The sequence below is a fragment of the Pelobates fuscus genome, chromosome 6 (genome assembly GCF_036172605.1).
Source record: "Pelobates fuscus isolate aPelFus1 chromosome 6, aPelFus1.pri, whole genome shotgun sequence".
NCBI lineage: Eukaryota > Metazoa > Chordata > Amphibia > Anura > Pelobatidae > Pelobates > Pelobates fuscus.
Window position 1 is genome coordinate 280528262 of NC_086322.1, and position 72089 is coordinate 280600350.

Below are 72089 nucleotides of genomic sequence, written 5' to 3' on the forward strand. Positions count from 1 at the left end.
TAAGTTAACGTGATTGAAAAATAGAATTTTGTTTTCAGTCACAGCCAGGAGAGGTGTGGCAAGAGCTGCATAAACAGAAAACAAAGTGATTTAACTCTTAAATGGCAGAGAATTAAGCAGTGAAACTTCAGAGCCAGGATCTATACACCCAAACTGCATAATCAAGCTAAAGTTGTTTTGGTGACTATAGTGTCCCTTTAAATCATGTATGGAGACACAGTAACTAACTAAAAGGTATTTTAGAATGAAGGAGGTGAAAAGGAGGAGGAAAAAGTGTTAAAATGCTGCAAAACATTTATTTTTTATTTTATTCAAAGTTAATTATTGCCAAACAGCTTCCCTCCTCCCTTTACGTTAAAGGGCAATGCTGTTATCACTGAGATTTTGCCCCCATTGAAAGTATTTTCCTAAATGGTGTATTGTTGGTGATGTTATTTCTCAGAGCCCAGCTTAGTGATTTTTTTATTAGGACATCAGGAGTATCTGAATTTTAGTTTAGTCTGGTAGATAGCTGACAGGTGACCAATATCTCCCAGAATCCATTACTGTCCATCACATACAGCTGTATTATTGATGCAAAAAATAGGCGTACTAGAACTTGGGATGTAGAGGCACAAAAGGATGGGTTAATGGAACAAAACCATTATTAGAAAATAAAGATTAATTTAAAAAAAATAAAACACACAGCATAACTAGCTATAACCTTATATTACAGGGTGCATGGAGTGCCCCCCCTCTTTTCCATTAATGAAGGCCTTCCATATGGCACGAGGTTCATTTAAGACAACTGATCTGCAGAGGAATACAAAAATTATTGAATACCCAATTAGGTGCTGTTTAGTAAATAGTTTCCTTAAATAGGGTAATCCCACATATGGGTACCCAATTAGGAAGCTATCTGCTAAACACAGCTGAAAGATCGAACAGGCTTTTTCTTAAATCTGATCATTCAGCTGTTTTGCAGCTAACTCCCTTTGTATTTCCATATTTAAGTATACCAAATAAGGGAGCTATCTGTTAAACCAAACCCTAATTTGATATCCTTATATATGGCAGTCCCACTTAAGGGTATCTATTTAGGGAGTTATCTGCTAAACCGCCAAAAGAGCACAAAAAAGGAAAAAAGCTCTTATTCTTAAATTTGCCCTTTCTGTTGGTTAGTAAATAAGCCTCTAATTTGGTACCCCCCACTTCCCTCCAAAAATGGCAACCGTTCTTAAGGGTACCAAATTTGGGAGCTATCTACTAAGCAGCTGAAAGAGTAAAAATAAGAAAAACTTTTGTTTAGTAGACACATTTCTAATTTGGTACCCTTAAAGGGACACTATAGTCACCTGAACAACTTAAGCTTAATGAAGCAGTTTTGGTGTATAGAACATGCCCCTGCAGCCTCACTGCTCAATCCTGTGCCATTTAGGAGTTAAATCCTTTTGTTTATGAACCCTAGTCACACCTCCCTGCATGTGACTTGCACAACCTTCCATAAACACTTCCTGTAAAGAGAGCCCTATTTAGGCTTTCTTTATCGCAAGTTCTGTTTAATTAAGATTTTCTTATCCCCTGCTCTGTTAATAGCTTGCTAGACCCTGTAAGAGCCTCCTGTATGTGATTAAAGTTCCATTTAGAGATTGAGATACACGTATTTAAGGTAAATTACATCTGTTTGAAAGTGAAACCATTTTTTTTCGTGCAGGCTCTGTCAATCATAGCCAGGGGAGGTGTGGCTAGGGCTGCATAAACAGAAACAAAGTGATTTAACTCCTAAATGACAGTGAATTGAGCAGTGAAATTGCAGGGATATGATCTATACACTAAAACTGCTTTATTTAGCTAAAGTAATTTAGGTGACTATAGTGTTCCTTTAATTATGGCAATCCCACGTAAGGATACCAAATTATGGAACTAACTACTAACTAGCTGAAAGATTAAAATTAAGAAGAAAAAAAAAAAAACTTTTTTGTAATTTTGCCGTTTTAGTTCCATATTAGATAAGTCCCTAAATTACTATCTTTATAAAAAAACATACGGAACCCAAAAAATTGCACACGTCTTGTGTCTGCCCGATCTTAATTGGGACTTCCTTCTGCAACGTGTATGAAGTATGAACTACTATGTGCAGATAGAATTTTGTTTATAGTTTATTTATATGATTTAACAAGACAACATAGGATTTTCACATTTGCATATAAGTACTCGTTCCTGTTCCTGTTCCGGTGGAATTTACCATGCTGAAGAGAAACACCTATAACGTGTTAGCCTTATTTTACACAGATGCTCAATTTTCTTCTCAATTTATTCTGAAGATTTAGGAAATGACATTGTAATCCAGGTCAGATGAGGCAAAGCCAGGGCAGACGTTGTAAATGAGGAAGATAATAAATATTGTTTAATTTCTCCTCTCCTTTAGATATTTTTTCTAAGCTGACTAGTTAGAACGTGATTGACAGGGAGCTAAGGTGGAGGCGCCCATTTGTGGGAATAGAGGTGTGAATTTCTACATTTAATTTAATTTTTCACACCTCATAAATACATATTTGCTAAATATCAGGATCAGTAAATAACATATTTAAAATCCTGCAAAGTGACAGTACCGATTTAAAGTACATTCCTTGCTTGAGAAATCTAGGAATTGCTGAGCCCCAGGGGGAAGAATCAAATTGTCTCTTCTTAGTCTGGCTGATTGTGATATGTATGTGCAGAGTTGGCTAAGTGTGATAATTGGATGAGTGGGATATGTGTGAGGGCTGTCTGAGTGTGATTAGGTGTGGACATGCCTGAGTGTGTGTGAGGGTGCAGTTTGCTGAGTGTGGCTGAGTGTGATAATTGGCTGAGTTCGATTTTGTGTTGGGCTGGCTGAATGTGATTGTGTATGGTGGGTGCCTGGGTGTGATTGTGTCTGGGGTTGGCTGAGTGTGATTGTGTGTGTTGAATGTTCTGAGTGTGCTTTTGTGTGGGGTTGGCTGAGTGTGATTATGTTTCTAAAGTTAGCTGAGTGTGATTGTGTGTGTGGAGCTAGCTGAGTGTGAGATTGTGTGGGAAGTTGGAAAAGTGCGATTGTGTGTGGGGTTTAACTGACTTAACTGTGATTATATGTGGAGTTGTGTTATTGGGTGTGGGGTTGGCTGAGTGTGATTGTGTATGGAGCTGGCTGAGTGTGTTTGAGGGTGTGTTTGTGTGTGGATCTGGCTGTGTATGCAGAGTATGGTTGAGGGTTGCATTGGTTGAGTGTGATTTTGTGTAGGGCTGGTTGAGTGTAATTGTGTGTGTAAAGTTGGTTAGTGTCATTGTGTGGGGTTTGGCTGACTGTGATTATATGTGGAGTTTGTGCGTGTGATTGTGTGAGTGTGTGGGGTTGGCTGGGTGTGATTGTGTGTGGGGTTGGCTGAGTGTGATTGTGTGTGGGGTTGGCTGAGTGTGATTGTGTGTGGGGTTGTGTAAGGGTGATTGTGTGTGGGGTTGGCTGAGTGTGATTGTGTGTGGGGTTGTGTGAGTGTGATTGTGTGAGGGCTTGTCTAAGGGTGATTGTGTGTGGGGTTGGCTGAGTGTGATTGTGTGTGGGGTTGTGTAAGGGTGATTGTGTGTGGGGTTGGCTGAGTGTGATTGTGTGTGGGGTTGTGTAAGGGTGATTGTGTGTGGGGTTGGCTGAGTGTGATTGTGTGTGGGGTTGTGTAAGGGTGATTGTGTGTGGGGTTGGCTGAGTGTGATTTTGTGTGGGGTTGGCTGAGGGTGATTGTATGTGGGGTTGTGTGAGTGTGATTGTGTGTTGGGTCGGCTGAGTAGGGTTGTGTGTCTGTAATATTGTCAGCACTGTAGGTATTATAAGATTTCACATATAATATTTCACACATGGCATTTTAACTCTTATTGAAGTGGTTATAATGCCTGAAGTCCACTGGCGCTGTCCTTCCATTCTGCATTAAACCATTTCAGAAAGCATTTAATAAACACTCCACTGCCCAAATGGACAGAAAAAAAATATCACTGTTTAGTAGACATACCCCCATTTTTCATGCATGTATTCATTTGGGGTATATCTTAAAATAACTTGCAGAGGCTGCAGATCTTATGAACGGCAGCTATAGCAAGCCCCTCCCCTTTTTTCCTAGAAGAGACCTGCCGCTTAATTGGTGCCCACATGCACACGCTCGCCGGATCGTGCATGTATGCATGTCTGGTCTGAGGTCTGTGTGGAGGGAGGCAAGAACGGTCAAGTAGAGTTTGATTGATTTCATTGTTTGATTGACAGCCAGGGGGGTGTTTCCGAGTTCATTTATAAAAGTGGAAAGCCAGGGACCATCATTCAATGTTAAACTGTTCGACTCCTGGCACTATAACTAATTCAAATAGATGAAATGGTTATAGTGCCTACAGTGTCCAATTAATACCATCAAACATGTTTTTTATCCCTATCCTGCTTACCTTTCTGTGGTGTGTTACTGCATCCTGACTCATTTTTGGTGCGCCAGGACTGCAAGGGAGAATTTACCAAGTGCTCCCTTGTGAACTTTAACAGATATTTGAAATATATTGCCATACTGGCAAGTGTGCATTTTCTTAAAGTGAAAGTATGCAGTGTTTTTCAAGAGAGCCTCAAGCTGTTCCCTTTGTGGCTGCCAGTGGTCCGGAATTCTGAACAGGTTTGGACCTTCTAGGTACACCATCTTTGTTTCCCCTTCATTAGAGCCTGAAGATCACTAGACTCTAAAGCAGGGGTTCCCGACCTTGTCCTCAAGGACCCCCTACCAGTCCAGGATTTGGGAATTACCTGGGTGTGTCCAAGGTGTTTCGTTTTCCCTTTTTCTAAACACCTTAGACACACCCAGGTAATCCCCAAATCCTGGACTGGTAGGGGGTCCTTGAGGACTGGGTTGAGAACCCCTGCTCTAAAGAGTGCAATTTTGTTTGTTTTCCCCAATGTATAACGAAGAAGACAACTCAAAGGGAATAATACAGCTCATAAATGCCCACATGGTCGATCACCAGAAGTTGTAGAACTACATATTCCATCATGCTTTGTAAGTCTTTAGAATGTCAAAGCAACAAGAATGTTGTAGTTTCAAAACACATAGAGATCTACCTGGGGAATGGGATAGAAGCCCCTGTTACTGGGGCTTGTGCAGCCTACAGACTATGGACCCGGTAACAAAACGCCCTGAAAAGATTCCAAAATAATTATTGTCACAATCCCTGAGTTCATCCCCCCCAACCCAGCAGATGCAGCCTACCCGAGCGCCCAGGAGGCCAGCTACCTGGTTGTGGTAGCACTCTGGTAGAGACAAATTTGAGGTTTGGAAGGTAAAAACTATCACGAGTGGTGATTGGACACTGTATAAGGAATCAGGTTGCTCTTTAGACTGAAGGGGCGAGCTGTTCTGGGATGCAATGGTTGTAGGGGTTCTGAGTTGGGAAAATTGGAGTTTGGAGTTCCATTCTACTGGTGCCCTTGATGTCTAAGGCTCAGTGAGAGAAGAACTATTGCTTTGCTGAAGCTGCGGTAACTGATTGAAGGAGGGGATCAAACTGACGGCGGGACCCTATTCTGGTACAGAGCTCCATAACATACTTTTTGTTCACAACTGAATGGACACGATTACATTACCTATCTTGGGGAGCTTTGTCTGTATGTACACATATCAGAGCCACGAAAAACGTTGCAATGTTTTATTACTTTTGCATATATACCTGCAACTTTAGAAATATGAAGCAGGCACAGGAAGAGATGTGGCCAACATTTGTGTAAATGGCGAGCCCACATGGCTTACGCGCAATCTATCCTGGCTGCGGTATGTGAAATAGTGGGCCATGGCATGGGTTTTAAAGAGGGTTCGACAAAAAAGGAGATACAGAAGAGTATAAAAAAAACACTTCTAAGCATGTTGGAGTCAGTAGGAGTGTAAAAAAACAAGTCCTTTTAACCCCTTAAGGACCAAACTTCTGGAATAAAAGGGAATCATGACGTGTCACACACGTCATGTGTCCTTAAGGGGTTAAAGCAAGGAAAATAGAGGTGCACTTTTCAAAATTTTTGCAACTCACCAGAGTTAATTTTGTCGACTAAGAATTTTAGTCAAATTTTAGACTAAAATACGACTAAAACTAAAATTGCTTTTTAGTCGAAAGACTAAATAACTAAAACCAAATAAAAAATTCCTGCCAATATTAACTCTGCAGCTCACAATGGATTTTGGGGATAGATTATGCTCTCGTCTGCCTCTTTTTGAAAATTGTGTACGAAAATGTGAACATATATTTCTGCAATCTGTTTGCAGTTCCATTTGCGATCAATATTATTTAGTAATACCAATCACAAATAGAAGTGCCGTCCAGTTTCAGGGACAAGACCTAGAAATATTTTTTTTTGCTATGGGCAAGACCCCACAAATATAAAAAAAAATGGATAAAGGATAAAGTTTCAATTATTATTTTATATACATATAGTACAATTCTTTATAGTATTGCTCACAAAAAAATAAAAAAACATTTAATGCTTGATATACATTTAAAAATAACTGCATAATAATACAAAAAAAAATAAAAAGATCTCTCGTACAATGTAGGCCACAGGAAAATTGCTGAGCAAACCTCATTAGCTGCGCTCAGTCTCAATCTTCGTCCATGCAGCCCGATGAGATAACTTCTACTTCGAAGTTTTCTGTTTCCATAACATCCAGCTCCAGGCAATGAGGAGCACGTAGACACATTGCTTCTCCGACACTGCATACAACATGTGTTCTCCTGATCTGTCTAAAAAGCATATCCTTTACTTGCGTCAAAAGCTTTATTATTATTGTCTAGTATTTATATGCAGCCAACATATGCCACAGCGCTTTACAACTGTGGAATATAGACAAACAATATTCACGTCGTCACTACAAAAAGAACAGAGGAACCTGACCGTGAACTTACAATCTAGCAAATTTTTTTTATGCTAAATGCTTAGCAAGATGACTCGTGAGCTTACAATCTAAATCTAATAAAGTGAATTTAAAGTGTATTTCAGATTTAAGGCCAAAGCAACTTAACTATAAGCACAGCTGACTTGGAGAATTTTTTCCAATTTGGCTGTTTTGGCCTTTAAATTTTAAATTCACTTTGAATTCTGGACAATTCTCATTTTAGTAATTAACCGTAAAATTGAAATTAAAAATGTAGGCCAAACTGGTCAAGTTGAAAAAATTCTGATTCAGTTCTGATTTCAGTTTGGCTATTTGAACCTTAAATTTGAAATTCATTTTTAATTCCTGGCTTTTCTCACTTTAGCAAATAATTCTGTAAGTATCCGGTTAGGTAGCTAAAGGGACATGCGTCACTTTGAAACATCTGTCTCTTTCAAAGACTTTAGCTTTGAATGCCATAGTTGTCTCACTCTGTAGGCTTAAAAAAGCAGGTAAATATTTCATATTCACTTGTTTCATCTTCCTTAAGCTTTCCACACCCACCCCAGGGGAGACACCGATCTAACCAATCAGTGTCCTATCCTGAGGAATGCTCTAAAAATGCATTGGGCATGATTGACAGATTTATACATGCTCAAATGAAAGATCTCTTCACCTTGAAACATCCTAACAGAGACAGAAGAGAGGAAGTCTGATCAGTGTGATTCATGCAGAGCAGGCACTGGTATATCGGGTTTATCTCTCCTGTTGTCCTGTACACTGATGCCTTGTTTCTTTCATTAGTGGACTGGTCTAATACTGATATGAGTAGGATACAAGTAGCTGAGAGGCGTGCCCAAAATTGCAATTTGACCAGGTTTATAGTAAATTTATAAACATTGATTGCACCTTTGCAAAAAAAAATCTTGCTTTATTTTGGTTTGTATATTTGTTTACTTGCTTTTTTAACTGTTTGCTTGCTGGTTTAAAAAGTGATGCATGGGGGGGCGGAGCCTAGCACTCAAACGGAATGGCCGCAACAGACTAAAGCTCCTGCTAAGGAGAGCAAACGACGACCACAAACAGCCCTCTAACTTCCCCACTGAAGGCGCAAACCACCCACCTCGATACACCCGGAGGACGGCTACAACTAGATGCCTTTTTTATTCCCGCAATCCGGTAGGAAAGCCCGACGGAGGCCTGAGGCCTACCCCGAGCATCGCAGCACGCGGACACCGAGGGAAACACCAGAGTAGCCAGAGGCATACCTATACTCCCCTCCTCACCAAACCCCGCTCCTACCACAGGCCACTTGTTGCGGTCACCGGCCCGCCGAGTCTCACGGCCGTGCCCGACCGGCACGACCGCGCCGACAACATGAGCTTACCTGCTCGTCGGCGAGCCAGGAACCGCTCCCCCAGGTTTTCCGGGCATCACGCCCAAATCCAACATGGCGCCGACCGCGTCTATGGCTAGCACCGCCCCCGAGAGTTATACCAACATGTGCGTGACGTCACGACGTCAACGCACACGCACGTTTTGGGGTCAGAGGTCGCCCTCTGACCAATCACAGCATAGAGAGGGATATTTAAACCCCTAACTCACCCCAGTACTCCGTTTCCTGGTTTCCTGAGAGTGCTATTTTCGTGTTTCTGATTTCCTGGTATCCTGATCTTGGCTTTTCCCTGGTTATTCTGATTTCTGGTTTCCCTGACTTGGCTTGTTTAAACGGTATTGAGTATTTTCTGGCTTCCTTGACCTCGGCTTTCCCTTTGACCATTCTCTGTCTCTAGCGTATTAGTCCGGCCATTCTAAGGTCCGGTTTACGCTCTGTCCTTTCATTTCCCTTTCCTTATATATGTATATGGTTACATAGTTTCTGCGTGCTGGACCACACTAGTAGTCGTGACACCACCGAAGACATGGGCAAAAAATCACAAAAGATCTCACTGAGCACAAGTAAGGACACTCAGGACATAGGTGCAATGCTACAGCGCCCAACTGCCACAAAGATGGCGCCGGAGCGACCCGAGGGCCCGAGTGACCATGAGGGACCTGAAGAGAGGCCCCCAGACATCACACATACTAAACCGCACACAGCGGAATGGGCAACAAGACCCAACCTAACCCCGGCCACAAGACAGGACATAGTAGACCTGCTACATGAAATGCGGCAGCTACACGCCGCAGACCTAGATCTCCTTAAGACCGAAATCTCAGCGATCACGGCATGCACACAGGCCTCCGAAGAAAACATCCTGGACCTGAGACAGGAGGTACAAGGGCTGAAAGAAGCACTACACCAAATACAAGCCTCCCAGACCACGCTTCTAACTAGAGCGGACCAGGCGGAAGACCGCCATAGACGGGTGAATATTAAAATAAGGGGCATTCCTGACTCAGTAGGCCCAACGGAACTACCAGACTACATCAGGCGGCTCACTACTTCTATCATGCCGCACTCTCAAGCGAAGAAGCTCACATTTGCAAGTGTCTTCCGTATCCCGATGCCGCGGCGAGCACCATCAGGAGCCCAGCAGGATGTTATAATCCGTTGCCGACTCGGATCGACTGCCGACAAGATCCAAATGATGGCAGCGGTCCGAGACAAAACCTGCTCAACTTTGAGGCAGCACAACTCACATTCTATCAGGACGTCACCCGCACCACCATGCTCTGGCGCCGATCGATGGGACCTGTGACTACCCAACTACGCAACGCGGGTATTGAATACCGATGGGCTCTGCCGCACACCATACTAATTATCAAAGACGGGTGCACAAAGAGACTTTCCACACTGAAAGACGCAACCGACTACTTACAGACCATAGGACTCCCCGCAACAGACACGGAAACAGCGACCACTTCCAGCTCACACGCCTGGGACCCTACGAGAACGGTGCCTTTTACACCGAGAAGCAACGAACACCCAACGTCTCCAACCTGAACGAACTATGTCCGCCAATTAGATGTTCTACCACCTTAAGTTCTAAGCACACAGCTTACTAGTTATAGATTTATTGATTTTGTTCTGTTTTGATATGCCTTGTTATGTGTTAGCTGAACTCATGTTTTGACCCACAATGTTAATTGTGACCTACTCCATGACACATATGCATCAATCGCATGTCGGCACACTCCTAGGCTCCACACACGAGAGCACTGGAGCAACTCTAGGGACACACTCCATACACTGACAGGGAGGGAGACACCCGAGTTGACGCCCCCCCCCCCACACACACACACACACTAGACGCTCCCAACCGAGTACAACCTCAAACTAATGACATAGACGCAGACACTCGACTTCTACCCAATCGACGACCACATAAATTCTTCACTATGCTAGATAGCAGAGGACAAACAGCCCGGCTGGGCACACGACAAATAGATAGTACACACTCATCACCACCTAGCATCTGAACAAACGACTGCTGACAATAGACTTGTTACTTATAAAAAGAGGCCGACAAATTACGGAGATAATTGGAAAATGTAATGTGATATCCTTACCCAGTATGATTTTTATGGTCTCCCCCTCTTTATTCTGTACCTGATTACTTTCATGCCTCAATAAAAGAAAGATTGACAAGAAAAAGTGATGCATGTCCCTTTAAACATATTTCATTCCAAGCAACTTAAGGAATAGGCTAAAAAGGATGGTGGAACAAGGGTTGAGACCAGTCATGAACTCGAAATGGTGTATTTTATTTGTAATTTTTAAAAAATCTTAATTATCTGCAAACCTACACATTTGCTAACCGTTTGCACAGTGTATAAATTATTTGCAGATTAACACAATTCCGTCAGGCCTCTCGTGTGCTTGATACAAGGAGGGATGAAAACTGTTTGTTCCAAACTGCTGTTACGCAGAGCAGATGGCGAGAGCACGCGTACACCGGCATTAAGTAAAGTGTGGGGGCACTGTTATGACAGACTGCAGTAGATCTGGCCTTTGTTTATTGACCACTTCCTGCGCAATACATCGTACTTCCAGGAAACTAGCCAATGACAGAGATCCTATTTTTGGAGCGAGATACGTGGTTCCCAGAATTCCCTGCGCCGTATAAACAACGCAGACAATCAGAGATGTATGTAAGGGGAAAATGTTATGGGATATTTTTGGAAAAATTAAAGACTATGTTTTTGTTTTCTAGTAAGAGCAATGGGACACAGTTATAGTAATACATTTTGAGATGTGTTTGTTTTTTTTTTCTCCATTTCATTTGCTTCTAGCATAGATGGAAAATATGGCCAAACAGTGATACAAGCAAGTATATTTCAAGATACATTATTTCCCTTACTCCAGAACTTGTAAGCGTTAATCTAAAGATTGGCAGGACACGCGGTTGCTACACAGGCAGGTTTATTTACCAAAGCAAGAATTCAACGTGAATTTCAAAATTAAGGTAAAAAAAAGTCAAACTGGGAAAATTCTGTAAATCAGTTATGCTTCAGTCTGACTGCTCTGGCCTTAAATGATAAATTCCCTGGCAATTCTCTCTTTAGTAAATAACTCTGAGAGTGTTGTGTGTACAGGTGATCTTTACAAAACAAGTTCAAGGGAGACTATAGGCACCAGAACCACTAGGATTTAATGGACTACTCCACTCTAAAATTAAATCACTATTTAGTAGATATGTCCCCAATAAATTCAGACATGCATTTATTTATTTATGTAATTATTGTTACATATCTATAAAGAGCTTGCCAAAACTGAAGTTTTTATGACTGCAACCTTTGCAAGTCTTTCTCATTTCCCCTGCAACAGACGAACAGTCTTTTTCTGAGGCAATAACCAATCGAAGGTTCCACCTTGAGAAGCCTTCGAATCTTTGCCATCTAAGCGCATGCACCTTCACAATTCATAGAACTCTTATTGAGCTGTAATAAAGATCTACAGGAATTTAAATATAAAAACACACATAAACTGGCTTAAAACATGAGGAATGTTTTTTGATCTAGAAGTATTTTTTTGATGGGGTACTATATAGGCACTCAGACATTGTGCAAGGTGTTGGTTAGGTTACAGTTGTGGGTATAGCGCAATAGACAATGTCAGACATCTCAGGATTTATTGCAAGTGGTACCCATTAATATCTACAGATATCCATGTTATTGCAGTTACAATAAGATCTCAAGAAGTTAAAGGGCCACTATAGGGACCCAGACCACTTCAACTCACCAAAGTGGTTTGGGTACAGTGCCCCTGTCAGTTTAACCCAGGCCCGGACTGGCCATCGGGCATACTGGGCAAATGCCCGGTGGGCCGCGATGGCCGTGGGGCCGAGTCCGGCAGGGGAGATCACGCTATCCGAGCGCCGGCCCCGCTGTGTGCCTCCATGGGCCGGTGGGGAGATCAAAGATCTCCCTCACCGGGCCACAGGAAGTTACAGGCGGCCGCCGGCTGGGGAGTGTGGGAGGGAGGAAAGGACCGGCGGAGCTCTAGCCAGCAGCAACACCCCTTGACTGATGTCATATTCCAGCTCCCAGAATCACTGCGGGTTGCGCAAGGGATCTGAGCAGGGAGAGCAAAGGGGAAAGTGCTCCCTTGCTGCCTGCCCCTAACACGAATTGCTGCCTGCCCTAGGCAGGCCCAAAGGCGGCCAGCCGGCCAGCTCTTGCACCCCCATAGAACAAGGCTAACAAGGCATTAGCTTGGGTATTTGGGGGAGGCGTATTTTGGAAAGTGCCGCCCAAGGCAAATGCCTTGTTAGCCTCGCGGTACATACAGGCGTGAATTCAACCCTGCAGTTATTGATAAGCTGCAATAATTACCTTGCAGAGTTAACTCCACCTATAGTGGTTGGCCAGACAGCCACTAGAGGCACTTCAGGGTAGTTAGGTGACTTTTGTTCATCTGACGCTGGACGTCCTCACACTATGCATGAGGACATTCAGCGTCAACTAAAACTTCATAGCAGTGTCAATGCTTTCCAATGGGGTTGTTCTAAGAAGATTAAGGTGATCGCCGTGCATGCGCATTAGGTCCCCCACGTCAGCTGACATCAGAGAGGAGTCCATTTTGTACTCCTAGCGCTATATTATTTTCCATTTAAAATAATGCTGTCGATCCAGTTCAGGGGAGCTTTGATATTATTTAAGGATAGAACTGGTTCTATTTACAATACAATTAGACTATCCTAGTCAATACAGGGCGTTATAATACTCTTGATTTCCAGTAACGGTTGCCTATCAAGTCTCCAAGAGGTGAGACTTTGGGAATTTACAATCCTATTGAATTTATGTAAAGTGTATTCCATTTGTGTATCTGTAGTAAATGTAGTCTTTTGTTCCTTATCAGTATCCGGTTTCCCCCCATCCCCTTGTTACATTTGGTTACATTTAGTTACATGTTGAAGCCTCCATCTTGCTACTGAATGCTGTGTCTGTATTTTAGCCCTCCATACACTTACATACAGAAATAAATACTTCAAATATATTAAGCATTTTATCCTTATTCGATGACTTGGAAAGTACAAATCAACCCCTACCTAGACAGCGAGTCTGTGGTCAGTCGGCACCTGGAAAACCTTTATTTTACTGTCCAAAACTGCCCAACTCCAACAAACAGTTATTTATAGTTTCCATTAATTTAAATAAATAAAAAGGCAAATAATGCCTTTTTTTGCTCTATCAGTCAATTTGCTCAAACAGCAGTTTTCTTTGTTCTGACTGTGTCAGAGCATCTCTAGAACTGCAAGTCTTGCAGGGTGTTCCTGGTATGCAGTGGTATGCCTGCCTCCCTCTCTCCCCTCCCGCAAAAAAGATACAGGTGAATATCCTGCATTTGCTACTTTCGCTGAGAATTTGGTTTGGAGGAGGGCACAACCCTAATAGGGTAGTTACTTAATGGAACACTACAGGTCAGGAATACAAATGTGTATTCCTGACCCATTAATGTTAAAACTATCATTTAGGTAGCTTGTCCCCACCCTAAAGGTAAGAAAACTTACCTTATTTCCAGCACTTCACAAGGCTGGCGATGGTCATTACTTCAGCCAAACCAATGCTTTCCCATAGAAAAACGTAGAGGGGACAGGGCTAAACATCAGTCTGGCCAATCAGCATCTCCTCATATAGATGGATGTAATTATTGCATCTCTATGGAGGAAGTTCAACGTCTCCATGCAGAGCATAGAGATGCTGGTAAGCACTGACCCAGGAAGCACCTCTGGTGGGCATCAGAGGAGCAGCCACTACAGGTGTCTCTAGGGAGCAACGTAAACACTGCCTTTTCTCTGAAAAGGCAGTGTTTACATTAAAAAGGCTGCAGGGACTGACTATACTCACCAGAACTACATTAAGCTGTGGTTGTTCTGGTAACTATAGTGTCTCTTTAACGTTCCATAGCACTATTTATCTCATTAGACAGTAGCACTGTATGGGCACAGAAGTTTCTAAGAGTTGCAGTACAACTGGTAGCTGTATTGTAGAAACAGATGCGGTACAATTCTCAGAAAGTAAATTAATTACGTTTATTCCTGCCCCCCCAAAAAAGAGAAGCACTGCAGGTTGGGAGAGGTGGCCTTATGGAGCAAAACAATTATTTAATATGAAAAAGTTTTTTACAAAATCACCCAACTGTAATGTACATATTGTGCTAAAAAAAAAAAAAAAAAGTTATTTTCAAAATTGAATACGCATTTTAATGTGCATTTATAAGAATTGTCAGCTGTGATTGTGATGAACTTTTTGTAGTTATACACTGAAAATGCAAAGAATGTGACAATTTATCAACTAAAACATTTTTTTTTATTCACTAAACTCCATATAGTGAATTTAATTTTAAAATTCAGACTAAAAAGTAACTAAATAAATTGTGACTATTGAGTTGGGCAAAATTTTTCAAACCAGGTATTTGTGTCTAAATTTTGCAATTACGCTTTCAATTCACAAGAATTTGGTGATTTGTAACTAAACCCATATTGGATGATAATCCTCGGCCTGTTGTTTCTACAAGTAAAAGTGAATGTTTTGGAATTTACATGTAGGTCTTGTGAATCCACTGGGAAGTACTACCGAAAAAAAACTACTACCTTAGAGTGAAAAATGTATCCAGAAAAGTATACGTATCCATTTAACAAGATAAGTGAAAACTGTTCTTTTTTTTGCATGGGCAGTAACAAGCAATGGGTGTATGGACCCCACTTTTCCTCTGTAACAGGCTGATTTTCTTGTGACATGGATTCCACATGGACCATAAAATTCCATAGGACAGGGGGGTGGTCAAAAAATAGGCCAGACAACCGACAATTCCCATAAGAATTGGGAATAAGAGTGAAGCGCTAAACTTTCAGGCTGCCACATCCTTAGGGATTCCAATATGACTTGATACAATCATAACTTGTAACTAATCCTGTAGACACAATACTTAAGGGCCTAAAGAAAACATATTGTGCACCCGTAAGTGCCACACACAAATGGCAGAAGGAATCCACAGATTCATGTGGTTTACATCAAACTTTGATCTCCAAGTCACAGCAGAAATCAATATTTGTTAGACCAGGACCTTTTATTTCTGTCTGCAGTTGTACATCACTCCAGTGTTTGTGATCTTAAAGGGACACTGTAGGCATACATCTGTTTCATCTCACTGAAATGGTTATAGGGTCTGGAGGCCCCTTGTCCCATCCTTTCATTCAGCATTAAAAAAATATATATATTTTGATGCTATACGAGAGTCCCCAGCAGCCAACTGTGTTTAACCTACCAGAGCACTAATTGCTGGTATAAACGATGTCAACAGTCATAATGGGTATATTTAGGGTATTTGTGCCCATTCTCTTGTTACTCTTAATAGTGCAGCTCTCTCCAGGTACCTATGGATGTTTCCGGTTTACTCCCTCTTTAGCTTGAATCTAAAGAGTGAAAATAGTAGCAGGCCCATTTTCTTTCAGTTTGCAAATAGTGCTTTTGCATGTTTGGTCCGAACCAGTCATAATGGCACAGGTAACCTATCTTTCCAATTCTAATGCATGGACAACAATTCCTAACCTCTTCAATATGCCTCTTGGTTATCTGCATTAATGAGAAAGTTTACACAATTAGCTGGCGAGTAACGGTTGGACACATACATGAGGATTTCTTCGCTGAACTTAGAATCCTAATGGTAACATTTAGGCAAAACTAGCTCCTCTGGAAATATTCTGCAGCTCAGCTATAGGCATTAGCATTTATATTTTAACTTCGATTTTGCCATTCAAAGTTCCATTCATTACATTCCTACAAGTGAATAAAGCCTGTATATATAGACAGGTGAGACGTTTTGCTCACATTAGTTTTTTTAACTTACTCACCCTTTCATATAAGGGAAATTATCTACAAACCCGTGAGTGCATAGGTTTTGACATTATCGGTCGTCAAAGACTTATTAACGGGATGCAAAGAAACTTCCGATTACAAAATCATTTTAAAATACTGACACAAGATTGGCTGGTGTAATATTCAGAGAGAAACCACTATATCAGGGACTATTATCTGGTTAATCTAACCAATAGGCTGCATTACTAAAAACTCCAGTATTGACACTAGACTTCCAACTACAACAGCTGGGTAATGGGTTAATCACATTTGAATTTACATTCTCAGCGGAGCCTTTTAGAACTGATATTTCCCACCCACAAGTCTAAGGGGCCCGTTTTCTTAGGAGCAAAGTGATAATTAAACATTTAATTCCGTGCCTCTTGTCCAAAGCACTGCATGTGTTAGATATGTAAAATATTAAACCAAACAGTACAAAATAGGAATTGTTTATATTTTCAAAAAAACAGAAAAATGTGTTTGTTTTTTTTAAAAAAGGAGAAACTACTGGCTTTGAATCATTAAAGGCTGCCCCTCAAAAGGAAAGAAATCAGTTATCTTTTATATTGGTGATGGCTAATCTGTAGCGGCAGGCTAAGTATAATGAAACAGAAAGCACGACAGCATAGGACTGGCTATAGTTAGCCAGTACAGTGTTTAAAAAAAAAAAAAAAAAGCCAGAATAAAATGATGGTACTGGAGGAGAACAGTGATGACAGGAATATCAAGGAATTATGGGGAGCAGATGATAACCACAGTAAAGGGCTGACAAAAGCACATGGGAAAGATAAAATGGAAACCAGAAAAATCTCTACCAGGCCAACCCATAATAAATGTCTTTTTTTATATTAATAAAATAAAAAAAATATTATATAATTTCATAAGAATGAGCAGGATGGCACCTGATGAAAACTCATAATAGCCCTTAAAGAGCTAAACTGCATAACGTCTTTTGGGGAGAGAAGGGCCCAGCCACTCGTAAGCTTCTCCCTGCTCTTATAAATAAAAGGAAAAGTCCCAGTCGGTAAACCTACCGACTACCCATAAAATATAAAATTTTATTCTGCAAGGAAAGGATGTCCATTATACCATCTGTTCTTTAGTCAGGATAGGGGGGCAGGAGGCAAAGTCTATCCACGCGGCATGGGAACAAGGTGTCAGCACATACAATGTGAGGGAGGCAAAGCTCAAAACCTCTGCAACCGCTCTCTCAACCAAACATCAGCCAATGTCTCTAATCCAATGAGAAGGCGAGAGAGAGTGGGGCCAGTAGAACAGATGGATTTCCATTAGAATCAGTTTAGGATTGCTTCAGACGTTTGCGTGGGGGTCCCAGGAAAGGGCATTGGGCGGAAGCCAGGGAGCGGTATGCTTCTGCTACAAGATGTGGGTGAGAGACCACCATAGACTTCCACCCAGATGTCTCCATCACATCAGATGCATGACTGAAAGAAAAAAGGAGTGAAAAATAGAAGTTAGAGAAACTCAGAAAACTGGATATCAACCTAACTCAATAGTGAAAAAAATCCAGGGAATACAGAAGCCACAAGAACTCAGATGCAGATATTATTATTATTATTTAATTTTTTTTAAACAATACAAAGAAAATGAAAAACACAAACAAAAAAAACATAAGATACAGAGTTTTAAAAATACCACCATAACTACACTGTATGCCTTTTGTTATATACTTACTAGTTAATAAAGTCTACAGCTTGTGTCTTGAGCTGGTCTGCGCTGTGTAAATCAGCCAGTATCAGAATTTCGGCTGCATTCTCCACAGACAGGTTGCTACACAGTGCTTCCTCGCACATCACTTTAAGGCGTTCTAGAGCGTACTGCAATTAAGCACACAGGCATTTAAAATCACATTCTTGTCAAAATAATTGTGGATAACAAAACTTTTGCTGAACTAATTTAGGTCTCCTACCAATTTAATTTAAATGCATAAAAAACCAACAAAAAAAAAATAACAAAATCGCTAACTGATAATCTCTCTTTAACATACCATATACATTGTGATACCGATTTGACACTTGCATTGAAAAGTGAGGAGTCAATCAAGTCAAAACACCAATTTTGTTATTATTAAATATACCATAATGTCTCTCCTTCCACCACTCCATAATTATAATACTTCTCTTTCCAAAGCAAATATATTACTTAATGGGAATGCATTATACACATCCTATTATAATTACAGCCCTGCTTTTTAAAATACACACACACACACACACACACACACACACACACACACACACAATTAAATTCATCCATGAATCCGATTATTTACAATTATTCCCAACTTTCCTAGTTGACAAGGCATTACATAAAGACTGCACTGGGTGAAAAGGAAAAATATATTATTCCGTTTTACAGTACATATTAATTGTTCCAATGTACAGTATGCAGTCATGACCCTAATCTCCCTGCCAATGCTATTCCTACTGTCTCCATACAAAATGATGCCATGCTGCTAACCAATAGGCTTACTCTTTTCTTTCTGACCATCCTAACACGTGTCCACGTGATCAGCCATAAGTCCCTCTTCCTTATTGGCAAAGCCTTTACATTTGACCCAATCAAGTCATGTGGTTTGTCTAGAACTACACTAAAATCCATCTCATTGTCTTATCTTTCAAATCCTGCCAATTTACCTCCAATGTCGCCTTCCTATTTATGATCACTTCCATTGTGCTTGTATTCCGAACCCCTCCTGCTTTTATCATGTATCAAATACAGTGTGGTCAAAACATTAATAGATCAACCTAACATTGTTAACCCAATGGATGCTTGTTTTATAGAACCCCATATTTCCTATAACCACCATTCATACTGAGACTCACCGTTGCTCTGTGCCCTATTGTGAGACACCCTTACAGAGTACGTTCACATTATCGCAAAGTACAACATTGTATCTCTGCAACTGAAGTCATTGTGACAGGTCTTACACCATCTCCTTACACCATTTCCCTTCTTTCCAAGATTTTCTTGACCGGTATCAGTTTTAGACAGTAGAGCACATTGTATGCTCTAAGCTCCGTGGTTCCTAAACGAGTCGTCATGGCCCACCAACAATCCAGGATTTATGAATTTTCCTTTTTTATTCCACTGGAGAAACGAACAAAATCTGGACTGTTGGGGGGGCCCATGAGGACTAGTTTGGGAAACAATGCTCTAGCTCCAATAATAAGCAAATGCCATAATGACACTCTGCATGAACACGCAGTGTTAGTTGTTAATAGGTCAATTGGTAGGAATACAGAGAGAATTTAGAAATATTGAAACCAAAATAGCAGAATGGAAAACACAGCTAAAAAATTAAATATATTACGGTTTGGTTATCGTGGACTACAATTAGAAATTCCCACTTTAGATTAACTCTGATCGCAAACAATGTCTTGGGTTACTGAGAGAATGTACTGCCACCTTACATCTAGCTCTTTAATTCTGCCAGATCAACTGCCTTCGCTTTCCTCTCCCTGTACAAACACGTACACCTCCCCTCCAAATCTACATTTAACATCTACAGCCAACACATACGCATGTTAAAGTATCCGTTCAAGCTGTATTCACTGCGCACCCGTACCTTGCTACCTTAAAGGAACATTCTAAGCACCAAACCAACGCTGGCATAATTATGCATACCCCTGCAGTCTCACAACTCAATTCTCTGCCATTTAGGGGTTAAATTACTTTTGTTTCAGCCCTAGCCACACTTTCCCTGGCTATGACTCATGCAACCTCCATGAATTTATTTATTTGTATCAATCAGATCTTACAGCACAGTTTGTTTATGTTCGATGTGTTTAGCCCATGTGCTGTTAATTGAACCTTTAACCCCTTAAGGACCAAACTTCTGGAATAAAAGGGAATCATGACGTGTCAGGCACGTCATGTGTCCTTAAGGGGTTAATCAAGAAGCTCCTGCAATTTCGAGCATGATATTAACTAAAGCAGAAGAAAATAAATTCAGAATTAAAACAGATTGTGCAATAAGGGAAGCTAAAACTTTAGACTTTATTAAGGGCATATGAAGAGGGACTAAAGGAGTCTCAGCCAAGAGATGTGTGGTTATGACTGCAGCAAAGTGATTTAACTCCTAATCAGCAGATAATCGAGCAGTCAGACTGCAGGGGCATGATCTATACACCAAGCACACTTCATTACGCTAAAATTTCTTTGGCTTAGATTGTCCCTTTAAATTTAGTTTAAGCAAAGGCAATAAACACATCTATACACAATGCACACTGTACCTAACTACACTATCTCCATTAAATTACACTGACTTTGAGCAGATGGTTAATGTACGTAAAACAAATTGAACAGGTTTTTGTTTGTCTTGCTCATAACGTGTGAGCTACCCAACTTAATTTTTTTCCCCTCCCGTTTTGACTATTTTTCCGTCTCAATTTTACCTTGTCTGCCGCAGCCAGTAGATCATCTGCCATTTTGTCAAGATTAGAAGCTTTCCCGGTGTATATGAAGCACATCATTTCTTTGAAAACATCTGGCTCTACGTCTTTTATTTCGACACGATTCTGAAATAAAAATAACAGTACAAGTTTTGGAACCATATTAAAGAACTGCATTTTACACACCGATTTGTCGGTAAGGCTACAATCATTAAAACATTATGCTAAAAAAGGCGCAATTTACAGTAAGATAGTGTTTGAAATTCCCAGCTCAACCATACCTTACCTAATAACCCCTAAATTCTGGCTCTAAGTAAAATAAAATGAGAACATTCTACTCAACAGTACAAGTGTTTTTATTTATTCAAAACATCTAAATTGAGTCTTAAGCAAGCGATTATATTAATTAATAAACTGCAAATCTCTGACAAATCTCAAATTTTATGTCTACTCCACATGGGAACAACATTCTGGTATAAACCTAACAAACATCTGTTAATGCTCAGTATAAAGGTCTTTTTAATGCTAAACGAATAATCAAAGAGGACTTTGACCGAACGTGTATCAAGAAAATTACAACAGTGAATCCACAAACGTACTTTGTGCAAATAGATCAATTCAACATGACTCTTTTCCATATATCGCCACTTCGCTCCACCTGCAAATAAATTGTAATACCTTTGTATGTCCACACTGTGAGGTCAGGGTGATATAATCAGGTGGTATCAAACTCAAATTCTTTACTTTTCAACTTAAAGAGTTTATTTCCACATGGGCTTTAGCTTGTTACTTGCCAGCATAGAACAGAGCTTAACTTTACTACATTACTATTAGCTGCGCCCTAAGGTTTCTCGCCACTGCAAGCCCGAAGGGTCCATAGTACACTGCCAAGGGGTCAATTTCTACTTTCCAGCGCTGAATTTACTCACCGATGAATAATGAGGAAGGGAAACTTTGATCCCCGACATAAATTATCTTAAAATAGTATTGGAAGGACCACTCCATGCACCAAAACAGCTGTATCAGAATTAATTTGTTATGGTGCGAGTAGATCCCAGTTAAAAAAACAGTTTAACCCCAAAGCTTTCAATCCAGCATCTAATTACGCTGATCCTGAACTTCTGTTCTAGTCTGATGCTTCAATGAGGAAGCCAGGGACCTGGCGATGCTGATGGACCAATAGCGTTAGTAATTCCCCATAATAAAAAAAAAAGGGGAGGAAAAAGCATTTTCTGACTAGAATACATATATATATATATATATATATAACATCTATATTGGTACAAGGCACCATCCATCCATTAAGTGTTCAATCATTTAATTGAGAGTTCCCAGCAGCCCATTCCTTCTATGCGGTGATTGGCTGAGAGAGTGTCAGCTTTGAAAGGGTCCTTATAAAAAAAACCTTCAGGCACCAAAACAACTTAATCGGAATCAAGATGTCATGGTGCCAGGAAGTCTTTATCGCAGGCTAACCTTAAGGGTTTAAACTTAGTTCTGCTTAGTTCTGGCCCTCTCCTTCCGATTTCGCCTTCTGATTCAAGCCTCGGACAGTGGCATCACTGATTGGCTGAGAGCATCAGCTGATGCTTTAAGCCACACGCACATATTTTTCTCAAGTTGTTTTGTGAATGGGGAGCTGATGATTTCTTAATTATTATAGTCTACACCAATACTAGATGTAGGAGAGCATTGTCATCATTTCTTTGTGTAATAGTTTAACAATGGTGGCGAAAATGGCTACCTTGTCGCTATTTGAATCAAAATATATTTCCTACCTTTTTGCTTTCCTCCATTTCATGTTCAAACATTGCACTGAAGACTGGAGATCGTGCTGTATGCAACCAGAAACAAACCCAAAATTATTTAACAAACATACTAGTTATGGCCAACCTTTGCACTCATGAGTGCTGTGAACTACATTACCCTGTCCTCGATGTAACAGACATCTTGTGAAGCAATGGTGGAATACACCAGCACTTTGTGGAAGTGCTAAACCAAATGAAAGCAACAGGCCCTAAGGGTTTGTCTGTACAATCCACTCTCGCAGGACAATTCGTTTAAAAATTTGTTTAAAAAAAAAAAACATACCCCTGCACCATTCATATAGATAAGTAAATCACTATTAAATAATTTTAATCTTCAACTGGTGTACATTTGTTTGACACTGACCTGCCAAAATAGCTTTGTGTGCCTTAAACTCCTGTCCCGCTACACACAAGCAGCAGTCGGTAAAACGTGAGTTTTCCCATAATCCTCCAAGTTCATCGGCCAGTCGACATTCTGGAACTTTCACCATATTCATGGTGTTCTGTCCAGATATGTTAACAGAGTCCTGAACTACGCTGACCTGTGTTAAAAAAGGAGAATGTAATCTTGTGTTATCGTGACTTTGACCATGTTAGACCCCAATTAGGAAATGCTTTACAGAAAAATATAAAAAGCAAACACACTAGCTGCCTCTGCCATTTTAAACAAAAGTAATGAAATCCAACATCCAAAACTAATGTTCTAAAGAGACTTTTTCATATTTTCTGGAATGGACGTCTGTTTTTAATAATAATAATAATATTATATGTCTGGACTTCAAAGCATTGATCTCCTAAATCATCCCAAAAGGTGGCAAACCAAAGGCCCAGCATACTGGTCCACATTCGAAAAGAAAAGTATATAGAATATGCATAGACGTTATACAAACCTCACAAAAGAGTGTCAGCTTGTCATCAGGTAGTAATCCATTAGCTTCATCGAGCAAGAAATCTCTACGAATAAACTTTTTGAAACCCCAGTCCTTTCCCTGAACAAAACGATAGGCACGTTGACTCTCTGCAACACAAATCAGAGACAAAGAAATTTGTATTCATTTAAAAAAAGCAGGGTTTAATCAAATAAACAGAGGTGAGTGGTACTAAAGAATGAGATACAAACCCATGGCCTTTGTTTCTTCTCCTTTAGCATTCAGAATAGAAAATTTAAATTTGGCTCGTACTTCACTCTTCGGACAGCTGACCAGCAACAGGTAGAGAGACAGGTAATCTTTACTTTCTTCATCTAATCCTTTAGGGTTTACACGTAAACACCTGTGGGTTATAGCAACAGGAGCAAAACTGGTCACCACCTTATGCAAATTATTACAACTATTAACAAATAAAGCTTCCATTTAAACTGCTTAGAGCCACATAGAACTGTAACTCCAATTACTCACCATTTTAGTTTGTCGTTCGCTCCTGATGAAAAAGTGGAGCTTTTAATAACCTCACCCATTTCCTCTCGACAAAAGCTGAAGTTGTTGATGGTCCACATGTATGAAAATTTTACGACTTTTATCTGAGGAACAAAGCAGACATATTTTTGTGTAAAATCCTCAATCTACATTTTGTGATTTTTAACACAGTGCTGTGCATAAACATCTCACCTGTGTATAGCACCAGCTCTCTGCCACAGGACCACTGGACATCTCAGCCGGGGGAGGGGGACTTGGTACTCGCGACATCGCCAGCTTGATGGTTCTTAAAGAGTGGAGAAAGGAACCCGAAGGACCTTCTCCTGAGAAGAGAAACCAACATGAACACAGCTATTTAGACTAACCATACACCAGTTAATTCACCAATAACTAGCAGAAAGTCATAAAAAAAAACACACACACACTCTATTTATGCTTATACAAAACTATCTTTGGATAGATCTTACCTGACACTGAAGTAATTCAATTGAAAGAATTATGTGGTTAGCACATAGAAAGCAATGAATAGTCCCACTTTGAACTTCTTACACTGCGTCCAACTTCTCAGGAACAAATTTGATCAATCAATACATAATGATATATGGATACCTAAGCAAATACAATAAGAAAAAGCTTGTTAACCACTCAAATATATTTGTAAACTTACAAAGATGCAAGTACAGTTCAGGAAAAAAAAAAAAAAGGATAAGGAACAGAAATGCTCAGCAGTTTTACTCTGCCTACACACATATATAAGCTACACATTAAGACAAGGATTTTACGTGGTCACGCCAACTTTTCTAGCCAAAATAAATGAAATTAAAGAAGACGATAACATTACTAGCACACGCAACATATACATTGAATAAAAGAATTGTTACACGGCTTGAAATGATTTAGAGTACAGTGATATGTATACACACGTGATTTAGAGTACATGATATGTATACACACGTGAGTAATTCTTAATGGTTTAAATGTCTACAATGTAGCAGCTTTCTTTTCATTGTAGATTGCTACGCACACTATGTACACATCTATAGCAATGTCAAAGTTTTAGAAGAATGCAAATAATAATAATAATAAAACATATGTTTCTATAAAATGCTACTCATGCAGCTACAAGTCTGAATATACAGGACACAAACACATAATATTATTATCATATTATAAATGTCCCCCACCCCCTCCATCACAGGAAGTATTTAACCCCCTGTATTAATCAGCTGTCAGTTCCTGGTTGAATTCCTTGTAACCCCTCCCACTCAGGCTCCCAGGGGCCCCAGTGTCCCTGCACTCTGGGAGGTGGACCATACCTGTGCCAAGTCCCTAGCCCCCTGGATAACACACCTTTTTTTGGTTTTGTTTTTATATAAAAAGAGACAGCATGCAGAGTAGTTCACTTTGTGGCAGTCTATGGTGGGCAAGGAGTGCTCACTATCTGGCAGGAGTGAAGCTCTGCAGAGTCGCACTGCGCATGCGTCGTGGCAGAGAACACACAGCGCATGCGCGGGTCAAAGGTAGGCGTTACTATAGGAATGCACAGCCACAAACAACCAACGCGCATGCGCAGTTAGCGCCGAGCTGCAGGCATGCGCAATAGAAGCCCAGTCTCTGGGCGCGCATGCGCAGTAGCAGTCCAGCCTCTGGGGGCGCATGCGCACTAACCCGCCTCTCTCCCCCCCCTCCTCCTCGGGGTCCGCCTTCGTGCGGTTATCGCTCCAGTTTGGAGACCGTACCCCCATCGCCTGTCTAGCTGGCCATTGTACCAGCGGGAAACGTAGCTCCTGCGGGTCCTCCTAAAGCGCTCTCACCTTCACGGAAGCCACCAAGCGCCCGGCATACAGAATGGTACGCGCGTACGTCACGCGTGACGTCAGCACGCAGCCAGGCGGCTTGCCAGCACTTTTGGGCTTAGTGCGCATGCGCCGTGTGCGTCACGTGACCTGCCAGGCCCAGTTTGTGTGGGAATTACCTTTATACAATGTATTCAATGGATTCCTTACAATAGAAGCTCACCCTTCATTACCTTCCATACCTCCCAAGTGTCCCTGTTTATTAAAGGCAGGCTTTATGTTGGGACCAAATCCCTTTGTTCCTCTTTTATATGTTATATCCCTCAGCCAAGCGCAGCGCTGCAGCAATAATACTCCCATTAATGTGTCTTTAAACTACAATAAATGTGTTTAGAAATCAGTCTGTGTAAATAAGATACATTGCTCGTGTTCTGAATTATGTTCCAATTGCATACATTTATATTAGTAAGCAGAGCCTGTGCAAGGGTTATTGGCTACACATAGGTCTGGTGCTACCATATGCCAAAATAGAGCCTCATTAGGTCACCCCACAACAAGGGGCAAAAACTGTCATCACTCTGGGTCTAAGATCACTAAAGGTCAAGCACAAAGATCATAGCATCACCACTAGATCCCAGGGAAAGTGTTCACTCCAGCTGTCCCAAAAGTAGGGAGGCTGGTGGGCCTCAAAAAAAGAGAATGTGCATGTGTCTGAGTCTAAAAATTATTTTGCCAGGGCTTCACTGGCAAAAATGAATTTTTCTTACTACAAAAATGCATCTTCACCTGTGTGTTTCTTCACCCCTTTTGTATTTCTTACCCGTTTTGTGTTTCTTATCCCCTCCCCTCTTTTCAATGCCTTACCCCATTAGTGTATCGTATCCCTCTTTTGAGTCTTACATCCCCTTTAGTTTATGTTATCCCACCATTTGTGTATCTTACAACTACCTTTGTGTGTCTCTTACTTTCCACCCAGTTCATTTCTGTGTCTCCTACTTCTCCCAGCCCCGTTGTCTGTCTCTTATTTCCCCCACAGCCCCTTTGTGTGTCTCTTTCGCCCCAACCCCTTTGTGTGTCTCTTTCTCCTCCAGCCCCTTTGTGTGTCTTTTTGTCCCCCCAGGCCATTTGTGTTTTTTTCTTTCTCCCCTCAGTCCCTTTATGTATATTTATCTCCCTCTCATTCTCTTTGTGTTTACCCCTCCTTACCCGCCAGTCCCTTTGTGTTTGCTTTTCTCTGCCCTCAGTGCCTTTGTGGTCTCTTAGGACCCAACATTCCATTTGCGTGCCTGCTTATCCCTTGTTCTAACATGGTCTCATGTACTATAGTAGAGATCTTCTTTATCTCCCAGCGAGTAGCTTTCTGACCGGGTAGAGAATAAATAGGATCCTTTACTGCTGTCTGCAAGGCCATGCTACATGTAATGACTGGCAGTAGGGAGAACGTTGTGCGCCTTCTCTGGCCGCTCACCTAGACATTGCACCATAAAGCAGCCGCCTGTGCCACCTTATGGTAGCGCCGGCTCTGTTAGTAAGTCACCTAAAATTTCTCAGAACAGCCTCGCTCCTGGCCACACCACTAAAATTAAAGTGGAAAGTATGGAAAAACTATTGGAAAATATGCGCATTGTAACTACACATTGTAATACTCAATTGAAATATGAATTGCAAAACGGCCCACATGTGACTATACCTGAGTTGGAGAATTTTTACACTCTACATTTTTGGGCTATTTTGCCATTTTGAGTTTTATTCTCTACAGCTCAGTGTGTAGAAAATAACCCTATGAGGAGTGTGAAACCCTCATTGCATTATAGCAATCAATCTCATGTTTTATAAACGTATTAAGCATTCTATATACTTAATACTTTATATATAGTAATTCTTATAATATGTACAGGAACGGTTTAAAATTTCCACTTGCTAGTAACCATTGGCAAGTAAAAATTCACCCTTGGTAAGTGTGACATAGACTCTCCAGGCTTGCAGTGGTGAGTATTTTTAAATCCTAGCTAGTAGCCTTGGGCTTTATATTTGATTCCCTGTTAATTAAACCGTACACACATATCAAAATATATGCATATATAGCCATAGCCACACATGGAACACACTGAACAGGGCATACTTCCATTAAAATTATTCCTTATCTTATTATATGCTGTCTGATCCTTTAATTGGACACTGGTTTTGATGGTTTGGCCTGCTGGGTGCTGCAAAAGGCCGCAGAGTACAGCAGTCCCCATGGAAATCTCCTGGTTTCCCAGTCAGTCAGTTTGGCTTCCTGGATAGTTGACACTTGTCTCCTTACCTAATACTAGTATCCACATAGAGTAACTATGGTCGAGCTGTATATAAAGGTTAAAGCTTACTGAAATTGTGTGCATGATTCTTTTGAGTATTGTTCTAATCTTAAGTGGACACTTTAGGCACCCAAACCACTTCATCTCAATGAAGTCGTCTGGGGGCTATGTCCCTGTTGTTTCAGAAACCGCAATGTTTACTTGCTTCCTTCGAAATAGCCAAGTGAAACTCCGCTATTTCCATCAGATGGTTGGCGCAGCAGGGAATTTTGCTGCGCATGTGCACTAGCCAGGGCCGGTGCAAGGATTTTTGGGTACACAGGCAAAGCATCTTCACCTGTGTGCCTCTTAACCATTCTTTTGTTTCTTATCCCCTTTTATTAAATGTCTTATGCCCTTTAGTGTATCTTATCCTCTATTTTCCCCATTGTGTGTCTTACACCTCCCTTGTATATCTCTTACAACCCCCTTTTAGGTGTCTAACTCCCCCCCAGCCCCTCTGTGTCTTTTTCACCCCCATCCCCCTTGTATTTCCACTCCCAGGCCCTTCTTTGTGGCTCTTTCAACCCCTCTGTACGTCTTTCTTACCCCCAGGCCTATCAGTGTGTCTTTCTCCCCCATCATGTCTCTCTGTGTGTCTTTCTCCCCACTCAGGCCTCCCTGTGTACCACTCTCCCCTCCATGTCCCTTAGTGGTCCTCTCCCCTTTCTGTCCCTTAGTGGTCCCCTCCCTGTCCCTAAATTTTTCTCTCCCCTCCCCATCCCTTACTAGTCCTTTCCCCTTCCTGTCCATTAGTGGTCCTCTTCCCTGTCGCTTAGTGTTCCTCTCCCTTCCCTCCCCTGTCCCTTAGTGTTCCTCTCCCCCCTTACCTGTCTAATAGTGTCCCCCACCCCCCTCCTGTCCCTTAGTGTTCCTCTCTCCTCCCTCTCCTGTCCCTTAGTGTTCCTCTCCCTCCTTATCGCTCTCTTAGTGCCCCCCCCCCCATACTTATTAGTGTTCTTCTCCCCTCCCTTCCCTCTCATTTAGTGGTTCCCCCCTCCCACTTAGTGTTTCTTTTCCTTCCCTCCCCTGTCCCATTGCCCCCCCCCCCCCTCTAGTCTAGCACCCCTCCTCCCCCCCACGGGCCGGTGCACCCTAAGGAGGCCGCCTGTTTCGCCTTATGAACACCCTGACCCTGGCACTAGCCTCCCAATGCTTTCCCATGGAAAAGCATTGGATTGGCTGAGATTATCAAGATTGCTAATCTCAACCAAGCGGAGGGGCCAGCCGTGAAGAGAGCACTGCTGTGAGGGAGAAAATAATAAGCTAAACTCTATTTTTCACTTCAGCCGTGGGTGCGGGAACCCAAACATTGAGCAGGTCACTAGAGCTTTAGGAATACATGTCTGTGTTCTTATCGCCAGTGGCGTACTAAGGGGGGGGGGCGGGGGGGCGGTCCGCCCCGGGTGCCATCCAGTAGGGGGGTGCCACACTCTGTCCCTCCTGCTGGTCGTCCTCTCCCTCGCGGCTCCGGCGCTCAGTGAGTGAGTCAGAGCACAGGGAGGGGATTCCCAGCCTGTGTTCTGAGTCATCACTGAGCACCAGGGATGCTGTTATGGAGTGTGCCAGCAGGGGGCGCAGAGCGTGCATTCTGCCAGGTTTCTCCCCTGCGGCCACTCTGCCTGCACCTCCTGCACTGCCTGCACCTCCTGCACAGCCATTGAATCATGGTAAGAAAATATTATTGTAAATTCACTCTCACCCCCCCACTCAGTCACCCTGTCACCCCCCTCAGTCACCCTGTCACCCCCCTCAGTCACCCTGTCACCCCCCCTCAGTCACCCTATCACCCCCTCCCTCAGTCACCCTGTCACCCCCCCTCAGTCACCCTGTCACCCCCTCCCTCAGTCACCCTCTCACCCCCTCAGTCACCCTGTCACCCCCTCCCTCAGTCACCCTGTCACCCCCACTCACCCTCTCACCCTGTCACCCCCCTCAATCACCCTGTCACCCCCTCCCTCAGTCACCCCCTCAGTCACCCTGTCACCCCCCTCACCCTGTCACCCCCCTCAATCACCCTATCACCCCCTCCCTCAGTCACCCTCTCACCCCCTCAGTCACCCTGTCACCCCCCCCTCACCCTGTCACCCCCTCACCCCGTCACCCCCCTCAATCACCCTGTCACCCCCTCCCTCAGTCACCCTCTCCCTCAGTCACCCTGTCACCCCCCCCTCAGTCACCCTGTCACCAGTCACCCCCCTCAGTCACCCTGTCACCCCCTCCCTCAGTCACTCTGTCACCCCCTCAGTCACCCTGTCACCCCCCCTCACCCTGTCACCAGTCACCCCCCCAGTCACCAGTCACCCCCCCTCACGCTGTCACCCTGTCACCCCCTCACCCTGTCACCCCCCTCAATCACCCTGTCACCCCCTCCCTCAGTCACCCTCACCCCCTCCCTCAGTCACCCTGTCACCCCCTCACCCTGTCACCCCCTCACCCTGTCACCCCCTCACCCTGTCACCCCCCTCAATCACCCTGTCACCCCCTCCCTCAGTCACCCTCTCACCCCCTCCCTCAGTCACCCTGTCACCCCCCCTCAGTCACCCTGTCACCCCCCTCAGTCACCCTGTCACCCCCCCTCAGTCACCCTATCACCCCCCCTCACCCCCTCCCTCAGTCACCCTGTCACCCCCACTCACCCTCTCACCCTGTCACCCCCCTCAATCACCCTGTCACCCGCTCCCTCAGTCACCCTCTCACCCCCTCAGTCACCCTGTCACCCCCCCTCACCCTGTCACCCCCTCACCCCCCTCAATCACCCTGTCACCCCCTCCCTCAGTCACTCTGTCACCCCCCTCAGTCACCCTGTCACCCCCCAGTCACCAGTCACCCCCCCTCAGTCACCCTGTCACCCCCCCTCACCCTGTCACCCCCTCACCCTGTCACCCCCTCCCTCAATCACCCTGTCACCCCCTCCCTCAGTCACCCTCTCACCCCCTCCCTCAGTCACCCTGTCACCAGTCACCCCCCTCAGTCACCCTGTCACCCCCCCTCACCCTGTCACCCCCTCAGTCCCCCTGTCACCAGTCACCCCCCCAGTCATCCTGTCACCCCCTCAGTCACCCAGTCACCAGTCACCCCCCCCAGTCACCCTGTCACCCCCCCAGTCACCCTGTCACCCCCTCACCCTGTCACCCCTTCACCCTGTCACCCCCTCCCTCAGTCACTCTGTCACCCCCTCAGTCACCCTGTCACCAGTCACCCCCCTCAGTCACCCTGTCACCAGTCACCCCCCCAGTCACCCTGTCACCAGTCACCCCCCCTCAGTCACCCTGTCACCCCCCTCAGTCACCCTGTCACCAGTCACCCCCCTCACCCTGTCACCCCCCCAGTCACCCTGTCACCCCCCCAGTCACCCTGTCACCCCCTCCATCAGTCACCCTGTCACCCCCTCAGTCACCCTGTCACCCCCTCCATCAGTCACCCTGTCACCCCCTCCATCAGTCACCCTGTCACCCCCCCAGTCACCCTGTCACCCCCCAGTCACCCTGTCACCACCCTCAGTCACCCTGTCACCCCCTCCATCAGTCACCCTGTCACCCCCTCAGTCACCCTGTCACCCCCCTCAGTCACCCTGTCACCAGTCACCCCCTCCCTCAGTCACCCTGTCACTCTGTCACCAGTCACCCCCCAGTCACCCCCCCGTCACCAGTCACCCCCTCCCTCAGTCACCCCCCCCTCAGTCACTCTGTCACCAGTCACCCCCTCCCTCAGTCACCAGTCAACCCCTCTTTCCCTCACTCTGCTACCTGTCACTCCCTCCCACGCTCTGTCAGCCTCTCCCTCCTACGCTCTGCCACCTGTCCCCTCCTCACTCTGCCAACCCTATCCCACAGCACACTATGTGCCTTACAATGCCCTACACACACTACATCCCACCCCCACACTATGTGTCTTACCCATACTACATCCCTATCACCCCTACACCAGGTCTGTCTCCTAAATTACTATCAATAAAGATTTGTATCAGGACAAGTAGATTGTCACGGCAGACAAGTAGATTGGGCAAACACTTTAGTCCCTGGACAAGTAGTTTTTTTTTTTTTTAAATTTCAACACCCCTGCCCTCTCTGCCATATACACCCCCGCCATATACACCCCTGCCTTGTCATAATATCCTCCCTGCTATAAACCCACTACCTGGTCATAATTCCCACCCTGGCATATACCCCTTTAACATGTCATATAATACCCACACTGCCATAATCCCCTCTCTGCTATATACCTCCACCGTATCATAATACACACCCTGCCATACACCCTGGCCCTGCCTTGACATAATATCCTCTCTTCCATATAACACCCAATCCCATTGTTCCCACCCGTGACATAAAACACCATATACTCACCACCTCACCTGCAGTCACCTCCTTCAATCCACTGTGTGCAGTGGCACACACTGTCATAGTATCCACCACACTGTCCCACCCTGCCATATACCTTTCTCCTGATAGTAATACTCACCCACTTACATATACATCCACGTTGTCACATTCCCCCAGACAGATAGGACAGATATATACTGGAAGGCAGTGAGATTAAACATTTTTATGGACCATATAGGAGTTTGTGTACGCCCTGCAGTAAGCCGGCAGCCGGGGTATGACATCATCCTGGCATCGGCATCACTACTGGTCGTGCAAGTGAGCTGTGAAGGAAGAGCACAGAGATCCCAGCCCAGCAGCAACCGCTTGTCACTCCCAGAGTAAGGTAGGGAGGTTGGTTGGACCTCTTAATAACTAAATGCGTTTGTATATCTGTGGTTGTGTATATGTTTAGTAGATAGCTCCCTAATTTGGTGTCCTTAAATATGTCAATCCCACATAAGGATAACAAATAAGTGAGTTATCTACTAAACAACCTAAAGATTAAAATTAAGAAAAAGGCTTTTTAAATGTTAATCTTTTAGCTATTTAGTAGAGAATTCCCTAAATTGGTGCCCTTATGTGAGATTCCATATGTAAAGATACCAAATTAGGGTGCTGTTTAGCAGATAGCTCCCTTATTTGGTGTCCTTAAATATGGCAATCCCACATCTCAGCATCTTGCCAACACTACACACAAACACATCCCTGCATTCCAGTGCAAACACTACATACAAACACACCTCTGTATTAAAACATCACCATTATATATAACCACACCACTGCATCTCGCCAACACTACACACAAAAGCATGCCTGCATTAAAATGCCAACACTACATACAAACACACCCATTCATTCACTCACACTTACTCCATACAAAAGCATGCTTACATTGAAACATGCAAGCACTGCTCAATGCTACATACATTAAAAAAATGTGGGTGTTTTGTACATTTTAAAGTGCAGGGGGGGGGGGGGGGGGGGTGCCAAAACTAGGACCCGCCCCGGGTGCCATATGCTCTAGGTACGCCCCTGCTTATCGCTATAATGTTCCTGTAAATCTGATTTATGCTACGAGTCAGTTTGTGGGATAGATATTTGTAGACGTGTAGCATGTCCTGATAAAAGTCAAGTAATTAATCTCCATGGGATAAGAACACGTCCGCAGTTTCATATGGGACTTTATGTAAGGTTTGATTCAATTAAACATTGAGCTGGGTGAGAAGCACTTCTAGTGGTTATCATACTGATAGTCACTAGAGGAGGACTTAACCCTACAATGTAAACATAGCAGTTTCTCTGAATTTGCATTGTTTTAGGTTGCAGGGTTGAGATGAAGTGGTCTCGTTGACTATAGTGTTCCTTTAAATCTGAAATTAACTTTGAATTCCTTACAGTTATCACTTCAGTAAATAGGATGGATTGCATTGACATTCAAAGCGTTACTGTCAAAAGTCTAAATAAAAAGCTTGTCATTACAAATTTCTGGTCCCGTAAAACAACGTATTAAAAGAAACTGCAATACTTCACTATTTTTCATCTACATTACTGGACTAGTGCGGTAACTAAAATATCATGACTACTGTCAAAATGGCAAGTTTTAAATGTCATCGTTGCCATAGATACACAGCAAAGCTGCAGCTTACATAAGAACATACCAGCCTTACATCACCATTGAAGGGTTACACTAAAAACTATAACCACTTCATCTTATGGTGCAAAAAATCTGTCTCTGCGGCCTTTCTTTCTTTCTTTCTTTTTTTTTTTTTTTTTTTTAAATGTTGGATTCCCGAGCTAAATCGCCTTTTTTTTCTGCGTGTCGAGCTGAGCCATTGGGCTGCCAATCAGCCAGCTAGAATATTCTCCTTCCGGGTGACAATATCAGTTTTGTACAACTTTAACATCTGGTGTCAGCACACACAGCATGCTAAACCTGGACACCTTGGGCAGGCCGTCCATGGCTGTAGACTTACACACAATTTACTTCTCTGATGTTTTGCTGCCATTCTTGGACGATCGGTACTCAGCAAGACCCATGTAAATGGCAATATGTATGCAAAATGGTTGCCAACTTATGGGGAAACAGCGCTAGGTTACTAATAGTACCATAACCACTACGGTACACAGCATGGCTCAGCTCAGTAAAGGTAATGGAAACTCTTTGCAGGAGCCTCTGGCTCCAGGTAACGAGGTAAGTGGGGATTGTACCACTATGCACTGTCTAAACTGGAGCTGGATGTGAAGCTCCAACTCATGTGAGTTAAAATCCTGTTGTATGTTCTAACCCTATCTAAAACATACTACACCTTTGCCTGTTATATCTCATCTCTTTACATGTGTCAATAAAAAAAAAAACATCCAAGCACAAACTAAAATCACCTGTGGGCCGAAAACATTTTGGACTGTGTCCTTTGGACTTTTTTCATAATATTCCTACGTTTTGTACTAATTAACCTACTGGCGCAACTTGTACTCTTTCTTTGTCTTGTGTTCTGCAAAGCACTCAGGTTGTCCCTTGTGATTAGTGTCAGCTGTCTATATTTATCTTGCTAGTCAAACTATTAATGATTGCCCTATCTTTTGTATTGTTGTAAGGAGGTGACGTGTGCTTGATCAACGTCGATTATCAAACCGTTCTTAAAGCGGGCTGTAGTGGTTGTGGTGCTTGGAGTCCTACTTAAAAATAAAAAATTTACAGAATTAACCACTAAACAATGAATTTTCTCGAATTAAATCTGAATGGCACATATAAGACAAAAATAGCCTCGTTGTGACGAGATCAACTATTATTGCCTCGATTTTTCCATTCGAGGTAATTCAGAGTTTCGTGAATAACCCTGTTAGGAATTTAGACACATTTAGCTCCCAAAATGTTCTATATAAGAGTTCGCAATTAGTGTACAGAGTCCTTCCATAGACCGTACGGCATTAGCTTTAAAGACAGCTCTGGGGTTAAACATATCAACCGATTGTTTGCAATCACTACTTGCCAAGATAACACTTGTATTTCTGCATTTTCATTCTGTCGAACATATTACCTGCTTATATTTTGTTTGTTCTGCCATTCTTCATTTTGTTTCAACACAATTTATCTTTTCCATTTTAGCGTATGATTTTTTTCACCTATACCCTGTTTCAATCGTTCACATATTTTTCATATTTTTCCTCTTTCTGCCTCCTTAAACCTGACTTAAAAGGAAATCTATTATGTATAGTGTGCTTTTCTTTTTTAGCATCCTTAGATACGTATATAATTGTGCTTTGAAGTTTTATGTACTAGCAAATGAAAGTGGCTAGCTGTAAAATTCCATTGATCTTAAAATCTCATCAAGTTGGCAAAGGAGCCATGTTGTCCCTTAACATGATTGATTACAAAATGAACAGGTTAAGGCATTTTCAATGCTAAAAGTCAGTAAATGCTACTCCTACTGCTGGAAAGTAAAGAGGTTTACCATCACGGTCAACCAGTCAAACCGATATTGATTTCGGTGACTGAGAAGAATGGGAAAAAGTCCAAAACAGCTTGAGGGCCCAAAACTGCACAATCACTGTTATATTGTATTAGGGGCGGCTTTTGCATCGAGTTTTGGAGCCATTCTGGAAATTGTTTGCCGTTGTTTTGGGACTTTTTGGTGCATTTCTCAAGCTGTGGAAAGGTAGGGAGCTGAGCTTTGTCGTTTGCATGCCTTTTATTGTGTGTTCTGCATTGTGGGTTGCTTTCCATGCCAGCTCATTGCCAGAATGGATTAATTGGTTTTCAAAGCATTCCTATGGGAAAGCGCGTTTCGATTTACATATTTTTCGCAATAAGAAACGTCCCGGAGAACGCATTAAATTCGTAAACCAAGGTCCCACTGTATGTGCAACATGCAAAAATGAGAAATGTAGAATGAATAGGTTATCGGAATTTTCCAATTCCCGGGAGCAATACTGAGCTAGTGGCCTGACTATATATACATTTTTATTTGTATAAGGGCAGACTAAGCAGGTGTTGAACAAATGGAAAATGGCAGATGGGAAATTGCGTATAGACAATTCGTAGGTGATGACAAATCAACTATTTTGGAGAGGGAAGAGAAGGTCAGTGGACAGAACAAAATTCCTTTCGAGCATCCTGAAAAAAAATCATCAGTCCAACACTCCAAGCACCATAACTACTACAGTTTGCAGACAATCAGCTGACAATCTCAACTAATGAATGCAGAGCTTAGCTTAGTGGAGCCAATGGAAGTTCCAGCTTAGGTACTAACAGCAATGGTAGTGCAGGCGCACAGCGTCACCCCACATACCACATATAAGAAGTCATATCATTAAAAAATGGTTTAACTCCTTACAGTAGGGTGGCAGCGGGCTGCAGTGGTTATGGTGCCTAGAGTGTTCCCCACTCCCTCTAGCATGTAAGCTCATTGAGCAGGGCCCTCAACTCCTCTGTTCCTGTGCGTCTACCTGTCTGGTTACAATTACGTGTCTGTTAGTCCACCCATTGTACAGCGCTACGGCATTTGCTGGCGCCATTTAAATAATAAAATAATAATAATGCGTAAAAAATAAGTTACTTTGGATACCTGTATTAAACAGAACTATTTAATCATAAGCATACCAAATTTTTAGAATTTTGAATTTCTCCTGAGTTTGAGAACCAAAAAGTAGCAAAGAGGGGAGATTTATCAAATTGTTCTTTTCTATAAAAAAAAGTGTGAAGTACTAAAAGTGGGACAATTACCATGCAGGTGACTCCTCCCCTTTCCATTTGTTCACCACTATTCAGAATACGGTATTTTGGTAAATCTCCCTCAATGTCCAATAATAATTGTCCAAGTTACTGTTCATGTCACGTTGATGTTACCATTCATCTTTTTCTTCCAAACTGTCTACCCATCACTTTAATCTATTCTTTTTGGACCTTGTTGCCTCTGCATGCGATTCCCTATATCTTGCTCTCCCAGGTCCATCAATTCCCTTCTCTTTTTGCTCTGTATTTATTTCTTCAATAGCCGCTGACTCTCAAATTGTCTTTTCTCCATCTCCACTCCTGAAGCACAGATGTCCCTCAGTGGCCCCCATTGCTTCTCATGCCCGATAATGCTATTTAAATTACATTTTACAGGTCATTCTTCAAATTCAGCTATGATAGTATGCCCTGGGGATCATTTTCAGCTCACAGTAGTGACACTAATTCATACAATTGGTAACATAAATATATTGCACACTGTTGCTTATAGGCTGAAGATTAATCAAGGATTACAGATAGACGCCTTGGATGAGAATTTAAGTCTATGTTTGAGATTTTTGTGGAAGCTCTCGATGTGCCTCTAAAAGTATCTTAAAATTACATTTTCGTGAACTTAATTATTAATTTCAGATTGACTAAGACCCCAGTTGTAACCAACAGATAGCTATCCGACAGCTATAGTACTACATTTCCCATAATGCTCTGGGATCAATAAGCTGCCAACAAATCCACATAATTTTTTAATAGAAAAAAACCTTATTATAACCTTGCACATGCAATTAAAAGAACGCAAAGATCCTGGGATCAGCTGACATTCTCAAAATTCTTTAGAAACTTGCGTTTTCAACGTGGATCAGAAGGTACGTTGCCCTGAGCCTGCTGGCTCCGTATCCATCACATGGACATGTAGTGGTTATGGTGCCTAGACTGCGCCTTGATTACCAGCATTATCAGCCTGTTGCAATTCGTAGTCCTGTGGTTTGAGTTCTTGTTTAATTCTCATGTAGAATTCAAATCCTGCCAGTAGGAAATCAAGTCATTAATCGATCATAAATTCTGCAGTTCTACGTACACCAGGGCATCACTTTTTATGCACTGCCCATCAACACAATAAAATTTTGTTTATCTACAAAAACATGGTGGAAGCGACAACCTCGGAGACCGAACATATTGCAAATAACTACTGCCCTCTTTTCTTCTGTTACTCTCCCCAGTGGTTGGCAAAATATTTTCAGCAATTGGCAAATGAGTCTTCAGTCATCTGTTCACAAGCATCTGTGCAGGACTACTAGGCTGGCCCCAATCCTGGCTTGGAATATATGCAGATGCATCATCAAAGCCAAATGTAAATCTGAGCCCCCTTGCCGTGTCTTTTATATACACTGCTATGCTATTTTCTCACTGCTGTGATTTCCACTATGTTTATGGGTAACCTGGGAATACATTGGTTTATTCTCTAAATCATAATTTAGAAGTTGGACTGGGAATTTTTACATTCTAAATCAATCCGGCTAAGCTGGAAAAAAGCTGAGTTGCACAAATATTTCGCCTTGATATGTGAACTTTTCTGGCAAATTTCTGATGGCTCATAGTTCCGTTTTTAAAAAAAACCTGAAAGTGTGATTTTCAATTTTTTTACTGAAATCTTTAAACTCTTGTGACGGAAACTGTTTGGTAAGGTGGGCTGTTTATTCTCAATTACTAGATCTTTAGATCTTAGATTAGATTTTAGAAAAATAGTCAACAATTATTGGAGATTCTTTTGGGTTTATTCATTAATCACTGAATTGCAGTTAACTGAAAACAAAAATAAAACATTTGGGCAAAATAAGTAAGCTGTAGCTATATATGAAAGAAAAAGATTGTGGGAAACCCAAAATGTAAAAATGTAAATGTAGGCATATCTCCACCAATAGTGGTATTCCAGTAGAACGCAGATCCTTACAGGAAAAAGGACATCCCTGAAGAAGTCCTGGTCTAAGGACGAAACACGGATGACTGTATTTGCTGGACTTTTATATTATATATTATTAATAGTTTTTATTTTTTACTGCTGATATTTCTGCCGGTTTTGGGCTATACTTTTTGCTCTGAATTTAGAAAGCAGGAGATAAAAACTTTTAAAGTAAGTTATCATCTGAAGGAAAATGAAACCATTTTGTTTCCACGCTAGATGAACTCGTTTCTCACATAAAGCTCTTTCACATGTATATGTTTCAGCACAGTAGTTTGGATTTGTAAGCTTTTTTTCTGTACTCGGGTACTTTCATCTCCTTTGTTCAACTGTGGATTAGGCCTGGAATGTAGCTGTAATGTGTGGATGAGGATGATGGGAGTTTATTTTAGCTCAGCAAGCTATTACTGAACTACAAAATGAAAGACTCATATACACACATTTTTATCAGCCTTTCAGTTCTTTACATTTTATCCCCTGCCTCTTAAAGGAATACTAGGCCCCAAAACAAATGTAACTTAATGAAGCAGTTTTGGTGTATAGATCATGCCTCTGCAGTCTCTCTGCACAATTCTCTGCCATTTAGGAGTTAAATCACTTTTGTTTCTGTTAATGCAGCCTTAGCCGCACCTCAACTTTGCTGTGACTGACACAGACTGAATGGAAAAAATGGTTTCATTTTCAATCAGATATATACTTACGTTAGAATTGTATATCTCCTGCTCTGTAAACTGATCTTAAATCCCACACAGAAAGCTCCTGAAGGCTCTAGAATGCTATTAACAGAGCAGAAGATATCAAATTCTAGATTAAAAACAGTGTTAGAAAAAAAACGAAAATATCTAGGTTCCTTTTCAGGAAGTGTTGAGGAACTCAGTGCAAGTCACATGAAGGGGAGGTGTGACTAGGGCGGCATAAACAAAGTGATTTAATTCCTAAATGGCAGAAAATTGAGCAGTGAAACAGCAGGGGCATAATCTATATGCCAATACTGCTTCATTAAGCTAAAGTTGTTTTAGTGCCTATAGGGTCCCTTTATTTTAATGCAGGTTTTTCAATATATATTTACAGTTTCATTTGTTCCAAGTTGTCTTTTATTTTATTTTTTACTTATCCAAATGAATTAGTAAAAGCTGCAATATATGTGTCACTGCATGAGTGTTGGTAGCACTTGCGATCCTCAATGTCATGTCTTTTTTTTTACCTTTCTTCTACAAGACAGAAGGATTTGTGGTTTGTCAGGTTTACCCTTTGCGAGATGTTCAAGATAGTCATTACAACACTGTAATGTCTGAGTACTATAAAAGACCTTTGAAATATTTGCGATTGAAACTGGAGTAGATATGGACAGAATCAGCAACAGACTAATTAGAAAGACAGACATCTACTGAATTTAATTAAAAAAAAAAACACCTCTAGCAGAAAATCTCCATCTTTACTGCAAAGAACCCTATTTTCTGCTGTATGTGAAATCTCCTTTTCGCAAGTCTGAGTAAGTATCTTTCTTTCACTTTACGTTTTCATGTACATCAATAAAACAAAATGGGTCTACCTACTTAGAGTGGTCTCTGCTTTTTGTCAGTCTGCTACTCTAGCCATAGGTGGCCACGTGATGTACAGACTGCCTTTTGAAGTGTATTTACTAAAAGCTGAATAATCATGCTAAAGTGGCATGAAAAGATATAAAAATAAGATCATTGATATCCCTTTGTATCTATTATTTGTCCTATTTTTTTTAATTATTTTTTTATCTCTTTATAAAAAACTCCTTAATAAAAATACAGTAAGGTTTTGTAATGTATAAAAAGGGGCATAAATTCTCGGGATTAAAATATAATTTTGCCTCTTTATAAATCGCTGGTAAGACCACAGCTTGAATATGCTGTGCAATTTGGGGCACCTGTTCTAAAGAAAGATATCATGGCACTAGAAAAGGTGCAGAGACGAGCTACAAAATTGACTAAAGGAATGGAGCACTTTAGTTATGAAGAAAGGTTTAAAAACGTAAATCTCTTTAGTTTGGAAAAACTGCATCTCAGAGGGGATATGATAACATTATACAAATATATTCGGGACCAGTACAAACCATTATCTGGAAATCTATTCATAAACATGGCACTACATAGGACACAAGGTCACACATTTATGCTGGAAGAAAGGAGATTTCATCTAAAGCAAAGAAAAGGTTTTTTTTTTTTTACAGTAAGAACTATACGGATATGGAATTCTCTGCCTGAAGACGTGGTTTTATCAGAGTCCATACAGAATGATGTTTAAACAGCAATTGGATAAATACTTCCAAAAACATAACATACAGGGATATCATTTCTAATTAGCTGCTTGATCCAAGGAGATATCTGATCCAAGGAGATATCTGACTGACTAGGAATTTGTTCCTAGTTTGTTGCAAAATTGGAAGTGCTTCAGACTGGGTTTTTTGCCTTCTTTTGGATCAGCAGCAAAAACATATGTGAGGAAGGCTGAACTTGATGGACGCAAGTCTCTTTTCAACTATGTAACTACGTAACATGTCTACAAAAAAAACACAAACTAAATAGTAGTGAATGGAGAATCAGATTGCAAAATCTAACTATAATTGTCGATCAGCCATCTTTGCCTAAATTTTGAAATTCCGTGTTCAACTCACTACCTTTCTTTTTGTATACATGATTTCACGAAAAACAGGTGGGAATTATTGACAGCTTGAGGCTTCTTGAGCAGTCTAGGTCCCCCTGCAGGTTGCGGCTCACATATCACTAAAAGTACTGTATGGTATCATATGGCCAGGTGACTAGAGAATAGATGGTCTAAAATGTATAGTTTATGATCACTTACCAAACTGAGGTCTAAAACAACAGACATACCTCTGGCAGTAGGCCGCATTGATGTAAGAAGTTACTTTGTTTAACCTGTTAAAAAAAAGTGTGCCTGTCCTTCAGAATGTATTAGCAGCCTAAAGAAGTGATTTGAAAGTTTCCTGCGAAGAGTCTCCATGGTTACTGTATCAGCATCAAGTTCTGTGTAATATGATTTGCCCTTTACGCTCAGATAACTTGAACTTAGGTCTCCCAGTAATATCGTGCTAAGTATGTCTGTTTTTTTTTTTTAAATACTTACCGGTAATATTTCATTTTTTTAAAAAATGTAATGCCTAATGTGTATTACACAGCTTTTATTAACAGCATCTTAAAATCTATGCATTCCAATTATTTATTCTTAAATAAGTGGAATCAATTTAGAAAAGAAAATGGGGTTTATCCACTAAACAGTGAGATAAGTTGAGACGTCACCTGATTTGCAAATGCTGGCTCTACACTTTACAATAGTCAGATTTTCAATGCCAACACATCATTCTTATTGTCATTTGACAATGGCTAGGTCTATCAGTGAAGTAGGTAAGTCTGCCCGTGAAGGGTGTCTGTCAGCCGTGCGTACATGCACAGCAAGAAGGCAGGCAGTTGCTCTGGCCAATCTAAACGCAGCACATGCGCGTCTAATGTGGCGCCCTTGCAGATTCAGGATTCATTGGGGAAATTAACTTGTGTCCCAGACGTGGGAATGGTGGCCCAGAGTCCCAAATTCAGGACTGTCTCGTAGAACTCAGGATACTTGGTTGGTGTGAAAGTACCATGGGTGTTTTAATTCTACAGAAGCTGCCAGTTCACCCTTCTGCCAATTCTGCTCTAACACGTTAAGCCTTATCACTGGCCTTAGGTCATGACTCCCTACTGCTGTTGCTCGACCCATAGAATTTTAGCTATCGTTCATTCAATCTTTTCTCTTGTTTCATTATATGAACACTCTATGAGCCTGGCAGTTGCAAATGTGTTCTCGATCACACTGTGCACAGAATAACTGCTTTCTCACCAGTCTAATACTAAGAAGAAAAATATGTGCAATATTTGAAGACTATTACAGGCGTCCCAGAGGTAAATGTGAGTTTACGGGTTAAATTATTTAATTCATCATCCACAGGCCCGCAGGGTGCGAGCATTGTGATTCTCCTTTGACAATAGTCTTTTTTCCAGCAGGGCTCAAATCACTGACATATCTCATATATATGAAATTGGCGGTAAGCGTGTGACAGCTGGTGGGCCTGCTGCAAAACACACAGTTATATATACACAGCTGTGTGTACCAATCAAGCAAACTATGTATAACACATACTGAATACACACATTATGTACACAAAACAATTATACAGAAAAAAATTATAATTCTGTACCAGAAGCAGACTCTTTGCTTTGATTGATCAATCGCACACAGCTAACAACTCTTTTATTTTTGTTATGTCTTTTATTATTACAATTGGCTGTCGTTTTTGGAGTTGTTTCGTCCACGTATGTCAAAGAGTTTTTTCCCCGCTAAAGATTAGGTTGTGCTGATTTGACAGCTGAGATAATTATGGTAATTTATTTGCAACTCAGATACAGTGGTCTATATTTTCAAAATTTGTGGTCAACTCAACTGGCTAATTTAGTGAATAAACCCACTACCACTTCAGTGGGAAGGCTATTGCATGTGTCAACTACCCTCTCTGTAGAGTAATACTTCCTGAAACATGTTTCCAACTATTCATGTACAGGTAATTGTAGTGATGGACATACATTGATTGTAATCCAGTTCTATGATGAGTTCAGAGGTGTTCCATCTGTTTATCACTAAATGGTTTCTAAGAGGCAGATGAAGGGACTTGATTTGAACCAGGAACCTCACGATATGCAGTCAAACACTCTACCGCTGAGCTATACCCCCACCTATTCTAAAAGGTATTGGTTAACACAATGAAGGAGTTTAAGCATGTGTGGGATAGGCATGAGGCTATTCTAACTATAAGATAAGGCCAGGGACTAATGAGAGTATTTAGAAAATTGGGCAGACTAGATGGGCCGAATGATTCTTCTCTGCCGTCACATTCTATGTTTCTAACACCCTAAGATTTTTTTTCATTAAATGATCACTATAAGGTCAGGAACACAAACATGTATCCCTGACCCTATAGTGCTAAACCCACCATTTAGGTGGCTTGCCCCCCCTCCCTTACCCCCTCTATAAAAGTTTAAAACTCACCTAATTTCCAGAGCTGCGCGGGTCCGCGGGCGCTGGCTCTGCCCCCTTTGTGACATCACCAAAATGGCCGATTCCAATGCTTTCCCAGCCCTGAGCCAGGTAGCCCCTCCAGTGGCCATCTGAAGAGTTGCCACTTGTTGGTGTCCCTAGGGGCAATGTAAACACGGACTTTTCTCTGAAAAGGCAGGTTTTACATGAAAAGGCCTGAAGGGAGCCATTATACTCACCAGAACAACTACATTAAGCTGTAGTTGTTCTGGTGACTATAGTGTCCCTTTAAGCTAAGAATTGTGGAGAATTAATAGGAATTCATGGGAATTAATTAAATTAAATGGACACTGTATGAACTGTAACTGATATATCTTATTGAAGTAGTTATAGTGTCTAGAGTCCTATTCTTCCATTCAGCGTTAATAAATTTTTTATGATTTAATGCTAAATGAGGATGTGCAGCAGCCCATCCACTCTGTGCTGCTTGGGCTAATGAGAAAGCGATAGCCTGAGAAGCAATAGTCAGCTGTGATAGTTGAGAGTGTCAGCTGACTGCTTTCTGCCTATCACAGTGCCCATTGCTGGGATGAATCGGTGTGGTGAGAAGGAAGTGTGTAACATCTGCCTTAGACACACCTCCATTGGGGGTGGGCTATGGGAAGCCAGGGAACGTCATTAAAAGAACACTAGAGTCACCTAAACACTTTAGCTTAATGAAGAAGTTTTAGTGTATAGAACATGCTTCTCATGTTTCACTGCTCAATTCACTGCCATTTAGGAGTTAAATCACTTTGTTTCTGTTTATGTAGCCCTTGTCACACCTCCCCTGACTCTGACACAGCTTTAAACAATTGTATCTCTTTCTCTGTAAACTGAACTTAAAGGACCACTCTAGGCACCCAGACCACTTCAGCTTAATGAAGTGGTCTGGGTGCCAGGTCCAGCTAGGGTTAACTAATTTTTTTATAAACATAGCAGTTTCAGAGAAACTGCTATGTTTATCAATTAGTTAAGCCTTCCCCTATTTCCTCTAGTGGCTGTCTCACTGACAGCCGCTAGAGGCGCTTGCGTGATTCTCACTGTGAAAATCACAGTGAGAGCACGCAAGCGTCCATAGGAAAGCATTGTGAAAGCTTTCATATGTGACCGGCTGAATGCGCGCGCAGCTCTTGCCACGCGTGCGCATTCAGCCGACGGGGAGGAACGGAGGCGGAGAGGAAGAGGAGAGCTCCCCGCCCAGCGCTGGAAAAAGGTAAGTTTTAACCCTTTTCCCCTTTCCAGAGCCGGGCGGGAGGGGGTCCCTGAGGGTGGGGGCACCCTCAGGGCCCTCTAGTGCCAGGAAAACGAGTATGCTTTCCTGGCACTAGAGTGGTCCTTTAAAAGGCAGGGCCTTTCATTATATGAACACTCTATGAGCCTGGCAGTTACAAATGTGTTCTCGATCACACTGTGCACAGAATAACTGCTTTCTCACCAGTCTGCTATTAACATAGCAGGGGATAAGTAAATCTAAATTAAACAGAACTTGCAATAAAGGAAGGATAAACTTTATATGACTCTTTATAGGAAGTGTTCAGGAAGGCTGTGCAAGTCACATGCAGGGAGGTGTGACTAGGGTTCATAAACAAAGGGATTTAACTACTAAATGGCAGAGAAACGAGCAGGGACATGATTTGTACACCAAAACTGCTTCATTAAGTTAAAGTTGTTTTGGTGACTATAGTGTCCCTTTAAGTATTAAACTGCTAAAAACAATTTAACACTAAATGAAGGTACGGTGTCAGGGAACTCCAGGCTGTTTTATAAAATGGTTATAGTTCCTAAGGGAACAGAATTAAAAACGATAATCCAAAATGTGTACACATTTGTTGCTTGTGCTATATAACAGAATGACCATATTCTAATTTTTTTTTCCATTCTTTCAGACTGCAATCATAAATAGTTTTCATATAAAACATGACATGCGCACAGTCGATTATTCGGCAGGTGCGCTGTTTACCCCAACCCCCAATAACTTACAGACACCGTATTTCTGTTGGAATATAAAAGTCCACAGCTTTATTTATTATTATAAACAAGGTAACAAATTGGGGTCATTGCCACATAATGTAAATTTACCCCCACCCCACATAAATTACCCCCGGCAATGACCCCGCCCAATAACAATAAATAACATTATAAATAACAAATAACACATAACACATGGCCTACCAAAGAGGCCCCATATCCATAACTTTTTTAACTGTAGGGGTGTACCGAGACCCCCCTACACCACCTGGTTCGGAGCCACCGATGAGCTCGAACCCACAAACCATTTCACACTCCAGTCTAATCCAGCCTAACCAATTTATACTCCTCCTACCTTCCAATTACCCAAGCCCTATCCCGCCATAGCAAGAGACTTGAACCCTTAATGTCTCGAGCGACCCCCACCACACATAAATAGGGCTTTGGCAATGCCTTCCTGGAAACCTAAATTTAATAGATCACACCCAACCTCAGACAGGTGCACACCATCCCGCCTAAAATAACCGGGCAACCCGCCCTCCAATTCAAAGTGCCTCACTGGGACCCCCCCTATCCTCCTAATAAAGACAGACATGGCCTTATTTACTTTACCTCGGCAACGTGCCACAGCCGCCGGGTCCCTGGCATGCCTCCAGTTCAACCGCGGCACCATCTCAGACCACACTATTGCAACTCCAGGGACCAGTTCCCGTACCCTATCCAGGTCCCTCTTCATTCTCCTGACCAACACCTTCTGGGGGACCAAACCTAAGTCATTGCCCCCACCGTGAATTAAAAGTATATCCGGGGCAAACCCCCTTGACAACATCCCGAAAATCTCCCCACTTATGCTCTGCCAGCTGAAACCCCGAAAACCAAACCACCGAAGGTCCACTGTGTCCAGAAGAAAACCCAGTTGTGTGCCTTGTCTCCGAACTGCGGCCCTCTTCTCCGCCCAGTAGACAAACGAGTGACCCACCAGCCAAGCGACCAAGCCTGAAAGGAAACAAATTCAGTTAACCGGCAGAGCACCCATTTCCCACATCCACAACATTCCATTCACACCAACTTTTCCGACCTTACATATGCACGGAACCTGATGGATTCCCATCTCCCAATCTGCTTTATCCGCTCCTCCCCTAGCCCGAGACGCGCCGCCTCAGTCGCAGCCCCGATACGGAAGGAGTGCGTACCAAATTGTCCGGGCTGCAAGCCCAATCTCGTTAACCCCATGCGGAAGACTCGCAAGAACTGAAAGCGCGACAGCGCTCTCCCATCCTCGTGAATCAAGAAGCAACCACCAACCTTCGGGCGAATCTGCAAAAACATGTCCCCACACACCACCGGGCACACCGGGGACCCTGGTAGCGAGGACAGGACGATTTTCTTACCCTTCCCGAAGACGTCTGTCTTCGAGCGCCGGAGCCAAATCACGACCTTGTCCTGTTCGATAACCACATCCTCATGCCGGAGACCCGTTGCCCCCGACCTATTGGCGCTCACCAATTCGCCAATACGAAAAGCCCCAAAGAAAGCCCATACGAAAGCCACAGAGAACAAAGTTACCTCAAATGCCGAACTGCACACTTCGTTCAACAACCCCACCAACCCTTGAAGGGTGGCAAAGGACACCGGCCTCCTCGTATCCACAGACCTCCTGCCCTTCTTGAATCCCTTCAACGTTTGCTTCACCAAAAAATGTTTTGTCAAGTCTTCCCACCCGTTAAACTTGAACAGGAAAGCTAAAGCAGACATGTAGCGCTCCACCCTAGAAGGGGACGACCCACCTGCCACCAACCTGCAAAGAAGCCACAACAGCGTATCCAACCTACCGGCTGCGGAATCGCCTGCTCCCGCCTGGGACATCATCTCCTCCCATTCACTCCAAACCTTTGTATAAGCGGCCCAAGTCCCCGGTGCCAGCGAGCTCCTTATGTATCGCCCAAGCACAACGTCCCGAGCCGCCACATCTCCTCCGGGCACGCCTGCCCTTTCGCTTGCGCGTCCGGTGCTGCTTCCCGGAACCGCTCCCACTGCGAACGAGACAGAGCGTCAGCGACCACATTCAGCAGAGCCGGCACGTGCCGCGCCCTGAAGACAATGTTCCAAGACATACACAAGAGCACTAGCTGCCGCAACAACCTTACCACAGGAAGGGACGATGCCGATAGACTATTAATTACCTGTACCACTGCCATATTATCAGAGTGGAAGATAACTTTCTTGTCCTTGAGCTCCCTGCCCCAGAGCGATACCGCTACCACTACTGGAAAAAGCTCCAAAAAGGCAAGGTTCCTAATCAAGGGGCTCTCGGACCAAGCCTTAGGCCAAACCTCGGCACACCACTTGCCCCCAAGGTAAGCCCCAAAGCCAACGCTCCCCGAGGCGTCCGTAAACAGCCCGGCGTCGCCAGATGCCTTCATCGCATCCCTGAAAAACACCCGCCCGTTAAATTTAGTGAGGAAGCGGTCCCATATGTCCAAGTCCTCTCTCATGCCTACAGACACCCTGATGTAATGACTTGGTAGTCGAACACCACAGGTAGCCCTAGCCAGCAATCTACAAAAAACCCTACCCATCGGGATCACCTTACAGGCGAAGTTAAGGCTGCCGAGCAAGGACTGCAGTCCCCGAAGCGTAACTTTCCTAGCGCCCTTTATCGCGTTCACCTGCTGGCGGAGCACCCTCAACTTCTCCTCCGGCAGCCTACATTCCCCCACGACCGAGTCGATTTCCAGCCCTAGAAAACTCAGGCACTCGGTCGGGCCCACTGTCTTGTCCTCAGCCAGAGGAATCCCAAACTGTTGCGCTACCCTCTGAAAAACCCGCAGTATCTGGGCACATCTGTCGGACCCAGCCGGGCCCACACACAGAAAGTTGTCCAGGTAATGGACCACCGTACCCCCGCCCGTTTCCTTACGCACTACCAACTCCGAGAACGTGCCAAATTTTTCGAAATACGCACATGAAATGGAGCAACCCATGGGTAGGCACAGGTCCACGAAAAACTGACCCTCAAAAAGGCACCCCAACAAATGGTGACAGTCTGGGTGGATAGGAAGGAGCCGGAATGCTGCTTCCACATCCACCTTCGCCATCAAAGCCCCTCGCCCTGCTCTCCGAACCAACTCGACAGCATGGTCGAATGATGCATACGATACGGAGCACAGGGCCTCAACGATGTCATCATTTACTGACGCCCCTTTCGGGAATGATAAATGATGGATCAACCTAAACTTACCCGCCTCCTTCTTGGGGACTACCCCTAGCGGGGACACCCTCAAGTCAGGCAACGGCGGAGCCTCGAACGGCCCTGCCATCCTACCCAGTTGCACCTCCCTCAGCAACTTGTCCCGCACAACTCCCGGGTGCTCCCCCACCGACTTGAGGTTACTGCATAACCTCCCCACATCCCTACTCTGAAACGGTATTGAAAAACCCTCCGTAAAGCCTTGCCATAAGAATTCGGCGTCCTGATGGTTACCGTACTGTTTTAGCCACGGTAGCATCTCGCCTATTTTCACCGGGGTTGCCCCCCGCGGCAGCGGAGGGGGCCGACGCTCCATTGGCTCCCACTCCTGGTGCAGACTTACCTCGCTTAAAACACCGACTGGCTCCATGGGCCCCCCCACAACCGGAGCACTCGTGCTTAAACCTGCACGACGTTCCCCACTTGCATTGGCCCTCGTTAAAGAGCCAACAGAAGCCTTTCTTTTGCCCGGCCGATGCAGGTCCCCCAGGGGCCGCACCGGCCGTCCCGTGAAAGGGCGCAGCCTTCTGCGCCATCATGAGCCGCATCCAGAGGGGAAGGTCCATTTGATCCCACCGCATGCTGGGATTCGCCGCTAACCTCTGGCGAAATTGTTCGTCGTACCGCCACCAGGCGACCCCACCATAAGTCCGGTACGCTTCCCCAATCCCGTCTAGGTAGCAAAACAGTTGGGAGCATTTATCCGGCGACTTTTCCCCTATCACGCTGGCCAGGATACAAAAAGCCCTTAGCCAGTTCCCAAACGTTTTGGGAATCTTCCGATACCTACGCTTTTTCTCCTCCTCTTCCTTCTTCGCGTCCTTCTTGTCCTCCTCCTTCATGTCTAAGAACTCCTCCAACGGGAGTAGGGAAAAAACCTCCACAAACTCACCCTTCCAAATTTTTTCCTTTATGTCCATTTTTAGATGACAACCTAATGGGCCCGAGAAAGACACGTGCACGTTTTGCCGCGCAGCGTCGGTAATTTCGCCCCCAATACCAACCATCTCCCCTGACTCCTTAGTAGCTTCAGACGCAGATAACCCCACCTCGCTATCCTGTGCTGGACCCACGGCCCTACCCGGTGACCCTTGGCCCTTCACACACGTCCACACTCTCCCAAACTGAGGTGAAGCCATTTCCCCACCCGCCCATGAGTCTAAGAAAGATTTTAAACAATTCAATAGTGTTCCTGCGTGTGGTGCAACAGTTGACTCACCGCCTGAGCCCGAAGCCGCAGAAGGCCGTGGGTTCGTTTCCCTTCTGTCCGCCATGCTTGGCTCCGGAGCATCCAATTGGCGCCGACTCCTGTCAGCCTGGCCCTGCCTCAGGACCGCGGGTGTAGTGCTGCGAGACCTGCAAGGAGAACGACACCTGGGTAGTGTGTCCACATGATCACATACCCGCCCAACCTCCTTATGCTCCTGCCTGTAGTTCCGCACCATGTCCCGCCTCCCTGCCTGGCCCTCCCGGCCGTAAGCGCTGCGCCGCTGACCTGGCGAGCTCCTGCCTGATGACCCAGACGCACTGCGCCGCTGCCTCCTCCTCCGTTCCCCTGAAACTGATCTCCTCCTGCTATGCCTGCTTGTTGACCTGCTCCTCTCTCTGCCCCTCCACCCGTCAGCCCGCCTCCTGTCATGCCTGGCACTGACGCCGCGCTGCTCCCTGCTGCGATGCGGCCTAGGGCTGTGCGAGAGACCCCGCCGTCCCTGGGAGCCGCCCCTGTGGCCCTCCCGCTCTCTCCCAGCCCGTCCCGTCTCCATGCCCTGGGCTGATTCCTGGGAGCTATCCCGACCCGCTGAGCCTGGCCCCTTTTGGGCCGCCTTGTGAACTGGGGATTCCACCTGCCTGTCCTGGCGTCTCCGGTCCGCTAAAGCCGCGGGCCCTGCCTGCCCCAAGGTACCTGGCTGGGCGGACCCGCCGTCTGTGTCCCCCGTGCTGCACCTGGCCCCACTAGAGGCCGCCCCCGTTGTGTCCCCTTGTACAGGGGCTCCCCCTGCCATCAGGGGGACCGCCTGCTCTCTAGAGGCCTCCGCTCTGCCCCCCGCCCGCTGCCCGGCCCCAGCGCCATTCCCTGACTCACCGGGCCGCATCTGCTCGCTGCTCCCTCCATCCGATCCGCTCTGTGTCCTGGCTCCAGCCGCAACCGTCCCGCCTGCCGCCTCCCGGCGGGGCACGCACCGCGTGGTAGGCCTCGGCCTAGCTGCTGCCCGCGCCCGGCCAGCACCGCGTCGAACAGACGGTGCCGGCCGCGGTACCTCCACTCCGCTGGGGCCCGCTACCTCATCCAAGGCCCCAACAGACTCCGCTGACGGGCTCCTCCGTCTGCCGACTTCGGGCTCCATGCCTGGGCTCAGCCGCTGGGGCGGTCTCGCCCTCCTCATGGAACGCCGTGCAGCCGCCGCAGGGGTTGTAGGGGGGGGACCCTGAGCCCCCAGTTGCTCATGAAGCCAGGCCAGTCCTCTATCCCGCACAGCAGCTCTCACTCCCTCCAGGATTTCTTCCATCGATGCCATGATCTGAAAGACAAAAGAAAAACCAACACAGACCTGCCAAAACAAATACCAGGTAAGTGTCAGTTTAGTTAAAATGTCCCTTACTCATAAAATGGCTGCTTAATATACTCCTATTATCCAACCCCCATTTACAAATAACCACGCCCCTTTAACTGGTTACTCCCCTGCCTACTCCTGGCTCTGTCAAGGCCCACTCCCCTGACTGCGCTGTTCCATGGGCTTCAATATTGCTCAATTCTCATCAATACTCAATGCTAATTTGAGGACATGCAATCCGAATACGTGAAATCCTAACGCAATACACAAATCTGGGTTATTCACTAACGTGAGAATTTCAGGTTATTCAAAGTGAATTTCAAATTGAAGGCTAAAGCAGCTGAACTGAACGGATAGATGACTGGGAGAATTTTTCTGGTTCAGCTATTTTAACCTTAAATGTAAAATTCACTTTGACTTCACTTTAGATTCCTTGCCATATATATTAATATTTTATTTTCGCAGTAGCCCTTTCTTTTCATTTTATATTACTCCATGACCGGTGTATAGTCGCCATATGGGCTGGCGGAACCTTGGACAAAAAACCCCCCACATACCTAACCCAATAACACACTGACACCTGGTATATGGGAAAATTTGTCCACAGCTTTATTAAATAATTTATAATATATATAACGATAATATTGCTTTAAATAAGTTAACATATAAACATGGGTCATTGCCCCCACCTTCCGCCCTTCTCATCCGTATCCTTCTTTTTAATAGAGGGCAATGACCCCCAACATAACAAATACAAATATGTAACGACATTTTCCAACCTCGCCAACTTGAACCGAACAAGTGCCAACCATAAGTAACCATGGCAGGGGTATACCCGGATACCCCTGCCCCACCAGGTTCTGAGCCACCTCCAGGACTCGAAACCACCATTGACCATAATTCCAATTTTTTCCATGTTCCTCACGTTCCTCATAGGGAGCCTATGTCCTCTCTCTCAGCTCCCTATCCCGCCGCTGTGAAAAAACGGGAAACCCTTATCTAAACATAAATATATAGGGAGGGTGGGCGGGACAAACTGAACCGGGTAGGAAATTAGAAGTGAACCTTACAAAATGGCTCCTCCCTTAAATAGCCAAACCCACATATCCCATAACCCACCTGTCCTGTCTGTTCCTCCTGGGCCCGCCTCCTAACCCCTGTCAAGGCCCTGTTCCGCTTAAGCTGCGCTTTGGCTACATGGGGCTACATGACCGGTGTATAGTCGCCATATGGGCTGGCGGAACCTTGGACAAAAAACCCCCCACATACCTAACCCAATAACACACTGACACCTGGTATATGGGAAAATTTGTCCACAGCTTTATTAAATAATTTATAATATATATAACGATAATATTGCTTTAAATAAGTTAACATATAAACATGGGTCATTGCCCCCACCTTCCGCCCTTCTCATCCGTATCCTTCTTTTTAATAGAGGGCAATGACCCCCAACATAACAAATACAAATATGTAACGACATTTTCCAACCTCGCCAACTTGAACCGAACAAGTGCCAACCATAAGTAACCATGGCAGGGGTATACCCGGATACCCCTGCCCCACCAGGTTCTGAGCCACCTCCAGGACTCGAAACCACCATTGACCATAATTCCAATTTTTTCCATGTTCCTCACGTTCCTCATAGGGAGCCTATGTCCTCTCTCTCAGCTCCCTATCCCGCCACAAGCTCAGACCTTGACCCCTTAAGCTGTCTGAGCTCCGCCACCCCGAAGAAGGAACGCCCTCCGCATCCCTTCCTGCAGACCCAAGTTCAGCAGGTCGTAACCCACTGCCGAAAGGTGTACACCGTCCGAGCGGTAATACCCATCCAACCCCTCCTCCAGTTCCTGGTGCCTTACCACCACTCCCCCCAGTTTCCTGACAAAACTCGCCATCAGGCTGTTCACCTTACCCCTGCATCTATCAATGGCTACCGGGTCCCGGGCGTAACGCCACCGCTGCCTCGGAACAATCTCAGACCATACCAGCATCACCCCGGGAAGCAGATCAACCAACCGGTTAAGATCCTGCTTCATCCATTTTACCAGCCTCCGCTGCGGGGTGAGGCCCAGGTCATTACCGCCTGCATGTAAAACTAGCATATCCGGCCGCGCCCCGCCTGCGACCATACCAAATATTGCCCTGCAGACGTCCCCCCAGCAGAAGCCCCGATACCCCCACCAGCGCACTACGAGCTGGTCCTCCGGAAAGCCCAGCTGCTGGCCTTGAGCTCGAGCTGCAGCCCTCCGTCCGGCCCAGAAAATGAAGGAATGACCCACGATCCAAGCGACCCGGCCTGGGGAAGAAAGAAAAACACAGGATAAAACCACCCGTACCCCCCAGGCCGCCCCAATGCCCCTTAGTGTTCCAACAAACCCAAGCGTACATATGAGCGGAACCTAACAGATTCCCATCTCCCAATCCGCTTGACTACCTCATCCCCCAAACCTAGACGTGTGGCCTCCGTGGCCGCCCCAATACGAAAGGAGTGGGTACCGTATGTGCCGGCATCCAATCCCATCCGACCCAGACCCAGGCTGAAAACTTTCCGAAATTGGAAGCGAGAGAGCGACGAGCCATCCGCGTGGACCAACAGGGACCCGCCAACCGCGGGCCTCTGATCCAGATACTCCGATACCGCAGCTACCGGGCACAGTGCCGAGCCCGGCAGGGCCCCCAGCGTAACGTCCCGGCCCTTACCTTCCACATCCGTCTTGGACCTAGCCAAGTGCACTACCAGCTTCCCATCCAGTATCCGTACCCCAGACACCTGTATGCCCCCCGTGGCCGCCCGGGTGTTGCTCACCAACTCCCCGACGCGGAACGCCCCAAAGAAAGCCAAAAGAAAAGCCACACGGAATAACGACACCTCAAATGCATTGAAACAAATGGTGGGCAGCGCCTGAACAAGCCCTTCCAGCACATGCACCGACACCGGGCGCCTAGCGTCGGGGGCCCTCCGAGCCCTCCGGTACCCTTTGAGTGCTTGCCGGACGATAAACGCCTTGGTAAGGTCCGCTCCCCCATGGAGCTTGAACCAGAACGCCATTGCAGCCATGTTCCTGTCAATCACCGCCGGGGAGGCGCCCCCCGCCAGTAATTGAAAGGTAAACCACAAGAAGGCATCCAGAGGCGGCTCCCCTCGTACCCCTCGGCCCAGCCCACCCCAGGAACGTTCCCATGAACTCCAGACCTTACTGTATGCGGCCCATGTGGCCGGTGCCAGCGAAGCCTTCACGAGTCCGCTAAGCAGGACGCTCCTAGCTGCCACATCTCGATCGGGCACGGCTGACCCCTGTCCTGGGCCTCCGGGGCCATCGTTCGAAACCGGGACCACTGAAAACGAGACAGAGCGTCAGCCACCTCGTTCAAGTACCCAGGCACATGGTGCGCGCGAAAAACCACATTCAGGGACATGCACAACAAAACAAAGCGCCGCAGCAGAGTCACCACCGGCCTCGATGCTGCAGACTGATTATTAACCGCGTGCACCACGGACATGTTGTCCGAGAAGAAAACCACTTTCCTGTCCCTCAACCGGTCCCCCCACAGCGCCAACGCCACCACCAGTGGGAACAGCTCCAGAAACGCCAGGTTACGCATGAGGGGGCTCTGCCCCCATGCCTCCGGCCATTTTTCTGCACACCAGCTCCCGCTGAAGTAGGCCCCAAAACCCACGCTACCCGACGCGTCGGTGTACAGCTCCAGCTCAGCTGTCGACACGCCCCCTTGCCGAAAGAACACCGTCCCGTTAAAGTCCCTGAGGAAGGTATCCCACACCCCCAAGTCCGCCCGCATGGACGAAGATACCCGGATGAAATGGTGAGGGGACCTAATCCCCGCGGTAGCCGCCGATAAGCTGCGGCTAAACACCCTACCCATGGGTATCACCCTACAGGCGAAATTGAGCATTCCGACCAATGACTGCAGTCGGCGCAGGGTCACTTTCCGTGCCCGACGCACCTCTGCCACCACGCCGCGCAAACCTTCCAGCTTTGCCAGCGGCAGCCGACATTCCCCCCGCACTGAATCTATCTCCAGACCCAGGAAACTAAGGCACTCAGTCGGGCCCTCAGTTTTATCCGCCGCCAGCGGCACCCCAAAGCAGCCCGCCACCCATTGAATGGTACCTAACAAGTGCTGGCACGCGGGAGATCCGGCCGGCCCCACACACAGGAAATCATCCAGATAGTGCACCACCGCTTTATCTCCCGCTTCCGTCCGCACCACCCACTCGAGAAATGAACTAAACTTCTCGAAGTAAGAGCACGAAATGGAACACCCCATGGGAAGGCACAAATCCACAAAGTAGCCCCCCTCAAAGAAGCACCCTAACAGGTGGTGACACGCCGGGTGCACCGGAAGCAACCTAAAAGCAGCCTCGATGTCCACCTTGGCCATCAACGCACCACGCCCGGCTCTCTTCACCAGCTCGACCGCCTGGTCAAATGATGCGTAAGAGACCGAGCATAGGTCCCTGTCAATGTCGTCGTTCACCGACTCCCCTTTAGGATAGGAAAGATGGTGAATGAGCCGAAACTTCCCTGTTTCTTTCTTGGGGACCACCCCGAGGGGAGAGACCCGAAGGCCCTCCAGTGGCGGGGCCACAAAAGGCCCCGCCATCCTACCCAACCGCACCTCCTTGTCCAACTTCTCCCGAACCACCTCTGGAAACTCCACCACGGACTTGAGATTATGAGGGCACGCAGTGCCACCCCTCTCCCGAAACGGAATGACAAACCCTTGCCCAAACCCCGCTCTAAGCAGCTCCGCGTCTGCCCTGTTACCGTAGCGGTTTAGCCAGGGCTCCATCGCGTCTAATTTCACTGGGGTTAGCCCCCGAGGTAGTGGGAGACCCTCCGCCGCCAACCGCGGCAGAGGCTCCCGTCCCCCCGGACTTCCCTTTCTTGAAACAACGTTGGAGCCCATGAGCCCCACCGCAGCCCGAGCACTCGTGCTTGAAGCGGCAGGCTGCGCCCCACTTGCACTGGCCCTCATTAAAGAGCCAGCATAAGCCCTTCTGCGAGGCGGCCGACGAGGAGGACTGACCCTTAGCGCCAGCCGCGTGCTGAAAGGGCTGCGCCTTCTGCGCCATCATGAGCTTCATCCAGAGAGGCAGGTCCATCTGGTCCCACCGCATGCCCGGATTCGCCGCCAGCCGCTGCCGGAACTGCTCATCATACCGCCACCATGCCAATCCGCCATAGGTGCAGTATGCCTCCCATATGCCGTCCAAGTAGCAAAACAGGGACGAGCAGGAGCCCGGCGATTTTTCCCCGATCACGCTGGCCAGGATACAGAATGCCCTTAGCCAGTTACCAAAAGACTTCGGTATCTTGCGATACCTCCGCCGTTTCTCCTCCTCCTCTTTCTTTTCGTCCTTCTTGTCCTCCTCCTTGAGGTCAAGAAAGTCCTCCAAGGGAAGAAGCGAGAAGATCTCGCAAAATTCCCCCTTCCAGATTTTATCTTTCACCTCCTGCTTGAGGTGCACCCCCAGCGGGCCCGCGAAGGACACATACGCATGTTGCCTCGCTGCTTCCGTCACCCCCCCCCCGTCAACTCCGCCCGTTCGCTTCCCGCCTCACCCACGCTGGAAGCCGACACAGCTTCCCCGCCCGCAACTGCCGCCGGGGTCCCTAGACCGGGCCCCACCTCGCCACCCCCTTGCGTCCACACCTGCCCTACGCTACCTTGTGTGCCACCCCCCGCCCCCAGTGAGTGGAGTAGTGACTGCAGTGTTTGTACTAGTGCACTGGACTGTAGCGATTCAATAGACTCACCGGCCAAGCCCCTGGGGCCGATGACACCCGGGGCTGCGCAGTCCGTCACTGCTCGTCCAGGATGAACGCCATCCGCCGATGTCCCGCCAACCAGGGATCCCACCCGGTGCCTGGAAAAATCAGATGAGGAGCGACTCCGGGACCTGGAAAGAGGAGAAGAAGTCCTGGGCAAGGCGTACTGTTCCCCCACCACCTTCCCGTCCCGAACCGGGGAGCGCCTGCTAACTGCCAAAGTCTCCCGCCGGGTATCCTCCCGCCGTTGCGCCCCAAAGGCCCTGAGAGCCCTGCCACGTGGACTACGACTCCTACCATCGCCTTTGGATGCCAACCCCCGTTGAGGCAACCTGGGGGACCCGGACCCTGCCGAACTCCCTGACATTGCGCGCCTGCGCCGGGGCCTCCGTCTGCGTGTCCTGGGGGCCCTAACCGGCGAGGGGCTAGCACTACCCGACTCCGAACTAGGCCCACCCTCCCCGTTTCCCGCCCCGCGCCCCAACCCCGCTGCAGCCCGACCTACCACTACACCTACGGAACCCGGACCAGGGGCACCTCCCCCGGGGCCCTCCACGGACGCGGATGGTGACACCCCGCTCCCCGAGACAGTTATCCCCGACCGACCGGACCTCGGAGCCTTTCCTTTCCCCTTACCCTCTACCACCCTCCTAACATCCATCGAACCCGCAGGCACTACCTTCCGCCCCGCAAGAGAACTACCGAGGGACCCCCCATCCTCCCCCACGGAAGCCCGCCCAGTCTGCACTCCGCGGGACCCCTTCGCAGCATCCCGCACCCCCCCCAGGGGCCCTCCGCCCGACCCCTGCTCCCCTTGGGCCGCTCGCCTACCCGCCCCCCCGTCCGCCCGCTCCCTGGAATCGGGCCTCACTCCCCGCCTGCCCACCACGCCAAGGGGACCCCCGGAAGGGGCCCCTGCACTTGCCTGCTGTACGTTGGGCCCGTCGTGGACCGTCCCAGTCCGCGTGCTGCAGTCCACCGCCAAGACCAATGGGGGTGCCCTCCTGGGCCGAGACCCCGCCCCGCCAGGCCCCGCACCAGGCCGTCCGGCCGCCATCTTGGATCCTGCTCCGCGCACGGCCCCATCCGTGTTAGGGGTTGGTGCAGCGATGTCCAGGGCAGCCGCCCGTCTCGACTCACCACGCCGAAGCCCCGGCCGCACACTGGGAGGCAGAGCCTCAACCAGGCAGCTCCTGGGCCTGCTACGACTTCCACTGGCTGTCTCCTGCACTCCCGTGCCACCGACCTCCGGTTCTCCTCCCGGGCTCAAACGCCTCGGGGGCCTCCTGGCCCTCGCCGGGCGTGAGTCTCCGGCCTCCTGTCCTGCCGCCGCAGCAAGGACCGGGCCCAGCTGGGCCTGCACCCAATCCGCTCCTTGTTGCCGCGCCGCTGTCCTGATCCCCTCCAGAAGCTTCTCCACGATATCCATGGCCCTGCAGAGGAGACAAAAGAGAAACCCTACCCAGAAAGTATGGAGAGCACCGGGATGCACACAAACTGAACCGGGTAGGAAATTAGAAGTGAACCTTACAAAATGGCTCCTCCCTTAAATAGCCAAACCCACATATCCCATAACCCACCTGTCCTGTCTGTTCCTCCTGGGCCCGCCTCCTAACCCCTGTCAAGGCCCTGTTCCGCTTAAGCTGCGCTTTGGCTACATGGGGCTACATGATAGACAGAAGAACAATTGTAGATTATGCTAGCTTTAGTGTATCTATAATCTTAATTTTATTAATGACAGGAGGCGAGTATTTGCTTAAGTCTCTCTTTACTAGAACTCCACAGCAGCACAGAAAACAACCAATCAGAAAAAAAGAAGGGGGAAGCTGACTGCAAGGGAACCCCCATAAACCACCACCCTGAAAGGCACACACCCCAAAGAAACAGGGGAAGCAAAGAGGAGGCAATAAGAAAGTTATACCAAACTGAAATAAATAGATAAAAATAAGATATAACTATATAATATAGAAAAAATAAATAAATAAATATAATATTGATACCGGAGAAACTGACGGAAGCCAAGCACAGAGAGATGGACACAGGTTTCTTCAGGAAGGAAGAGATTCTTTATTCGGTTCACCGATCGGGACTCAGAGGGACTAATGTCACCAAAATACAACAAGTTCTGAGCCCCGGACAATAGTGCAGGCTCCTTATATAGGCACATAACTCCTCCCATATTAAGCTCCACCCGCACATTCTCTTGACCAATCAATACAAATAAGAATTAACTTCCTGCTTGACCGCATGGCTTGTCCAGCACAATGGAGGAGGGGAATACTACATCCTGTATTCTTGCACATGCTCCGTACACTACTGATCGTATCTTGCCACGTGCAACCAACTGATCGATACGTCAGCATATGCACGTACACATGCCACGTGGTATATGCACGTACACATGCCATCGTATGTGTACACATATGCACGTACACATGCCATCTCGGCCTACTAAATTTATTTTTACCGAGATTCCACCACATTCCCCCATTTGATGCCTCTTGATATTTCACAATTACTTGAGGCATCACTTAACCTTGGTTTGCATACACCGCAAGTTACCATGAACCAGACCAGACTTATCCATAATGTGAATCTTCAACACTCATCTTCCTGCATTGGTTGTCCCTGATCTAGAGCCTTATATTTATAAATTGCCATTATCTGTGCAGCAGCCTTCCTCTCTGCTATATTTTCTATCAGGCTTTGCACAGACCTAACTACTAAGGGTATAAGACATGGCAGGAGTAGACACAACATTAAAATCAGTAGGACTCCACCTACCAATGCCTTAAGCCCTCCAAACTGCTCATACCAGCTACCAAACCAACTACTTGGATTGTACCCTTTCCATACCTGAGTAGGCACATGCGCTAGCTTAACCATATGGCTAGTAAGCTCAGCTATTGCTTGCCCTTCGTCATCTATTTGAAGACAGCAATTGCTCAGGTTAAACTTCCCACATACACCTCCCTCTACTGCCAATAGGTAATCCAAGGCTAATCTATTTTGGTATACTGCTGTCCTCATCCTGGTATTATGCTTCGCTAGAAGATTGAGCGCTTGTGAGGTCTCATTAGAAATAATCTCAACCACTGCCTGTAATCTTATAATACGGTTGAGCATATAAATTGGGGTTCTATAACCAAAAGTACCATCCTCTGCCCACGTGGCTGGCCCATAGTAATCTATAATACGCTGGGGAGGCCATTCATCATCTTCCCAGGCGCCTATCTCTATGGGTCCCCTTTTCTTCCTATGATTCACATCATAGACTTTAACACCTAAAGTCTCACCTGTTTCGATAGGTAACAAGAAGAAGGATGGTTTGAGCATACCCAACACACATGCCCCTTCCCAGTCCTGTGGCAACTCCGAATAGGCTTTCTTACCACAGATCCAGTACAAATTTGCTGGGGCTCTCCAATTAGATGTGATGGATAGATCAAACTACACATCCTTTAAATTGGCGTATCTAGCAAACGGGTTAGATGGTTCTGAGACATTTGAAGCCGACCACCAAGTTGTATTCTTTGTATCATCATCATAAGCTTTTTGCCCTAGACAAGTTAACTCTCCTACAGAAGTATTATACATCATTCCTTTCCTCGCTATGCAAACATAACCTATGATGGAGGTCTTTAATCTCCACTCAGATTTACCTCTAACACTCATATGATAATCGGCTTGTGAAGATATTAATTGGTCAACTGCCTCAGAACCGGACATTACCTCCTTTGCTTCCCAAGGCCATTGGTCTCCCATATTAGTACCTCCACACACATAGCAGTTGGTAACATTAAGACTACCGGCAATACTCTCAGCTAAATCAATGAACAGGTTTTTAGCATTATGGGGGATCTTATTATCTATACTCATTTCTTCATAGAAGGAATGGTATACCTGATGAGTCTGGGAGGTTACCGTATCAGTCTCTATCCCTATAAACAATACTGTCCCAGGGTCTAAACCCGTCCCATATATTTGAAACCCAAATAAATTACCATATTTATCTAAGAACTTGTCGGGGTTATTTATAAGTATATGGACTGGATTGCATTCCATAGACTTACAGTATGGATTGGTAGGCAACTTAGTCACAATCATGTCCTTGTCTGCTGTCTGTCCCCAAGTTGCCCACCCCACACAAGACCAATATGGGCAAAAGTTATAATCTCTATTTGGGCATCTAGGACTCACATACTTATTTTTACTACTGGGACAAATATATTTATTGTTAGACCCATACGTTCTCTCCCATCTAAGATCCCCACATACATTCCACGGCTTTCTACCACTTGATATCACCTTACAGGCATCAAATAGCAGAACACCTGAAGAATATACGGATTCTAATACCGTTTTGTTAATTAGGGTCCCCTGAGGATCTCCATTCCTGAGAGTCAACCAAATTGTACGGGGTTGATACTATGGACTGAAGCACTTAGGTTCTCCTACTCCTAAATGGCACACACTATATTCTATATTTAAGTATCTACATCTTGATACATCTCCTTTACACTCGTATTGCGAATGCCAAATTAGGGTCTGGGAAATATGGTTACCTGTTCTTGTAGTCTTAATGCATACCTCACAGCTAGGAGTGTCGGTACCTCTACCTTCCTGAATATAAAAATACACATATAAAAACATTATTAAAAACACATCTTTCGTCGTCATCCTCAGTCTTCGTCCGTGCGAAGGCACCTCAGCTTCCAGGATGTAAGGGCTGCAGGGAATGGAGTTCTGCTCGTCTTCACAGGGGTCCCTTCGAGACTTTTCCTGACTTATACACTATACGTCGGTGAGCGGACAGGCTTTATTATGGCCTTCTCACTCACTTACCAATCTCTGAAACAATAAAATTTGTAATCCACAAGGTTCTTCGTCACTCCGACTGAGTCGTGCGCTTTAACCGCATCTTGCAGGGATTCTCTGGATCTGCTGTAGCTTGCCAAGAATCGACTGCTGCTGGTTTAACCCTGGAGTGGTGTATCCACGGAGTCACTTCTGCTACTTTTATCGCTGTAGGGGTAGACAAAAGAACAACATAAGGACCTCTCCACTTGGGCCCTAACGGTACATTATTCCACTCTTTAATCCGCACTTGGTCTCCTGGGTGGTAATTATGAACTGGGGGATAAATATTCACAGGTAATCTATCTTGTACCCATTTCTGTACCTCCTCCATAGTCTTACCCAACTCTACAACCTGCTGCCGGGTAATTCCTTCTCCCAACTGACTCAAATCCCCCCTTAAGTTACCAAGTACGGGAGGTGGTCGCCCATACATGATTTCAAAAGGAGAGAGGCCCATCCTTCTGGTAGGTGTACTGCGGATTCGCAATAGAGCTATGGGCAAGAGAACGTTCCACTTAAGTTGGGTTTCCTGACACATTTTAGCCAACTGGTTCTTAATAGTTCTATTCATTCTCTCTACCTTACCAGAACTCTGGGGTCTATATGCCGTATGAAGCCTCCACTTTATACCAAGCATATGAGTCAGTTGTTGTAGGCACTGATGAACAAAAGCTGGACCATTGTCCGATCCTATAGAGCAGGGTAGTCCATATCGGGGTATTATTTCTCGTAACAGGAATCTCACAACTTCTCCTGCTTTCTCCGTACGAGTAGGACATGCTTCTACCCAGCCTGAATAGGTGCACACAACTACCAGTAGGTAGCGATGTCCAGCAGATTTAGGCATTACTGTATAGTCAATTTGTAGATCGGACATGGGGAGTCCCCCCATAAACTGGACTCCTGGTGGCTTTACTGGTCCTTGCCTTGCATTATTTTTAGCACACGTTACGCATCTTCGTACAATGGCCTGAGTCAAGTTGGACAATCTTGGTATGTAGAAATGTTTTCTGAGAGATTCTTCTGTACTATCTCTCCCAGAATGTGTCCCGTTGTGATAGTTTTGGACAATTTCTACTGCTAGTGATGCTGGAATGACTATTCTTCCATCTTCTAACTGATACCATTTGTTCTCCAAATACTTTCCAGGTTCAGTCTTTAACCACTCCTCTTCTTGAGCTGTATATACTGGAGTCCATTGAGATAGTGGAGTTGGTATCAGAGCAGCTATATGCTCCACATATTCTTGTCTTCCTGATTCAGCGGCACGCTTAGCTGCATTATCTGCCATCCGATTTCCTTTAGTTACATCACCATCTCCTCTCAGATGCGCCTGACAATGTATAATACCGACTTCTTTCGGCTCCCACACTGCTTCCAATAGTTGTAGGATTTCAGCTGCGTACTTGATTTCTTTGCCTTCTGAATTCAATAGTCCTCTTTCTTTATACAAAGCTCCGTGGGCATGAGTGGTTAAAAACGCATACTTGGAGTCCGTATAGATGTTCACTCTTAAACCTTCAGCCAATTGTAACGCTCGTGTCAGTGCTATCAATTCTGCCTTTTGTGCTGATGTTTCTTTTGCCAGTGGCCGAGCTTCTATCACCTTATCTATTGTGGTTACTGCATATCCTGCATAGCGGATCCCCTCTTTCACATAACTACTGCCGTCGGTGTAATATTGAACATCGGGGTTCTGGATGGGAAAATCACGAAGATCTGGTCTACTTGAAAATACTTCATCCATCACTTCCAAACAATCATGTTGACTTTCAGTAGGTTGTGGCAAAAGGGTAGCTGGATTTAAGGTATTAACAGTCTCTAAATGCACTCTTGGGTTTTCACACAACATTGCTTGATACTTGGTCATACGGCTGTTACTAAACCAATGATTTCCTTTGTAATCCAACAACGTCTGTACTGCATGTGGAACTCATACATAAAGTTCTTGACCCAGAGTGAGTTTATCGGCTTCAGCTACTAGCAGGGCGGCTGCAGCTACGGCTCTTAGACAAGGTGGAAGTCCGCTGGCCACTGCATCCAGTTGCTTAGACATGTAGGCAACAGGTCTTTGCCATGATCCCAAGTACTGTGTCAATACTCCCACAGCCATTCTTCTTTGCTCATGTACATACAGGTAGAATGGTCGTGTGTGATCAGGTAGACCTAATGCTGGGGCGCTCATCAAAGCCTTCTTCACATCTTCAAATGCCGTTTGCTGTTCTTGAGTCCATAAGAAGGGGTCGTGCTCTGTACCTTTGATAGCTGCGTACAGAGGTTTTGCCAGTATCGCGTAGCTGGGAATCCATATCCTACAGAAGCCTGCTGCCCCCAAGAATTCTCGCACTTGTCTTCTATTCTTTGGTATCGGTATTTGGCACACAGCTTCTTTTCTCTCTGGCCCCATAATTCTTTGACCTTCAGAGATATGGAATCCCAGATATTTGACAGTTGGCAAACACAACTGAGCCTTCTTTCTAGACACCTTGTATCCTGCCTTCCAGAGAATGTGTAGTAGATCGTGCATTGCTTGCTGACATATTTCCTTCGTAACTGCTGCTATCAACAAGTCGTCTACATATTGTAACAATACACACTCTCCTGGGATGGACTCGAAATCCAGTAGATCTTGACTTAGAGCTGAACCAAATAGGGTAGGTGAATTTTTAAACCCTTGGGGCAGTCTTGTCCAGATCATTTGGTGTTTTGAGCCCGTCACAGCGTTTTCCCATTGGAAAGCGAAGATACATTGGCTTTCTGCGGCAATTCGGAGGCAAAAGAAGGCATCTTTGAGGTCTAAAACTGTAAAATCGGTTGCCCCGCACGGAATTAAAGCAAGCAGGTTATATGGATTGGGTACAACTGGATGTATGCTAACAACCGCATCATTGACTGCTCTCAAGTCCTGCACAGGGCGATACTCATCTGTACCGGGCTTTTGAACAGGCAGCAATGGGGTGTTCCAGGGGGAAGTACAGAATTTTAGGATACCATACCGTATGAACTTATCCAGATAAGATTGAATGTTCTTCTTAGCCTTCTGCGGGATGTGATATTGTCTTAGGCTTACTGGATAAACCCCAAGTTTTAGTTTGATTTTAATAGGTGGAATATTGCGGGCCAGTCCTGGTGGGTTGTTCTCTGCCCAAACTCCTGGTATGTTGAATAAGGATTCATCACTCCTAGGGTTTTGGTTAGTCAACGCTGTATAAAGTCGCCACTCTTCTTCCTTTGGTACAGATAATGTCATAATACCTGAAGGTCCATTAAACTTTAAGGATGTTGTTCCATTTGGTAGGAACGTAATCTGCGCTTGTAATTTGGATAGCATATCACGTCCCAGCAATTGGACAGGACATTCAGGCATGTAAAGGAATTGATGTTTTACTACGTGGCCTCCCAATGTACAGAGTCGACTTTTAAGAACCGGTTTTGCAGCACTTCTTCCAGTTGCTCCTATTACAGTAATAGTTCTTCCAGATGGAGGAGCAACTAGGTTAGTCACCACCGAATGTTCAGCACCAGTGTCGATCATGAACGCACTCCTTTTTCCCCCTATTGATACATCGACCATAGGCTCCGCTCGACCAAGGGGGATGGAGCCCGGTCGGTATCAATAGTCCTCCATGACCGTGTCAGCCAATCCTACGAAGTCCCTACCTTCTCTATCGCGGGACCTTTGCGCTGCGGGATAATAACTATCTTCTCTTACACTTCCTCTGTTTCCATTACTTCCTCTATTACCATTACTTCCTCCGGGGCCTCCTCTACCTCTCGCTCTGCCTCTAAAGTTCCCATAACCTGCCCTGGGTGGGTCTCTCTCGTACTGCTCTCTTTGCGGACACTCGCTTCTCCAATGCCCTTCTTCTCTGCAATACGCGCACTGATTCCTACTCAAGGGCTCCCTATTCCACCTACTGTCGCCTCTATCTGGGCCCCGTCTATCTACGCCTGCGATCGCTACCGCTAGCATATCAGCCTTTTTACGCATCTTGCGCTCTTCCTCTTTCTTGCTTTCTGACTCCCTATTCATAAATACCTTATTCGCTACCTCCATTAGTTGGGTGATAGACATACCTGCAAACCCTTCTAACTTTTGTAGCTTGCGCTTAATATCTCCGTAAGCTTGGCTGACAAAGGCGGAGTTTACCATTCGGGAATTATCAGCGTCTTCCGGATTAAAGGGGGTATACAAGCGGTATGCCTCCAATAATCGGTCATAAAAGACACTGGGCGCTTCATCACTTTTCTGAATCACCTCAACTGTCTTCGACATATTAATGGCTTTCTTCCCTCCGGCTTTCATGCCAGCAATTATAGCGTCTCCATAGGCTTTTAGTTGAACCATATCTGCACCATTAACATTCCAGTCGGGATCAGTGTTAGGATAATGTGTTGCGGCCCATGCTGCTGGATTGGCTTGATTTAAAGCACGGGCTTCATCCTCTAGCGCTTTAATGGCCGCTTGGTTAATCCTAGTCCTTTCCTCATTATTGAACAATGTCATTAATAACTGCTGGCAATCAGCCCATGTCGGATTATGTGTCTGAACTATCGAGGTGAACAGATCGGTCATAGCTTGTGGTTTTTCAGTGTACGAGGAATTGTGGGTCTTCCAATTCAAGAGATCGGTAGTCGTGAACGGGACATATACGAAGACTGGGTCAGCATATACCATTTGACCTGCGGCATCGAGATAGGCTGACCCAGGATTCAGACGAAGAGGCATCTGGTAATGTTTGGGTCGTTGGGTACCGGTCAGTTGTCGGGTTAGTATAGGGCTACGTGGAGGGGCGTCGGTTAGAGGTTCCGGTCGGGGGGTAGTAAGACATGAGGATGTGGAAGCTTGATTTTGGGGAAGGTCGGTGAATAGAATATTCCGAGCCGAGCTAGAAGAAGCTTGACCGGAAGTTTGAAGTGGCGCCAATTCAGGATAATGGGATCTAACGGGGGTTGGTTCCGGAAGGGGAGGTTTAGTACGACGGGGGGTGGATTCTGCACTGGAGGAGGAAGCGGAAGCGGATGGGGGCAATGGGGGAAGGGGTGTAGAACTTCCTGTACTCGTATCACTTCCTTCTACAGGGAAGTAAGGGGGCGGCAAAGGGATCTCGGACTCAGGGGGCGTGTCCAAAATGGGCCTAACCATAGTCCTAGTGGACAAACAAGTCCTGGCCACCATGAGGCGACATTGCTCCTCGTGGCATATCCGAATCCATCTTGGCGAGTCGTTTACGGCCCGTCTCCAACAATCAATATATGGAAACTGTCCGTAAAGTTCAGGCCTACCTGATACAGCCACGTGTACACGCTGTACCAGAGTTGGATCCAAACTGCCACGTGGCGGCCATGCCGCAACCAATGTAGGCCACTCCCTAGTGCACAAAGTGACCAAACGTACAGGGGACATTTTAACCCCCAAATCACATGTTGTAAATCCCTTTTTAAAATTCTTTACCATACAACCTAAGGGATCCAAAATCGTCGACTCCGACGCGCCCATACTTATCAATGGAGCGTCGTTGACAACGAATACTATGCACACGTTCTATTCAACAGTCACACCCGTTTCTTCCGGCAACAGCACCTCGTGGTACAGTTACCAAGTGAAACGTACACAATAACACAATAAACACTCAGGGAATTCCCGTACACACACAGCTGTTACACCAGTCACTAAATAATTCTCTATATATGAATTACCCGTCTATAACACACCCCAGTAACATCGTCTTTTACAAATAGCGGTTACAGTACGGTTAGCATAGGTCAAAGCACAATTTAAGGTCACAATACAATTATTAGTGGTTATGGTGTTAAACATGCAATAGACGACAATGATTAGTACTTATATACAGTGTCAGTAAATATACAGGGTTATGGTACCGTGCACTATAATACAGCAACACACTATTAACACTCTCGCTAGATGGCTGAGCTTGCGCTATCTAACAAGATATACACTTTACTAACAATCTTTAACACATATACAATCCCAACTAAACTATTGGCCAGTACCTTGATGGACTACCTAAAACTATCTACATCCGTTTTGGTTAGCCACACTGCCCAAGCACCACATATAGCGAACTAGAGGGCGGAATTTACAACAGAACCCTTTTAGTCTTTCTACTCTATCAATAGTCTAGTGGGTTCCAAATTTACACGCCTTCCCACTTAGCCAAGATAGGTTGAGATCTAGCAAACGATAATGTACATCAGAGTCTGCTTAGTCTCCCGGTCCCTCCGACCTAGCGAACGAATTGTACACCCTAGAACGCTAGTCTAGACAAGACACTAGGCTAGGGCTATTTACACCAGAACCCCGCCTGACTCCAAACCAAATCAAACGGTCTTACTAAAGAGCGTTCGATTGAGCGGTGCGCCTTCGCTCCTTCCCTCCGACAGAGGGGGCAGATTCCATACACAGATTTAAACCCCTTATGGGCCTACCGCACAATCGGTATACCCCTAGTGGGTCCGCCGTCTAAAACAGCAGTCGTCTTACCTCCTCGTTCCTGAACCTGAGTTCACACTCATCGACGGGGACACCCCAGCACTTCTTACGTAGAGGCCGATGATCTCCTGGACAACAGACCAGTGGCGCCGAGACGAAGGGAGGTCCACGCAGAAGTTCAGGGGTGCAGCCGTAGAGAACGTGGGCAAAGATAGACCGTCTCACGCCTCTGCTTCTCAGCTACCGTTGAACGATGAGCTTCCCGGCCAATGCACCAAATGATACCGGAGAAACTGACGGAAGCCAAGCACAGAGAGATGGACACAGGTTTCTTCAGGAAGGAAGAGATTCTTTATTCGGTTCACCGATCGGGACTCAGAGGGACTAATGTCACCAAAATACAACAAGTTCTGAGCCCCGGACAATAGTGCAGGCTCCTTATATAGGCACATAACTCCTCCCATATTAAGCTCCACCCGCACATTCTCTTGACCAATCAATACAAATAAGAATTAACTTCCTGCTTGACCGCATGGCTTGTCCAGCACAATGGAGGAGGGGAATACTACATCCTGTATTCTTGCACATGCTCCGTACACTACTGATCGTATCTTGCCACGTGCAACCAACTGATCGATAAGTCAGCATATGCACGTACACATGCCACGTGGTAATCTCGGCCTACTAAATTTATTTTTACCGAGATTCCACCACAATATGACAACTAAATATAACTAAAAATTATATAGATATATATATATATATATATATATATAAATGAATAATCTAAATATAAAATATGACAACTAAATATAATACATATAAATCATAAATATATCATAATACAATCCCAAAGCCACCCACTAGAAGCATTAGGCAGTGGCACTCTGACCTGTACTGATGCAGAGCAGCAAAGAAAGAGGAAATGATGCATGGGGAGAGGAGTTTTATAGTACCTAACTTTTTTTCTGATTGGTTGTTTTCTGTGCTGCTGTGGAGTTCTAGTAAAGAGAGACTTAAGCAAATACGAAGCCTCCTGTCATGTTATAACATTTAAATGCTTTGCTTTGTTCTTTGTCAAGGTTACTATACACACATCATGTCATTTTGTCCCTTTAAGCCTCCGTTGTTTGAGTTTATGTTTCCTCCTAGCCTTCAGCTGTACCATACCTTGAAGTTCCTGGAGGTCTTGGCTATGACACTGTGTCCTGAACGCCATCATTAATGGGATCTATCACATTCACTGAGGTGTTATTTATTATATAACTCCCCAGCAGAGTGCAACAAGTTATCTCTTACCGCTGGGACAAAAATTGTTCTAGAGATTTATACTGTTGTTCCGGAGGGTTGTGTGTTTATTACCCTAGCCACGTGCTGGTTGGCGGTTTAATATTGGAAAACTCACAAAATATACCTTTGTAAGGATTTTCTAGCTGAATAAGGTAGGGGTATGGGTTTGTATTTTAATAGCTGGGCCGTGTGCAGGGATTCTGCCTGAATGTATTGTTTGGCTGGTTGGGGGGCAGTGAAAATTGAAATTAGCTACTCTACTGGATTTTACCCATAAAACACCAGCTCACGGGCAGACGTAATACAGACCTTCCCACTGTCCTGATTTCAACGGGAAAATTGAAAATAGTTTTACCCATAAATTCTGAGGTTCTGGGCAGGTTTGGTGCTTTTGCCAGTGCCAGAGGTAGCTTTTGCGCTAATGGCTTGCCCTTTTTATGCCGTCCACTGGCATCCCACAACAGGACGCAAATGGTGGTCAGCATGGTAATACATATTTGATGGTATTGAACAGTGTATGCTGTGTTCTGGGCTTATGGTGAGACAGTTTCAGGTTAAATTATTCAGAAATGTTTAAGGTTTCGTGGCTACAAAGATATAAGAGAATAGATTAATAGGAAAGAGGTAAAAATACATATTTACATATTTCAGCATGGTCGGGTGTAAAGAAATACTCTGAACACCATAACCCCTGCAGCCTGCTCTAATCAGGGCAGGTGCTAGGATTTTTGACTACACAGGCGAAGATGCATTTTGATGCCCCCACACCCAAATAAAAACAATGCATCTTCACCTCTGTGTCTCGTAGCCCCCCTTTTAAATTTTACCCCCATTAGTGTTGCATATCCACTCTCTTACCCGTCTGGTCCCTTTGTGCCTTACACCCCCCTTTAGTGCGTCTCATACGACCCCTCTTATGTATTTCTTACTTCCCCGTCAGCCCCTTTCTGTCTCTTTCTTCCCCCCAGCCCCTTTCTATCTCACTTTTTCTCCCATATAGACATAGACATAAATACAGACAAAAATAGATACATGCACAAATACACAAACATACAGACACACAACTATACAAGCACACAGACATAATTATTCAGGCACACAGTCACAAAGATATACAGACACACAGTCATAAAAGGCACACAATCAAACAAACACAGTCATGCAATCGATACATACAGGTACATTGTCGTACAAACACAGACATATATTCATACAGACACAGGCACACACAAAAATACAGACACAGACATAAAGAAACAGAGATTGGCATATAGAGACATACATACACAGTGATACAGAGACATACATACGCAGACAGTCATAAAGAGACATACAGACAAGGCATACAGAGACATACATACACAGACAAACAAAGAACCCTGCACACTGATACCGTGTAAATGCTCCGGCCATCCACAGTGGTAGATGCTCCGTGTCAGGCAGACATCGCTGGATCCACCAGTAAAGTCTTCAAAAGGAATAAACGCAGGCAACACTCCAATAGTAAGGATGGTATATTTATTGATAGGTGAACCACCCCATAGAAAGTGTGACGTTTCGGCTCAGCAGAGCCTTAATCATGCAATAAGGCTCTGCTCAGCCGAAATGTTGCACTTTCTTTGGGGTGGTTCACCTATCAATAAATATACCATTATTACTATTGGAGTGTTGCCTGCGTTTATTCCTTTTGAATACATACACAGATCATCATACAGAGACATACAGATTGTATGTCTCTGTATGACGGTCTGTGTATGTACACAGGATGGCTAAAAGATAGATCCCCATCTGTCGTGCAACTTCAACAATGCTTTGAAAG

At 45.2% G+C, this 72089-nt stretch overlaps 1 protein-coding gene across 3 annotated transcripts; it reads right to left on the reverse strand.

Annotated features, from left to right (window-relative positions):
• Positions 1 to 16841: 16841 nt before the first annotated feature.
• On the reverse strand, positions 16842 to 25712 carry SPOP (speckle type BTB/POZ protein). Of its 3 annotated transcripts, none has more exons than XM_063459262.1 (11): positions 25631 to 25712; positions 24284 to 24425; positions 24009 to 24139; positions 23799 to 23920; positions 23522 to 23673; positions 23292 to 23419; positions 22766 to 22943; positions 22372 to 22427; positions 20597 to 20719; positions 17874 to 18016; positions 16842 to 17623 (listed from the first exon to the last, which is right to left on the reverse strand). In XM_063459262.1, the coding sequence occupies exons 3-11, from the start codon at positions 24084 to 24086 to the stop codon at positions 17479 to 17481; spliced, it is 1125 nt and encodes a 374-aa protein (XP_063315332.1). In that variant the 5' UTR covers positions 24087 to 24139; positions 24284 to 24425; positions 25631 to 25712; the 3' UTR covers positions 16842 to 17478. The 3 variants fall into 3 exon arrangements, with proteins under 3 accessions (XP_063315332.1, XP_063315333.1, XP_063315334.1); XM_063459263.1 differs by lacking the exon at positions 25631 to 25712 and adding an exon at positions 25133 to 25280; XM_063459264.1 differs by lacking the exon at positions 25631 to 25712 and adding an exon at positions 25001 to 25020.
• Positions 25713 to 72089: the final 46377 nt, after the last annotated feature.

Coding starts and splice junctions, on each gene's coding strand:
- SPOP (XM_063459262.1), bottom strand. CDS start 24,086: ATGTCGCGAGTACCAAGTCCCCCTCCCCCGGCTGAGATGTCCAGTGGT. Junction 23,921..24,008: donor AGAGCTGGTGCTATACACAG/GTGAGATGTTTA, acceptor TTTGTTCCTCAG/ATAAAAGTCGTAAAATTTTC. Junction 23,674..23,798: donor GCGAACGACAAACTAAAATG/GTGAGTAATTGG, acceptor TATAACCCACAG/GTGTTTACGTGTAAACCCTA.